This window comes from Podarcis gaigeae (assembly GCF_964106915.1).
Source record: "Podarcis gaigeae genome assembly, chromosome: 3".
Taxonomy (NCBI): domain Eukaryota; kingdom Metazoa; phylum Chordata; class Lepidosauria; order Squamata; family Lacertidae; genus Podarcis; species Podarcis gaigeae.
This window is the reverse complement of record NC_139680.1, coordinates 72754224-72817386: the sequence shown is the minus strand read 5'-3', so window position 1 is coordinate 72817386 and position 63163 is coordinate 72754224. Positions and strand designations below refer to the sequence as shown.

Genomic DNA, 63163 nt, shown 5'->3' with positions numbered 1-63163 from the left:
ACAACACAACTGCACTCTGAAGGGGTATGCCTGTAATTTCACATTTCAGACAGATGTTCTGTTATTCACAGACAGCATCACTGAGGGGAGAAAGAAGCATTTATGCCAGGAAAATAGAGAGGCATCATTCTTATGTGTAGGGCTTTGCATTTATCCTATATATTGGGCAGTCAAGGTTGGTCTTCAGGGAATAATATTTGTTCTTTCTAGCAGGAGTTTGTCTCAGGACTGCTACTGACTGTGGGTTATGTTTTGTGTGAACAACACCGACTAATCCTCTGTTTGAATTGTGTGATGGAGTTTGTGGTCAGATCCACAGGGTATCCCCACCCCTGAGGAGTTTGTCAGCTGCCCTGTAAGATGTTGTCCTCTTCTTAAAGATAACTGTTTGGAAACCTATTTTGAATCAAGAATTGAAGACTTCACATTATCTGATGCTCTTCTGCATGCTGTTTCTGATTCATTATGGGAGAGTTTTCTAACACAATTATAGCCATAGAAAACAAATAAGCAAAAGAGTGAATAATTTTGGCAGAAAAGAAGACATTTAATACATCCCAGGAACATTTGAGCCTTGTTACATCATTGTGGTATCAAATTATTTCCTGAGAACCATGAGAGGATGGTGTCATGTTTTGCCAAAGTTCTAGAAGCTGTGTGGAACAGAAATGTGATAGTTAATGGACCAGTATTTCAAAAACATCACAACTTAGGTTCATAATCAGCCCTCTTATGAAGTGATTTGGAGGCTGTGCACAATTTGAGCATGATAGGCTTTGTCCAAGAAAGTTCTTCCTTTGATTTTTAGTTCACTTGGCCCAGTGAGATGGCACCTGGCATAAATATTTTGTGCCCGCTCCCTGGGGTGGTTTATCAAAAGTGAAACAATAAGCTTCATGTAAGACATTTGCTGAAGAACAACTTTTAGGAGCAATTGATTGATCTAATGGATGACTTTACACCAACATGTGGTAAGAGATGGTTGGAACAAGAGCAAGAAAACTCTGCAGCATTGCCCTGCAGACACAATGAAACACGACCATTCAAATGTCCATTAAACAAAAGGGTGCCCTTGAGAAGCCTGCTATATGGAGTCATGTTTATGGAAACTGACAGAAATTGACAGATATATGGGAGAAGAAATCACCCTCATCTTAACATTTGTGATTATATGTAATGGAGCAAGTAATCTCTATGGTATTTGGTACACCTGTAATTGTGACATTGTCAAAGTCAAGGTAAAGCCAAAATGCCACACCTTTTGCAGTTGTTCATAATCACTTGCATTTTACCTTCATTTTGGGGGCCAGAGGTCAGACTTGTCTAACATGTCAGACTGGAACAGATGAACCAGAGCAGCCAAGATCAAACTGATTATGGGAGCTATCAGGAGGGCAGAAAGGAGGGCTCCAATAGGCCCCACTTGTGGCAAAGCAATTTTGTCCTCCAACCTGTTTTTATGTGAACATGCAAAACAACTCAGACATGTCAAAAAGAACTGCACTGAACTGAAAAAAACTATTGTTATAATAATAATAATAATAATAATAATAATAATAATAATAATAATATAATAATAATAATAATAATAATAATAATAATAATAATAATAATAATAATAAATTATTTGTACCCCGCCCATCTGGCTGGGTTTCCCCAGCCACTCTGGGCGGCTTCCATAGAAACCAAAAATACACTAAAATATCACAGATTAAAAACTTCCCTGAACAGGGCTGCCTTAAGATGTCTTCTGAATGTCAGGTAGTTATTTATCGCTTTGACATCTGATGGGAGGGCGTTCCACAGTGTGGGCGCCACTACCGAGAAGGCCCTCTGCCTGGTTCCCTGTAACTTGGCCTCTCGAAGTGAGGGAACCGCCAGAAGGTCCTCGGAGCTGGACCTCAGTGTCCGGGCAGAATGATGGGGGAGGAGACGCTCCTTCAGATATACTGGACCGAGGCCGTTTAGGGCTTTAAAGGTCAGCACCAACACTTTGAATTGTGCTCGGAAACCTACTGGGAGCCAATGTAGGTCTTTCAAGACCGGTGTTATATGGTCTCGGCGGCCGCTCCCAGTCACCAGTCTAGCTGCCGCATTCTGGATTAGTTGTAGTTTCCGGGTCACCTTCAAAGGTAGCCCCACGTAGAGCGCATTGCAGTAGTCCAAGCGGGAAATAACCAGAGCATGTACCACTCTGGCGAGACAGTCTGCAGGCAGATAGGGTCTCAGCCTACGTACCAGATGGAGCTGGTGAACAGCTGCCCTGGATACAGATTTGACCTGTGCCTCCATGGACAGCTGTGAGTCCAAAATGACTCCCAGGCTGCGCACCTGGTCCTTCAGGGGCACAGTTACCCCATTCAGGACCAGGGAATCCTCCACACCTGCCCACCTCCTGTCCCCCAAAAACAGTACTTCTGTCTTGTCAGGATTCAACCTCAATCTGTTAGCCGCCATCCATCCTCCAACCGCTTCCAGGCACTCACACAGGACCTTCACCGCCTTCACTGGTTCTGATTTAAAAGAGAGGTAGAGCTGGGTAAAAGGACGAGGGAATCATAAGAGTAATTGCAATAAATAATATAAAAATACTAATCAACTGTAAATAATTTTTCATATATATATTTCGAAATAATTTTTGCAACAAACTCTGTTTATACGAGATCTTGTTCGAAGCTGCCACCACCCAAACCCAGGTAGTGGCAGGATTCTGCTGCCTGAGGGACCTGCTTCAGTCCACCTCATAAGGGTGCCGGCCCTGCTTGCCCATAGTGTGGTAAGGGACAATGTTCTAATACGATTAACACTATAGAAATAAACAAAAGAGCAAAGCATTTCTGACACAAAAGCGGCATTTAAAGATCCCATCAACATTTGAGCCTTGTTACATCACCATGGTGTTTAATCCTTTGCTGAGAACTGTGAGAAGGTGGTGTCATGCTTATGAAACCGTTACATAACCCATGCGGAAAGGTGATATGTACAGCATGTGCTAAAACATAAAAGAGATGGGCATGGTGTTTGTTATTAACTCTTCTGCTTTTAACTTGCTTTTATTTTTTTATGATTTTACCATATGTTTTAATATTGTTATAAATCACTGTGATATATTTCTATGATACTGTGGTATATAATTTTTTTTTTATAAATGAAATAAATAAAATAAAATACTCAAAGCAAACATAAACCTTCTGGCCTGTTTTTAAAGGAGCACATTCTAGCTCCATCTTGACAGCAGTTTAAAGGCACAATCTTCTGCATGCTTATTCAGAATGCACTCCCACTTCATTAAATAGAGGGGAATTGTGCATAGGATCACAGCTAGGGATGTGCTGACAGGCAGAACATATGTAATAATGCAACGTTGAATGTGTTTGCTACAAAGTTTTTTTCCAATGAAGACCAATTTATTTGTTTTTTCATATATGCAGAGAGACCTTGGCCATTTTAAAAGCCCTCATCCAATGTCATTGTATCACACACTGTCTGTTGTTGAATCAGATTTCTCCTTGCAGATTTCTCCCACTTTATACTAACCATGGTTGCCATCCGAACCATGTCTACTTGGAAATAAGTCTCATTGAATTCAGTAGGGTTTCTTGCCAGGTAAGTGTGGCTAGGATTGCAGCCTAAATATGAACATCATGGGGAATGAAGTTATAGAAATTGCCGGTCACCCCACACTGAAAATAATCTCAAAGTGACAACAATGAGCACCATTGTCTGTCGCTCAGGTGTTGCCACCAACAGGACGGAAAGACCAAAAGCCTCCTCTTCAAAACAATGTTTATTTTTCCCACAATTTTGTTTGGCTTCTGTCAACACAGTGCGGGTTGTTTCACATTTTTAAGTAGCTTAAACAAAACTAGTGAGACTGGTTTCTAGACTTTAGACTTGCTGGGAATGGAGCTGCCTCACAAAAGGCAGATTGTCTTGGCAGATTGTCTTAGCAGACTTTCTACTTCCATATCTGTTGCATTTGGTAACATTGTAGTGAGTGTTCCTAAGCAGTTTGACAACACTTACGTCAGACATCAGATTCTGGCCACCATTCAGGATTAGGTCCAAGGTCACCTCCCTGCTTGTCAGTTCTATGGTTAAGAGCAGTGCTATTTTGCTAGGGAAATAAGGTGCTGGAGCTCACCATGAACTTTCCCCTTGTTCTCTTGGAATGGCAATAGCGTTCACCTGAGATGTGCCAGAGCTGAGCTCTGGTGAGCTTCAGCTGAAAAAAAGCCCTGGTTAAGAGTAACATACCGTATTTTTCGCTCTATAAGACACACTTTTCCCCTCCTAAAAAGTAAGGGGAAATGTGTGTGTGTGTTATAGAGCGAATGCAGGCTGCGCAGCTTTCGCTGAAGCCAGGAGAGCAAGAGGGATCGGTGCACACCAATCCCTCTTGCTCTCCTGGCTTCACTTTGATGGAGAGGCACTACGCAACTTCCCCTCTCTGTGCAGCGCCCCTTCAGCGAAGTGGAAGGAGAAATGGAGCCCCTTCCGTTTCTCCTCCCGCTTTGCTGGAGAGGCTCTGAGCAGAGAGGGAGAGAACATTTTTCTTCTTGTTCTCTTCCTCTAAAACTAGGTGTGTCTTATGGTCGGGTGCATCTTACAGAGCGAAAAATACGGTAATCCTCCCTGCCCATCTACCCATATGCTGCTCTGGGGATTCTCCTGACTCCCCAAACCAATTGGGTGGGGCACAGGGAGTGTGGGGCAGGCAGGAGAGGAGGAAACCCCCATTGCACAAGTGGAAGCCCTAGTGCAGGGTTTCGACTCACGGGGTTCATTGGGTGAATCCTGCCCGCCTTGTTTATTATGGTATCTAGGTCTTTGTGTCACGAGTTGAATGCACATTTTCTCCATCGACCTGAAGGCGGTTGAAACAACCCAACTTCCTTCATGAAATCTAACACCCTCAAGTTTCATCAACGAAAAGTAAAATTCAAGTGCAAGATTTTAATATTGGGTTCTGATAATACATATTAAGCCTGGTGTGTTGCATGGATTATTATCTGATCACGTCTTGAACCAACATAGTTAGCCTTCATTCTGCCAAGTAGTCCAGGGCACATATTTTCCTTCACGGTCAGATGTATAATCAGAGAACTCTTTGGATATGGCAAGTTTGCCAAAGACCCCTTTTTTCCTAAGCGATAGCATTAATGGACTCTAAGTGAAAGGCACATTATGGATCACATAAAAATTTGATGGCTCTCTATACATCAACAATGCCATGAATATTTAGACCAACTCTCTGCCCAAAATCCAGAAACAATATTGTTTGCTTTTACAAATTATTCATTTTAGGGGAAGGGGAGACATTTGAAATGAAAGTCTTAATGTAGGACATCCCAAGTTAGAACTTTGGGGAAACTTCCAAATGAAAACACACTGGTTTCAGAAATATCTTAACTATCCAGCCATATCTAATGTTCCCTGCTGAGTATGGTGAGGAAAGCCTCAACAGATTACAGTCATTCACTGACAGGGTCTATCCCAAGTCACAGTGCAGCTTTAGAGCTCAGAGGTCATCAACAGTCGGCATGATTTTTTCACTGCGTCAGCTGCAGGAGAAATACCAAGAGCAGAAGACTCTTGTAGATTACTTTCATAGACCTGACAAAGGCCTTTGACCTCGTCAGTCAAAAAGGACTCTTCAAACTGCTCAGCGAGATGGGACCTAAAGTGTAGTCTGTTATCGTACCACTGGGTGTCACTCTAAACCAAAGAAAGGTGCTCAGTTCTCATTTTGAATATGAGCACTGTCATCTGTCCAAAGGTAGATTAAAATGTCTAAAACAAGCGCCAGAGGGATGCTCAGAAGCCTGTGCATACATTCTTTGCCATTAGGATAGCCAACCACATTTTCAGGAGGCCAAAGTATTTTATACACAGAACCCCTGACTCCTGTGCCAATGTACGTTATAGATGGAGACTGCCAAAAAAAAAAAAAAAAAAAGGAAGACTAGAAGTCCCCTCATCACTTGACTTTTGGAGTTGATCTGAGCAGTAGAAAGAAATCAATTTATCTTATTCATGCAAACTTTTTAGGAATGAAGCCACTAGCAAAATGCAAAAAAAAATAAAAATTCTGGAAATGTATAACATTGATGTGTAACTTTTACAAACGTACACATGCAGGGGATCATTTTTAAAGCATGTTGGTTGAATGCCAGTTATATATAACACCAGGCTTTTATAATGGTAGAACTGCTCTGGGCTTAGAAACTGTCTTCAGGGCAAGGGGGGAGGAAAAAATGAAGGAACCTTGCCAGGACTGTTTATCTGCAGGTGTAATTAGCTGCTGTCATGCCGACTTCCTTGGCTCCCTTTAATTTGATTTGCATCTTCTTTTTGTTTCTGCCAGACCTTGAAGCATATAGAAAAATGTTTCATATTGAAAAATGTGGAACAGCAGCTTGCAGTTGATCTGGAACAGAGCTTGGCATAAGGAATGAAAAGTGTTGTCTCAGCTTTTTCTTTTTCTGATGTGCGGAACAAAATCCTGTGTGTCTTCTTTAAAAAAAAAAACAGAATCAGGTTGCCACAGTTAGTCTACAGCAGCTTGCAGTTGATCTGGAACAGAGCTTGGCATAAGGAATGAAAAGTGTTGTCTCAGCTTTTTCTTTTTCTGATGTGCGGAACAAAATCCTGTGTGTCTTCTTTAAAAAAAAAAACAGAATCAGGTTGCCACAGTTAGTCTAATATGACATTTTCCCTCCTGTTGTAGGACTCCTCCAGATTTACTGAGCATTCATTATGCAATTTTTTATGGCAAGGAGGGTCTACGACAGTCAGCATTTTCCTTGCACTGTGTTTATGTCTTGCTGCTAATCATTTATTCACCCCACACCTTTCAGTGTATTTCCCCATCTCTTTACAAACCACAAGAGATATGTATGGTGTCATTGTTTTTTAAAAGGATTTGTTGTGCCAAGGTAACAGAGAGTTTTAAAAAAAGTGAAGGACCCCTGACAGTTAAGTCCAGTGGTGAACGACTCTGGGGTTACAGCGCTCATCTCACTTTACTGGCCGAGGGAGCTGACAGTTTTTCTGGGTCATGTGGCCAGCATGACTAAACCGCTTCTGGCGAAACCTGAGCAGTGCACGGAAATGCCGTTTACCTTCCCGCAGGAGTGGTACCTATTTATCTACTTGCACTTTGATGTGCTTTCGAACTGCTAGGCGGGCAGGAGCTGGGACTGAGCAACAGGAGCTCACCCCATCGCAGGGATTAGAACCACCGACCTTCCGATCGGCAAGCCCTAGGCTCAGTGGTTTAGACCACAGCGCCACCGCGTCCCATTTTAACAGAGAGTTTTAATCCACTTTAATTGCACAAACCTACATTTCTGATATGTACCTGAATCTCTTCCACAAAATACTGATGTCTTGGTGGTGACTAGTGAAATGGTTTAATTTGTAGAATCAGCTGTGTTCTGAAGGTCCACTGTTGAAACCTCACTTCAGTCTCACCTGGCCATGGGACCATCTCAAGATTTTGTTATCCTTGCTGAAAAAGATTGGCCCATTGGGAGAAGTGCTAAAATAAATACTGAATCATATTTTGTTGTGTTTATAAAGATCATTACCTATGCCAATTAAATCAAAGTGTGATGTCTTAATGTGCCTTGACTATATATCACTGATATCACCTATGAATTCCAGCTTCCTTTTTTATTTAACTAGAGAAAGGAAACACAACCTTGTGCTTCTGGTTGCTTTAGAAGCACTATAATGCTTCTCTCTTTGATGACTGGAAGCTGGCCATCTTTAAAGTTACCTTGTAATCCAATCAAGTTTATTGTTATAATATTTTACTTTTTTAAGGAGAATGTCTGATGTGCCACAGCATGACTGAACTGGATTGGGCCTTCTGCCTGCTTATAATAAACCCTAAAGAGAGGATTATAAAGAATAAAGGTCATCAGATCCATTCTGCAATATCTGATTAGTCTCCTCCAGTCTGAGGTGGTTCCCCCCCCCCCAATTTTTCTGCAACATCTCCTATCATCTCTGGCCACTGGCCAGGTTGACTGAGGCTGATGGAAGTTGGAGGCCAACAACTTCAGGATGGCCACAGTTTCCCCACCGCTGTTCTGCATAAATGCTTGGTTTTGGTTCTTCTTGTCCAGCATTTGAAAGGGTATAAACATGAACCGTTGCATTTCATGATGATCAAAAGCTTTCTGGCTAGAAACAGAATGATCTCTAAATTAGAGAACAATAAGGGCAAGAATCAAAGTCTTGGCCAGCCCCTACCCCAGGGTAGCCAGTGTGATTGTTGGCATCCATTTGTCTTGGGAGACAGTGGAGGAATGCACCTTCTGGGGTGGAGTCAAACCATTGGAGAGTTACAACGCCTACTGTGGCTGCAGAGACCAATACTGGACAGACATGTTTCACTGCAGTAAGGGCAGATGAAGGTGTTTGGTTGTGCTACTGCAGATCCACCATGGCATTTCTTCTCTCTGCGCTCCTTCTGGCATTCATTCCTCCTCTGGTCACAGCTGCATGACCTGACTGTCTCTAGTCATCATCTGCAAGGGGTTCCCACATGGCAGGGTTAATGTTGCCAGTCTTCGTGTCATATTTGCAGACATTTTTGTAATGCAATACCCATCATCCCTGACCATTGGCTATGCTGGCCAGGGTTGATGAGACTTGTAGCTTAATAACATCTGGAGGTGTCAGTTTGCATTTCTTAGTGCAGAAAGTATTGATCTGTTGTTTGGAGATCTTGCCTATTCTAATTAATTCAAGAGGGTTCTGGAAGCTTCTCTGTGTGAAAGAAACAAGCAGGGGGTTCATGATACAGTGAACGCTTGGGTTGCGAACATGGTCTGTGCAGGAGGCACGTTCGCAACCTGCAGCATTCACAACCCGCAGTGCCGCTTCTGTGCACACGTGGGTTGCAATTCGGCATTTCTGTGCATGCGCAAAGAGCGATTTAGCACTTCTGCACATGCGCAAGCGCCGAAACCCAGAAGTAACCCCTTCCGGTACTTCCAGGTTCGACGCGGTACACAACCCGAAACCACGTAACCTGAAGTGTCTGTAACCCGAGGTACCACTGTATTTGGGTTATACCTTCAGAGAAGCTGAGTACAGATGGCTTAAACGGGTTCTGTTATCTTTTTCAGTCAAGGTCATGCTGACCATAAAAGTAGGCCCAGAAGGAGCCTGGGTTTCCCTTTCCCTTTCCCTTCTGGTGTGGTGTTCTGTACATAGTATGCTTAGTGTTAAGGTTTAGACTTATTATAAGTTATTGTAAGTTTAAGTTACGTCTGCTGCAACTAGATATCTTATGGACAGTGCCAATCCTGAATGTATTGGATTTGTAACCATTATGCTCATTTGCCTTCAGTAGCAGTAAAGCTCTGCTGGATGAAATACAATTGCCACAGGTCTATTTTTTGGGAAATCCTGCAACATGTTTAAATGTTTACTCTGCTAACTATACATTGGAATCTGCTCTGGATCAATACTGAGTGGAATTCCATGACAGGAGGGCACTATGTTCTCGGCTGCCTCAGCCCTATACAGTGGTACCTCTGGTTAAGAACTTAATTCGTTCTGGAGGTCCATTCTTAACCTGAAGCTGTTCTTAACCTGAGGTACCACTTTAGCTAATGGGGCCTCCTGCTGCTGCCACACAATTTCTGTTTTCATCCTGAAGCAAAGTTCTTAACCTGAGGTACTATTTCTGGGTTAGCGGAGTCTGTAACCTGAAGTATCTGTAACCTAAGGTACCACTGTACAGTATTGAGTAAGGTGGTTCGGGGGGGGGGGGGGAGAGAAGTATAACATCAGAAAAAGAAAGAAAGCAGTTCTGTTTCCACTACAATATGCAGATGGATAAGATATTCCTGGTTTCCAGCCAGGAAAGGCTTAAATACAAAATGTATATTATCAAGTCATCTGGGTAAACCCAGCATGTACAACTGTGGCTGAGAAAGAATTATGCAAGGTTTCCACAAGAATCTACTTGCTGACAAGAATTGCTCTGCACTTCAATTTGTTTTTGCAAAAGCTCCATTATGACAAGATCCTTCAGACATGCATATTTTTGCAAGTGTGTCCATGTCTGTTCTTAATCTTCACTGTTGATACTTAGTACAACAGCATCATTGTGTAAGAACTGAAATATCCATCTAAGCAGGTCCCACGTAAGTAGGGAGTAAGGCCAGCTGAAGGAAATGGACTTACTTCTGACTCAGAGTAAACATATTTAGGTTCAAGCTGATAGTTGGGGGGAGGGAGCCAAAAAAACAACCCAAGCTGATAGTTGGGCTAGAGAAACAGATAGTGAGATAGGCAGATAGATATTAAGCCCCTAAAACACTGACCTTGGAGCAGAGTAAATTTCCATGCTATCTTTTGGATGGATTAGCAGATAATAACAAAAAAATGGAATTCTGACATCTGTGGTGTTCATCTTTTACATTTCCTGTGAGAGTAAAATAGCTAAGGGAAAGGTGTGGTCATTTGCTTGGAAAGAGGAGGAAATATTTGCAGAGACATCCTCCTAGGGATGATGAAGATGAATTAATACCTGCTATGGGGGCAACAGGACAGAACTTCCTCTGACAAGTGGGTTGGCTACTCAGTTTTCAAGCTGTGTGTATCATTTGAGATTACAAATAGGCCATATTCCATGGTTCATGAATCATTTTTATTAATTTGTTCTTTTAGGGATTTATAACTTATTCTTCAATAGCATTCCTAAGGCAGCTTCACAAAAATTCAAAGCACAATAAAACAAATTTAAAACATACATTATATATATAGATCCAAAGGCTCTCTTGCAGTGGTCTGCGCATACACTGGGCCCATATCCTGCCCTTTGTGTCCCCTAAAAATGGCTGAGAAAGGTCAGGGAGCTTCTGGAGCAGCATTCAGTGCAGCACTAGGGCTGCAGCTGGAAGAGGAAAGTGTCTGTGTCCCGATATACATGCAGAAGGAGTGGGAGCAGGTGGCGCTGTGGTCTAAACCAATGAGTCTCTTGGGCTTGATGATCAAAAGTTTGGCGGTTTGAATCCGTGCGATGGGGTGAGCTCCCATTGCTGTGCCCCAGCTCCTGCCAACCTAGTCGTTCGAAAGCACACCAGTCCAAGTAGATAAATAGGTACCACTGCAATGGGAAAGTAAACAGCATTTCCATGTGCTCTGGTACTTGTTATGGTGTCACATTGAGCCAGAAGAGGTTTAGTCATGCTGGCCACATGACCCAGAAAGCTGTCTGCGGACAAACACCAGCTCCCTGGGCCTGAAGCGAGATGAGCACTGCAACCCCATAGTCAAGTTTGACTTTACTTAACCGTCCACGGGTTCTTTACTTACTTCCATGTGCAGAAGTGCAGAAGTGCTTTGTGTTATTTGCACAAACCTCTTTGGATCCCAGCAGTGACCCTCTTCAGATGTTACTTGTGCAAAGAGGTGAAAGCATGGGCAAAAGTGGAAGCAGGGTGATGAGCTTATCCCTGCTCGACCAAACCATGCAGCTTGTTTTGCACCTGCTATTGCCATGTTAGGGCATAACCTTTGAAGCAAGGACCCTGCATTACATGGAAAGAATTCCCATGTAGTTTAGAACCTTGGCTGCTCAGGGTTCTATATTGCACATGGAGCCGTCACACATGGAGCCGTTCCACCCACATTCAGAATTTTAGCATGATTGGTGCAGAGAGAACCACATGATATTGGGGCTGTGGCTAAATGTGCATCCCCATTGCCCCTTTCACCATACTTCGTCTTCTTCCCTTAACACCTGAAAAGGGCTTACTTTTTTTAAAAAAAGGGAAAGGGAAATAGCACCCTTTTTTTGCACCAACAAGTTGTTTGAACATTTTGCAAGCTCCCAAGGGATTAGGTTCCTCCTCAGGCATAAATGTTCAAAGCAAACATTAAATAATTAGCTAAATGAATTAATATCTTATAATCTCACTTTAAACATTATCCCAGTGATGTGGGAAGTCATTTATCTATGGGCAAGTTCCTGTGTGGCTGGGAGAGGAGAACTTTTAAATGGCACACAGAGAACATGGGTCTTTTCCAGCAGTGCCTTTGTGAAAGACCCATTTGATCTGGCCCTGCCCATTGAGTTCAGTTATTTAACTGTTCTCCCAGCCACTGAGAAGCTGCTGATGGATGTGGCTCCCGCTCAGATGGTGAATTCTTTTAATGTAATTATAAAAAGTGTGCCATAATCTCCAGATGACAGCACACGTCAGACAGTAAGCAAAACAACCAAGTCAATAGTGCAGATGATGTTCAAATTAACATGTAATGGTACTTTACAAAAAGCTGTTGATAGACTTTATTTCCTTCAGACGGCTTCCCTCCTGCCTTCTAAGCACCTTTATGCAAAAATGATTTACAATTCCTCTGTCTGTCAGTAATCAGGGCTTCTCATCTGCAAAGTAAAATGCCTTCATCTTTAATCTGATTGAGATGATGCCACAATTGAGGTGAGGAAATCCAAAGTCATTAACCTAAGGCACTCAACATGCTTCACCTTCTGTTTAATTTGTGTTTTGTTTTGCCACATATCCTGGGGGCAAAAAGGATGAAATCAAGGAAATGGGCATTAAAGAATCATAGAATTGTAGAGTTGGAAGGTATCCCAAAGGTCATCTATTCCAACCCTCTGCAATGCAGGAATCTCAACTAAATCATACATGACATGTGGCCATCCAACCTCTGCTTAAAAACCACCAAGGAAGGAAAGTCCACCACCTCCCAAGGGAGTCCGTTCCACTGTCCAACAGTTCTTACCATCAGAAGGTTCTTTCTGATGTTTAGTCAGAATCTCCTTGCTTGTGACGTTTCTCCAGAGCAGGAGAAAACAAGCTTGCTCCATCATCCAGGTGACAGCTCTTTAGACATTTGAAGATGGCCACCATATCTCCTTCAAGACTTCTCTTCCCCTCAACTCCCTCAAACATTCCTCATATTTCAATGTCTAAAAGCACTGATTCATCTAAACCAGCCTTTCTCAACCTGTGGGTCCCCAGATGTTGTTGGACTACAACTCCCATCACCCCTAGCTAGCAAGGCCAGAGCTCAAAGATGATGGGAGTTATAATCCTACAACATCTGGGGACCCACAGGTTGAAAACCGCTGAAACAACTAATAAAATCTTTAATAAATTTTTAAAAGAAAAAAAGAAAAGAAAACCGCTGAAACATTGCAAGCCACTCAAATTGCTTTGCAACCATTGTAATGGAGTCTGTATGGGGCAGCCATTGGAAATGGTCCAGAAATTTCCATTAGCTCAAAATTTCTCCACTCAACTGTGTTTTGGCAGGCTGGCTGGAGCATATTTCTCCAGTCCTATTTAATCTTTACTGGTCAGCCATTCATTTCCAGGATCAATCCAAGGTACTGGTTTTTACCTTTAAAGCTCTAACCAGTTTGGAACTTTAATGGGGACCCTTTGTCTATATACTTCCTCTTGTTTGTTCTGGTCCAATAGCATCAAAGTCCTGCTCTGGGCTCCCCTGCCAACTGATGTAGTGGGTAAGAGGCAGTAATAATACAACAATAATAAATTAAATAGAGAGGAGAAAGCAGGTGCATTCTCACATTGTGCCAGAACTTGCTGAAATCAAGAGTGTGCCTCACTGCAAAGAGAGTGTCATTCTCTCTGGCCTCTGAGTTGCTCTTGGTATAGCATATGTCTGTCTATACCAATTACTAGTACTTACCATGTTTATATCAATTATGCTTCTGCTGTTTGGGGAGTGTGGAGTGGTGGGCTGTAGAGGTGTTAGATTTTTTATTTCATCTGCAACCATAAACAAACTTTCCTGGGAATGAACCCCATTGGACCCTGTGAGGTTTACTGTACTTCTGAGTGAGTGTGTGCAGGCTTAAGAACATAAGGAGAGCCTGTTGGATCTGGCTAATGGTCAATCTAGTCTAGCCACCTGCTCTCGCGGTGGTCAACCAGATGATTGTGGGAAACCTGAAAGCAAGGCTTGCACCCAACAATACTCTTCCCACCTGTGATTCCCAGCATTAAGAGGCATCCTGCTTCTGACTGTCATGGGCCACAATTCAGCGTTGCCCGCTGAACAGCAGCCTGAAGGGGGAGAAGGCAGCGTGACTCCACCTGCAGCTGATCAACCTTCAAAGACACAGAGGAGAAGGCACTGGTGAGAACCAGCTGGCTTCAGGCTTCTTAAACAGAGCTCTCAGCAGAAGTCAGATGCTAGAAACAACGTCTGTGGTTCCTGGCCCTACCTTGCTGCTGCCTGCTCTCCATCTTTTGGCTCTGTGATCATCTAGATTCCCTAACCTCTGGGCTGTCTGACTTCATATGGGGATTCTGCTCTCAGGCAAGAGTTCCTTGGAGACTCCTAGCCCCTGCTCACTTGGCAACATGACTCGGATGGGGCTACAACACCAGTGAAGGTATTGTTTATATCCCTTCCATCTCTGTGGTTTGGTTATTCTTTTGACCCAGCAAGGGTGGCAATGTTTCCAGTGCAGGATGGAAGGGAAGTCAATTCCTAGGGAAATTTACATTATTAAAGTCAGATGGAACACTTCAGCAAATAAAAGCGCCTCTGCATATTTCAAGGACATTTGGAGCTGGTACTAGTGAACAACAAGCTGTGCGAAGTCATAGAGCACATTGTGTTACTAATAGCTGTTCACTTGGTTAAGTAATATTCAACATGTCTAACAATGCATAAATGCACCTCATTATTACACTGTAATGGTGTTACGAAGAGACAGAGGTTGAGATATCAAGGGGGGTATAAATTGAGCAGTTAATATGCATAACAATTGGACATTTTGCCTCATGGAGAATGTGTACATCCATCCACGAAGAGGGAAGTGTGCACATTTCCTGATCAATATAAATAATGTGCTTCTCTCAACAAAATCTTGTACATGCTCTAGGCAATATGCACATTTTCCAGACAGTATGCAGTCTCCAATAAAGAAGTCTTTTTTCCCTCCTATCTCTAGTTCAGAAGTGTGTAGCCTGCACATGACCACATCCAGGCTGCTTCAGGTCCACAGTTTAATCTTACATGGCCCACAATATGTCCTCCCACTGATAAACCAAGCAGCAGGAATAAGGGCTGGAGAGCCAGACAAACCTTTTCTGCAGCCCACACACCTGAGCAGCACAAGGGGAATCGCAGGGAGAGGAAAGTTTTCAGGTTCAAATCCTCATTCGGCCATGAAGCTCACTGGATGACCTTGGGCCAGTCATTGCCTCTCAGCCTATCCTGCCTCATAGGGTTGTTGAGGGGATTAAATGAGAGGAACCATGTATGCCACACTGAGCTCCTTAAATGAAAAAGTGGGATGTACCATAATAAATAAAAAATCTTACATTTTCATTCTGCACACCCTTGCAATATATTCACCAAACTCTGTGGCCAGCTTTTCTCCCCACATTAACCACTCAGCTTGAAAGCCTCTGTTGATAATAGACACTGTGCTGCACTGGCCACCATGGTTTTTATTGATTCACTGGTTCAATAAGAGCAGAAAATCCATGCTAAGTAGCACATGAATATCTTTCTGCATTAAGATAGCAATAGCTCAAACATTCTCTAATGAACGTTTTCAGATCTTTAGGAGGAGTGCCAAAAACAGCCCCTTCTGACCTCCCAGCCGCCCGCATCTCATCAAGCCATGCGATATAATGTGCCATGATATTGATCACAAAATGTAAATAAAAAAGGAGATGCCATTAAGCAAACAAGCACACTTTCAAACATAAGTAATAAGAAAATCAACATTTAAATCTACAAGGGCAACATTTATTTAAAAGCTCAGTTCTTTAGCTGGCTAAACCCACTGCATTTCTATCTTCAGTAGGCAAAGGAAAATGCTCAGATATATCTACACTTGCAATGGGCCGTATTATAAACAAATGTGCAATGCTTTGTTCCCCATGTGTGCATAGCACTGTTGGCTGCTGTTTGCACACTTGCTGTTTTTCTACTGGGAATGGGGGGGGGCTTTCCCATTTATCTGGCTCCTTCATTCTTCTTGGATTTTACCAGGTTCTATTCCCAAATCCACCAAATAGATTTAATGTGGTTCATATTTGCCTTTATATCACTTGATTACTTAGCACTTGATAACTTACAGGTTAAAATGTGAACCAGATGTGTTGGAAAGTGCGTCATTTGAGGGCGTTCAAGGTGATATGCAAGTTTTCTTTCTGGTGTTTGATCTGTGGTTGTTCAGCCATGAGTTATTATTTATTTGACTTGGGAATTGCTTCCCCTGAGGCATCCTGAAGCAATCGTGAATTTAATGCAATTACAACAGTTTAAACAATTGCATATAAATAACAGCAATTTTTAAAATATTATAGATATAAAAACAGATGAAGACAACAGCACGTACATGAAATCAATTATAATCCAAGACAGATACCAGTTGGAATTAAGGTATTCAAAGGCTTGTCGAAAGAGGAACATGCAAGTTTTTATTCTATCCTGCAGTCACTGAGGCTGTATTCAGATTCCTGTTTACTGTATCCCCACTGCATTTCCAGGGTTAGGTTTTTAATCCATGTTCACACACAACATTATGCAAAATGTACGGGCTTCCAGGGCTTTATTATAAAATACTGCTTTTTGAGGTGTTCACACCCATTGGCTTCCATAAACCATTCATAATTCATCTTTAACCAAGGTGTAAACACCTTTTAAAGACATCCTGGGTTGACAGAAACAAACACTCCCTTATTGATGGATAGGCAAGTAGGAACCAGCACTTTCAATATTATTTCTATTGATTTAATTTTGGAGTGTTGAAATACTGCCCTCCCTGCAGAAACTCAGGGCAGCTAACAGAACTATTAAAAACAATATATTCAAACTATAAAACACTAATAAACAAACCCCAGTAACGCATCAGAGCAGTGCTTTTTTCTGGGGGTATGCATACCCCTAAACATTTTGTGAATCTTTGCACTTTTGTCCATTTACTGTACAGTGGTACCTTGGGTTACAGACGCTTTAGGTTACAGATGCTTCAGGTTACAGACTCCGCTAGCCCAGAACTACTACCCCGGATTAAGAACTTTGCTTCAAGATGAGAACAGAAATCGTGCAGCGGCAGCAGGAGGCCCCATTAGCTAAAGTGGTACCTCAGGTTAAGAATAGTTTCAGGTTAAGAACGGACCTCCAGAACTAATAAAGTTCTTAACCTGAGATACCATTGTATTTATTTTTCCCAATTGGAACTATCCCATGGTGATTTTCTTGAGTTAAAATGAGAGTACCCCTAAACATTTTTTAAGAGGGGGGAAAACACTGCATTAGAAATTAAAATAAAAGCAGAAATTAGGAGCTAGCAGACCTGGGTAAGTGCATTCCTTAAACCATCTTGAGTAAATAGAAATGAATGCAAGTGACATTTGAAAGCTATCGGGATGGTTTAATGATAATAATACACTTTAAACAGGAAACATATTAGATCCAAGTTAGACCCGGGTTTTGTTAAATGCTTCTATTTAATGTTGTTATACAACCAAAAAGCAGTAAAATCTTTCAACTGCTCCTTTACTATGATATTTTAAAAAACCACCAGGACTTGTTTTGAAGTAATGTTTCTGATTACAGCTACTGCTTCTCAGATGCATGTTTACATTGCAGTGGTGGAGGGGAAAGGTTAAAAGGAATACTGTCAGGCTAACTAAATCACAGCTGCATTGGAAACCTCTCCCATATGTTTGTTCTGCAAGAAAATGATCAAACTGTAGCCCTGTGAAAAATAAACTGAAAATGTCAGAAAAGCAGATGGGCATCCTTCTAATCCCCACCAGTCAAGGGGAGGATTTTGCTCATGTTTTTAGAAGAGTCTTCTGTCCAAATACTCTTATCGAGTAAAATATGTTTTCCTAACAGAAGCTAGAGCTGTGTCAACTATTTGCGGATTTCCTCATTTCTTGTCCATGATTATAGCATATAAGCTTTGCTCAAAACGTCCCCTTTGCAGCTTCAGGGGACATTCAGAATGAGAGTGCATGTTATTCCCTTATCTCTAGCCAGGAGGAAGTATGCGAGGCCCCAGACTTTCAAAGGAAGGGCTTTAAAATGCTTTCATTGCATCACAATGTTTTCCTACAAAGTGATTTGCATGCAAGAGGTACATCACTTTTGCACATAGTCAGGCATTTCCCCTTGTGGCGGAACATTTGCTTCAGTGATCTATTTGTATATTACTGAATCCGCAACATTCAGTCATGGGGGGGGGGGGACATGACCGACCCGCCTCCAAGCTGCAGCTTGTGGCAGTTGTTCTTTGGCAGGTGATCAGAATCTGCTTAACAGACTGGATGACCCAGGGCTCTTTCAGAGACTGATAAGGGAGAAAAGAAAGTGTTATCAGGGCAGCTAATTCAGCATTGTCAGGAGTGGGAAACCACCTAGGCAAATTTCCAAGGGTCACATGTCAGTTGTGGTTGGAGCAACAGAGGCAATTGAGTCAGGAGCTCAGCCTACACTTGAGTAGGACCCTGGTAGAGACACATGCCCGACTGGCATGTTCCCTCCCTCCTGATCCATCGTTCAGGAGCTTCAAAAACTTTCTTCAGCCCGAACATAACAGTGACCAATGCCAACAGACAAGGGCATACTTAAGGATCCGCAGAGTTTGTGCATCTTGCATGACAGACCTCAGCAACTCAGCATTTTGGCTAATCTACTTTATTTACATAAAAACACACACGGAACACTGCAACATGGCTCCCTCTCTCTAGCATCAGACAGCAAAGAGAAAAAGAACAAAGGACAATAGTCCCGCTTCACGGAACACAGTAACACAAACATCCTGTCTCCGTCACATCCCACTCTGCGGAGTCAAAACATATACCGTCATGTGACAGACAACAATCCCATGACTGCAATCACGGAGCAGAAATTGCTATTTCATACATTTATCTTTTTCTTTTGTATAACTTTTTTTTCAAGTTTTTCAAGACTCAAAAGAATTAAAAATTAATTAAGGGCCACGATGTCACAAGACAGGTTGTCCGCACTGAGCATTCTGTACATTGACAGTGACAAACTTAGACAATCAAATTTCGATGAAGTTTTCTGATGTCCTTTAGAGGAGAAATTGCAGAATTTTAAATACCCGTCATCATCCTTGGCTTCACTCAGTTTTGTTTATAACACTCTTCCATTTTCTTCTGGGGGACTGAGAGGGGTCTCACAAGTGGAGTAGCCTAGGGCCTCTCTTCATCTAAATCTGGCCCTGCATAAATCCCTGCATATTTTATATAAACTAAACCATTCAGTATTCCATTATTACATCCATCAAAACTTATTTACACTGATGAATTTATCTTAATGCTGCCAACATTTTCAAATATACACAATTGTCCTCCATATTTTCAACAAGTGTTTTCCAATCTTCTCTAAACGTGCATTCTTCTTGTTCTCTTATTCTAAATGTTAGGTCCGCAAGCTGCACATATTCCATCAGTTTTAGTTGCCGTTCTTCTTTAGTTGGGACTCGGCTTGTTTACCATTTTGAGGCTAACGAAACACGAGCCGCAGTAGTGGCATACATAAATAACCACATTTTAACCAATTTCTATGCACACCCACATATCCCCCTGTGTGCTCCATCCATGCAAGCAAGAAACATTAATCAGAGTTTGAGGACAAATCCTAGCCAGGCAGAAATACCTGGGAGAGGTAAGCAGGACCACCAAGGGGTGTGGCTTATGGAGAGAGGGTGTGGCCTGTGGAGAGGAATGTGGCTTGTGAAAAGTTCCAAGGGCCAGAAAGAGGCTTGAAGAGCATTTGCCCCCCCTCAAGGGGGCTAAGGCTCTCCATCCATGGTGTAAGCAAGTGGCTTAAGGGCAGACAGCAGCACCTATCATGGTCATAGCTGATGACACCTGTGGCCCATACCAGATGCTGCTGTCTACCCAACATCACAGCACTGAAATAACAGCCCCGGTGTCTCACCACTGCCAGAATGGGCATTGGGTTCCATTCAGAGGCAGTCAGAAGTGGAAGCTGGAAACTCACCAGTCAACCATAGCATGCGCCACCACTAACATGAGACATACGCACATAGATAGCATGTCTGCTGCTATTGTGCTGTGTGCAGCACCAGGATTGCAAACCTCTTTCTGAATAGAGGCTATTCAGAAAGCAGCACTTTTATTCTTGGGAATAGGATGCTATTCTGACATCTCAGGACGAACGAGAAGGATTTTCAAGCTATTTCCATTGCACAATGCAGGCACAAAGCCATGGAACCGAAACTGCAATTGAGTGCTCAAAAGAAACGATGTCTATCCACATTATTTATTCAAATTGGCAATTTTTTCATAAGCTGCTTAAGTCTGCAAGCTCTGTTCTGAACCCAGCAGTATTCAAGCATTTGCAGAAGCTGGAACACATGCATGAACGTACAGATCAGCTTGACAACAACTTGAAACTTGCTTTTTCATTTCGTCCTATGCTTGTTTCAAGGTCATTTTTATTTTGGCACTGGACACAGTACATTTAACAGCTGTGTGTAGATGGACACTTGTCATCTTTGCATCAGTGACTTTTTCTAATAGCCCATTCCTTTATATTTATTACCTAAAGAAGCACCATCTACATTTTTCTCCTTGGAATTCCTTTCTACAGCTTAAAATCATCCCAGTTGACCTAATAACTAATATAAAGCCCTGTATTTGTAAACTCACAGGCTGATAAAACTATAGATCTGATAAACGCCATCACATCCAGTCCCTTACTGGAGAATATTCTATACCCAAACAGTCAAAGGAACAGATAGCCAAGAAAATTAGATGCAATATATAATTATGTTTACAGTATATGGCAAAGAAAATGTAGCAAAACCTGCCCAGAAGCCTCTGGCATATCCCTGTAGAAGGAAACTTATCATCCAACACCAATTTTGGCAACTAGTAGATCATGAGCCTGTTTTACTAATTAAGTAAACACTAGGGAAATATACTACATGCCTGCTTGGGGTTGGAGACAATGGTTAAGATACACTGCAGGGCAGCGATGATGGACATGTGTACAATAATGTAGACAGGTCTATGAGATGTGTTAACATAATGTACAGTACTTTTGTTGTTGCTATACACAAACCTTAGCGCTTATTATACATCTGTTTCATCAAGTCTTGCTCACTTTCTAAACAGCATCTGTGCTGGTTGTTGCTCACATCCATGGTCCTCATTAATTCATTCACCTGCTGCTGTTTCCAGGTCTGTTAATTGAAATAGTATTTGACACCTTTGTTAGTAAGAGGTATTTTGGTTGAGAAGCATGCAGAGAGGTCTGAGGTGGGAGTAGGGATTGGAAGAAGGGTTGCTGATGTCACATAGAAACTAGTAATTCCCTAGATGAGTGGTTCCCAAATGGTCCGTGGACCCCAGGGGATCCACGGAACCCACCCGGGGGGGTGTCTGTCTGTGGCACCATTCACGTAACAAAAACTATTACAGATATCAACATTTTCAAAAGTAGGGAGTCCATGGCTTGGCTTCTGAAAGGGTTCCACAATACTAATTTGGAACTACTGTCCTAAATGATGGGAGATTAGTACTATTCCCCTGTGCAATAGGGGAAAAGTTCATTTGGGATTTCTTTCAAATATGAAAATTTGAAGACTCTCCAAACTTTGTTCATTACCTCCCTACTGGCACCTGCATTAGCAGAACAGAGAGTCATGAGAAGGTCCACAGAGTCACGTTTAAAACACATTCAATGCAAAATTAAGGCACATGATTTCCTGCAAAGAATCCTGGGAATTGTTTAAGAGTATTGATAATTGTTAGAACAGTGTTTCCCAACCTTGCGTCTCCAGCTGTTCTGGGACTACAACTCCCATCATTCCTAGCTAGCAGGACTAGTGGTCAGGGATGATGGGAACTGTAGTCTGAAAACAGCTGGAGACCCAAGGTTGGGAAACACTGTGTTAGAAGACCCCTATCCCCACCATTCTCAGAGTGGTTAAATAATCAATCCCTCTTCCCAGAGGATTCTGGGAGTTATAGCTCTGTGAGGGGAATAGAGGTCTCCTAACAACTCCCAGCAACCAAACTACAAATTACAGTTCACAGGGTTCTTTGGCGGAAGCCATGCCTGTTTAAAGTGGTATGACACTGCTTTAAAGGTATAGTGTAGAAGAGGCCATATTATGTTTCTATTTAAATTACAGCAATCATTTTTCAGTATGCCATGAGCCCTGTGATGATGTCCTGGATGGGATGGCCAAATCAGGAGCAAGGGTGGGAAAAGATTGAAAAGCTAGAGCAGGGGTCATCAAACTTTTTCAGCAAGGGGCCGGTCCACTGTCCCTCATACCTTGTGGGGGGCCGGACTATATATTTTTTGGGGGGGAATGAATGAATTCCTATGCCCCACAAATAACCCAGAGATGCACTTTAAATAAAAGCACACATTCTACTCATGTAAAAACACTAGGCAGGCCCAACAAATAACCCAGAGGTGCATTTTAAATAAAAGCACACATTCTACTCATGTAAAAACACGCTGATTCCCAGACTGTCCGCAAGTAGGGTTTAGAAGGTGATTGAGCTGGATCCGGCCCGCGGGCCATAGTTTGCCTACCCATGAGCTAAAGTCTCGTGATTACAAGGAGGGTCACAGCAGGTTGGAACGGACTTTATCCAGTCCCCAGGAGGTCTGGAAGTTAGCCGAGGAAACTATAGGCACAGAGTCAGATATGGAGAGGGGGCCAAGCATGTTTTCTGGGGAAGAAACCTATCCTCATGTGACTTCCTAACTTGTTTCAGTCACCAACACTCAGCCTAACCTACCTCACATGGCTATTGTGAAGATATAGAAGAAGGCATAAAATAGGACTTAGTATTTGTATCATTAGCATCCAGTTTTGGTCCCCAACTCCTAAGCACAAGGTAAGAGAGAAGGTTAATTTAAATGATGTCTGGCCCTGTATTGTGCTGTTTCTACAGTTCACTCCAAAATTATATTCTTTAACCCAGCTTGAGCAAAAGCATAGTCTCCCTTGGACTTGATTTTTTTTCTTGGATATAAAGGTAAAGGTAAAGGTACCCCTGCCCTACGGGCCAGTCTTGACAGACTCTGGGGTTGTGCGCCCATCTCACTCAAGAGGCCAGGGGCCAGCGCTGTCCGGAGACACTTGCGGGTCACGTGGCCAGCGTGACATCGCTGCTCTGGCGAGCCAGAGCCGCACACGGAAACGCCGTTTACCTTCCCGCTGGTAAGCGGTCCCTATTTATCTACTTGCACCCGGAGGTGCTTTCGAACTGCTAGGTTGGCAGGCGCTGGGACCGAGCAGCGGGAGCGCACCCCGCCGCAGGGATTCGAACCGCCGACCTTTCGATCGGCAAGTCCTAGGCGCTGAGGCTTTAACCCACAGCGCCACCTGCGTCTTGGATATAACTGTTGTTAAATAAAAATGACCCACTGATTCTACTGCTGTGCTTTATGTTAGTGTTTTATTTTAAGCTGCTCTCCAGATTCTCATCCCAGAAAATATTGGCTTATCTAAAAAGCTGCAACCATCAAATTGAAAACATATGAAGCTCATAGATCACTGGCTCTCCCTCCCTGCTTTCCCCCACTGCTTCCGTACTGCAGGCTTTTACTGTATTTTAAATGAAAACTCCCTGAGATTAAAGCTGCTGTGAAGCCTCCTGTAATCACTTTTTCTGCTGGATTTATTCAGCCTAGACATGTTCCTTTTGTGAAAAAGTAATAAACTTTCTCCCTCCCTCCCCCCTCCCCTCCAGGAGATGGGGAAAGAAAAGGAGATTGGTTAAGGCTGCCAGATCAACATTTCAGAAGGAAGAGACACTGGAGTGCTCATCTTCTGAAGAGCTGTGTAAGGTTGGCTGCAATGATTTCAGCATAGCTTTGGGGTTTGGGGGTGGGTGAAACAAATCAGTGGCAGAAGCCTGTAAACTCTCTTATTATGAAGAGTGCTTACTTAGAGACTGCAGTATCAAGGCTTCATTTGCTTGGGCAAAAGAGCAGACTATCACCTTAGACCAGGGATGAGGAATCTGTGACCCTCCAGATGTTATTGAACTCCAACTCCTATCAGTCCAAACCTACATGGCCACTGGACCAGCAATATCTAGAGGAAATGTGGAGAACCTTGGATCCTCCAGATGTTCTGAACTACAATTCCCATCATCCCCGGCTATTGGCCATGCTTGCTTTGGCTGACAGAAGTTGTCATTCAGCAACATCAAGAGGACCAAAGGTTCCCCAGCTCTCATCTAGAGGGACATAGGTTCCTCATCCTTGCCCAGACTGAGCCACAGCCGTCTTTCCTATTGGGCTTACTGGTGCGTTGCACCAGGGCACTGGCCTCTCAGGGACACCCCAGTGAGTGGGGAAGCTGTGTGGCTTTGCAGGTGGCCTCCCCTTTCCCTACACGCCCGCCAGCTGTGCCCCATCAACCGTATGGCTGGCGGACGTGCAGCTTGCCTCCTTAGCCTCCGTGGGAGGAGAGCGATCCCCGCAGAGGTTTACGATGGAAGCTGCCCCCACTAACTATATGGCTGGCGGGTGTGCAGCTTCCTTCCCAAGCCTCTGGGGGGATCACTGGGAAATGGGGGGGGGGGTGCCGGAGGGATCTTTGCACCACGGCGCTGGATATGCTTAAGACGGCCCTGGACTGAGCTTTCCTATTACTGCAGCTTAAACATATACAGTGGTACCTCGGTTTACATACACTTCAGGTTACAGACTCCACTAACACAAAAATAGTGCTTCAGGTTAAGAACTTTGCTTCAGGATGAGAACAGAAATTGTGCTCTGGCGGCACAGCAGCAGCGGGAGGCCCCATTAGCTAAAGTGGTGCTTCAGGTTAAGAACAGTTTCAGGTTAAGTACGGACCTCCGAAACGAATTAAGTACTTAACCCGAGGTGCCACTGTATTTTTCAATGGAATCAATCCACACATTCCATTGCAAGTCTTCAGTTGATAAATCAAGTGATTCCTATTTATGTGTGAATCCTTCCTCAGCCTAAGACCCACCTCATGTCAAATACTTCCTTTATCAAAGTTTTTTCAGTGTGGGAAAGTACTCGAATCATGCTTCTACATAAAACAGAATGATACATAGGTACGTCACATATGGAAGAGATTTCATTGGTGTAGGAAATCAGTCCTGTGTAAGCTCATTAGGTGCTCAAGTTCCAATCTTGACATATGTGGCATTCAGAAGACCTATTTATTCGGTTAAATTCTAATCCCTTGTTCAAAAGTTGACTTTCAATGATTTCACCAAAATCCAAAATGCCTTGTTTATTGCTGTCTTTCTGCTGGGTGAGGGAGATCAAAACATTGGGATTTACATCTGAACCAGTTGTATGGTGACAACCTTACACATTTTTTAACTTTCAGAAATCCTGCTTTTCAGCTACAGCTTCCCACCCACCTCTGTCTCTAATGAGACAGATCTAGATTAGAGATTCACAAATGCCACACTGTCTCACCCCTGCAAATTTCATTCTTGTTCAATAATGTCTGTGTGTGAGAGGGAGGGATTAAGGCCACACTATTACTCAACTACCCTAATTTGTTTGTTTGTTTTTTTAAAAAGTCTGCTCTTTAAAAAAGCGCACAATTTTAAAGGAGAGAGCTGTGCCATATTTAAAAAAGTAAAATTTCTAACACCCACAAAGTTGTTGAGCATTTTTAAAAGGAAATTGTTGACGTTTGCGGGGAGACCTCCCCTAAAAATAGTGGTTTTAAGCTTTTGGAACTGTTTCCACTGCTTTTTCCATCGCTTTGCCATACACCTGGGTTTTCCCTGACATTTTGCCAATTCGGCAAAGGTGAAAAAGGGAAGGTAAAGGACCCCTGGACAGTAAAGTCCAATCAAATGTGATTAGGGGGTTGTGGCGCTCATCTTGCTTTCAGGCTGAGGGAGCTGGCATTTGTCCATAGACAGCTTTCCGGGTCATGTGGCCAGCATGACGAAACCGCTTCTGTTCAGGGAAGTTTTTAATCTGTGATATTTTAGTGTATTTCTGGTTTTTATGGAAGCCGCCCAGAGTGGCTGGGGAAACCCAGCCAGATGGGCGGGGTACAAATAATAAATTATTATTATTATTATTCTGGCACAACGGGACACCGTGATGGGAGTCAGAGCACACGGAAACACCCTTTACCTTCCCGCCGCAGCAGTACCTATTTACCTACTTGCACTGGCGTGCTTTCGGGCTGCTAGGTTGGCAGGAGATGAGACAGAGCAACGGGAGCTCAGGCCGTCACAGGGATTCAAACCACGACCTTCGGATAGGCAAGCCCAAGATGCTCAGAGCTTTAGACCACAGTGCCACTTGCAATTTTTAATCCCTGAGGCCATTTTTACACTCGAAAACCAGGACACGTCAGGAATTTCCCTGACCTACGGCAAGCCTGAGCATGCCTACTTGGAAGGAAGCCCCCACGGAGTCCAGCAACGCATCCTTCCTAGCAGGTGTCATTGACTCAGGATCGCAGCCTGAAATCACTGGCCACGTGGTGGTGATGGTGGGGCGGGGGGGATTGCGCATGTATGCCCATGCTTGGGGAAAGCGGCGATCCACATGTCGTCTAGACCCCGGGTTGAACCTTCCCAGCCTGGGGGGCGGGGCTTGCGGGAGGGAATGAATGAGCTCGAGCCGCGATTGGCTGCTCCGTCGGCTCGGCTCGCTCGGCGTTGGCTCGGCGTCTGCCCCGCGCCGGGGAGGGCGCTGAACTGCAGCTTGGCCGCGCGCGCCCCCCTCGGCCGCTGCAGCGCCTGCTCGGCTGCATTCGCTTGGCTGGCGGCGGAGGGAGAGGTTAGCGCCTGCCTGGGCTCCGCCTCGCTCGCTCCGGCGTGGCCTGTGGCTCGGACGGCGTCGGAAGATGCTCCTAGGGAGGCCAGCGCAGCAGCAGCGGCCGGGCGGCTGGGACCGCTGCCGGGTAGGCGAGAGGCTGCAAGCCGCCCTGGCCGGCCTCCAGGAGCTGCAGGTGCTGCGGGAGAAGCAGCGGGCGCTGGTGAGCGGGGCGCTGGCCGAGCAGCCGACGGCCGACGGCAGGCAGGCGCGCAGCAAGGAGCGGCGCCTCGAAGCCACCTTGAGCGCCTTGAAGGAGCAACTGGTAAGGGGTCTCCCGCCGGCGAGGGGGTCTGGCCGCTGCGCCACAACTGCGGCGGGGGGCCAGGGGAGAGCGGGGACCCCTTGATGGATCCAGGCGCCGGGGATCCTCCAGGGGTCCCTCCTTTGCATGCAGAAGCGCCCCCCCTCCTCTTTCCAGGTAGGACCGGGACAGAATTCTGCCTGGAACTGCGGAGAGCTTCTGCCAGTCAGAGTAAGCCGTGCTAGGTTAGAATCCTAAAAGTTGGGAGGTGGTTCCCAACGTGGGGCATCTAATGCCGTCGTTCCCAACGTGGGGCGATTTGATTTTTAAGGGGGGCGATTCGAGAATGAGTTATCAACAGTGAATGGCCTTTTAGGCATCCTCCACGTGAATCGGAGTTCACTTTTTGAATAAGAAGAATTATATGTCGTGGGAGGGGGACATCAGGATTTTAGAGGTGCTTAGGGGCATGGCCAAAAAAAGGGGGGAAAAAGGGTTTGGATCCACTGATATAGTCCAACCGCCTGCAATGCAGCTGGCTCATGCAGGGAATCGAACCCGCGACCTTGGCATTATCAGCATCACGCTCGGTCATTCTCGGTACCTCTGGCCAGGCTACCAGTCTCAGATTTATTCTATTTAAATCCTGTGGTGAGTGAATTTATTCTCACTAAATGGTTCCATTGCAGTTATAGAGCCATCAACAAGTCTATTATTTGCTGGCTGCATGATAGCAGAATTATTTCATTCACGCTTAGGCAAACAGTGCTTTAGGGGCTTTTTAGGGACAGCCTACATTGGCAAAGTAAATCTGTCCTGGAGCAGAGCCTCATTATGATCTGCCTTCCCCCTGACTATACACACACCCTAGTTGCACAATTTTAGAGCTGATCCCCTAATTTAGGTTTTATCTATTTAATCTTTCATTTCCACTAGAGAATCTATGGAGGATGGTGGTTTGAAGGGTGATGACTGAGAGTGCACAAGTTAATTGAAGAGATCCATAAAAAAGGGTTCAAAGACTGTTGGGTACATTGTAAAATAGTAATGAATAGTTTGGTTTTTAAAAATGCAGCATTCAGGGCTGTGTTGTTGCAAGGTCCGAGAAAGGGTATGTCTGTATGCATGTGTTTGATGTAAAGAATAACCATTCTATGAAACAGGGATGTATGATAAGGAATAATTACTTAATTAAGGAATCAATCTCTTAAAATTACGAGATTAACAACCCTGAACCAGTCCGTGTTATCTTCTGCCTTAAATCTAAGAGTTGTTTCAGATGCTGCACTTTCCCAGTTACATTTGTAACATTTGTATTGACACAGTCTCCATAGGCAATCGTCACATTTGACAAACTTTCTTGCTTTTTCGGATGTAACAGCTGAAGCTGCTCTAAATCAGTGTAATAATACATTTCCATTAGTTGCTACATGTTTTGACTAGGCTCTTGTCAGTGAGAAACTTCTTATGGGTAAGTGCACTTGGAGGCTGAATTGCCTTTGATCTGCTCCACCCATTACCTGATGTCTTATTATTTTGTTTTTTAAGCCTCAGCCTCTCAATCCATGGAAGTAAGTCCTATTGACTTATTTTTTTGGAACTTGCTTCTGAGTGAACACATTTCAGATCATCCTGCACAGTCCTAAAAAACAATATTTTGCCATATCAGTTGCAAGGTCACAATGAATAAATTCACTGAAATGTCATGGAATCTGTGAAGAACTTAAATTTCTTGTTTAGTGCACTAAATTTCTGGAGGGTGGGAATTTTGTTTTGATGTCATTCTTTAAACAAGGCTGAAATAATAAATGTGTGTAACCCTGTGTATATAAAATACCATTAACTTGGGGACTTTTGGTTTTGGGGTTTGGCTTGGTTTTTTAAAAAAAATAAAGCATATTCCTGAGAGTCTTAAGATTGGTATTTGAATAAATTCTAGAACTTGTTTTGCTATTAACTGGAAATGTAGAGAGAAATTCACATCATACTGAAATAGCAGATCTGCAATGCCTGTGAATGGCAGCTTTCATCTTACATTTGAAAGAAAAGGGGTGCAAAAACTTTGCCACTAAAAGTATCATTTGACAGGCCGATTGGATGCTGTTCATTTAATATATTTCAGTCCACTTGGAAATATTACAAAATAATAAAAAGGCAGCCGTGATTTGCAAAGAGCAGGAAGGGGATTAGTAGTGATCTGGACCAACTTCCTAGATTGTGGATGGAATAATATATGGGAACCTTTATTCCTCCAGATGTTGCTAAACTACAGTTCTCATCATCCGAGGGCAGGCTTATTGGAGCTCAAGAAGTTGTAGTTTAGCAACATCTGGAAGGACTAAGGTTCTCCACACCTGATTTGGGGCCATCCTTCTATACCATTGGCTATGCTGGCTGGGAATGTTGGAGTTGGAGTCCAACAACATCCAGAGGACCACACATTCTGCATCCCAGGCACAAGATGACCAACTTACTCAAAGGAAGAAGCAAAAACAACACAAAGCAATTGCTATTTACTTTTCCTTCAGTTTAAGCAATTCACATTTCAACTGTGCTGTCTAGCTGGGAATAGTGCAGAAAGAGTGGATAAATATCATTTTTATCTTTCAAAAGTTGGTTGTCGGTAGGCTCAGGAGAGACAAGCACAAATGGACTTCTTCGCTCAATGTGTAATTACTTCATGGAATTGACTGTCACAAGATGTGGTGATGGCCGTTGGCTTAGAGATGACTTTCAAAACCCATCACCTGTTCTAATTATAACTAGCACAAACAACCGGTATTGTAATAACAAAGACTAGAACAGCTCAGGAAATTTCTTCAGCATGATGATTCAGTGAAATATAGTGACTAGAGCAGACTTTGGCAGCCAGGTGCCCTCAGCTGTTTTGAACCATAGCTCCCATCCAAAATACCCTATGGATGCCTGATTGGTGGAGGCTGGGGCAGAGTGTTGAGTTTCGAAACCCAACTTTTCTCTCTGGTCTGCTTCACACATTATTTTGATACAGGTTTATGCCTAGGTACGGCAAAAGTGTACACCAAAAATTGTATGGTGGATATGGCCAAATCTGTTGCAAACTATGCATCACACAAGTACATTTGTTGAAGAGTTGTAATCGACTGCAGTCAAGTAAACACCCAGTGGTAAATCTAGGCCTGTACTTGCAGCCATTTGAGAATTTTGATCAAGTATCTTAGTTCTCAGCCTTATTCTGGGGCGAAAAAAGCCTTCAGAAGGAAAAGACAGAATGAAAACGTAACACAGATAAGTAAAACAATATGATGCACCTTATGAAGGGTTTGCCCCCCCCCCCCCGCCGCCAAAAAAAAGTTCCACAGTGTAAAAGCTCTGACAGAAATCAAGTTTGCTTTGAGGCAAGCTTTCTGTCCAAACTCAAATGCAACAGTGAGTCAGACCAGAAGTATGAAAGCAAGCCCACCCATTTACAAGAGGACTTTCAAGTTTACTAGCTCATGTATGGTTCTTGGCTTTTCCCTTCAAGTATACCCTGTCTGAAGTCACACCTGCATAACTGGCCTTCACATGCTGCAGACCTAAAAATATGAACGGCTTATTCATTGGTGAAGAGGCTAATAGTCATTAACTGGCACTACCTATTAAATTGATTGAATTTATATCCAACCCTTCCTCCCATAGGAATGTAAAAGTACATTAGAGGCTTTCTGGCACACTAATTTCTTGCCACACTACATTGTGCTGGGTTTCAAATATATCTCTATACCATGGGTAGGCAACCTAAGGCCCGGGGGCTGAATCCGGCCCAATCACATTCTAAATCCAGCCCAGGAATCAGTGTGTTTTTACATGAGTAGAATGTGTCCTTTTATTTAAAATGCATCTCTGGGTTATTTGTGGGGCATAGGAATTTGTTCATTATTATTTTTTTCAAAATATAGTCCGGCCCCACACAAGGTCTGAGGGATCGGCCCCCTGCTGAGAAAGCTGACCCCTGCTATATTTCTGGAAGAAAAATTGTTGTCATGCTGCAGTTTGCACGGCTGCCAACAGGTGGCCACACCAACTACGGCCTGAGAACAGAACAGCAAGCTGCCTAGGCAAGCTGCTGAGGAAGGAATACTGTTTGAAGAAGGCACTTTTCTGAAGCCTCACCCCGCCAGGAAGCTGGCAAGTGCTTCAGAGAGTGGTTTGCCAAAGCTGCTCTCTAAAGTGCCTCCCCCATCGAGCATCACTGTTTAAAGGAGGGAGGGAGGAGCTTTAGAGAGCCTTTGGGTATATGTATTCTGTGTGAAATATTTTCTGTGTTAGAATTCTTTGTTAGAAAACTTCCAGCAGTCATGTGGGCCCTTTGGGTAAGCCACAAATAAACACCTTGCTAGAAACCAGTCTGAACGATTGCTGGAAGAGTTGCCATGTTTTTCACTACTCATGCAAAAAGGACTCACATCACACCAAAACATGGCAAAAGCTTAATTGTCTGCAAAACACCTCCATGCCACCATAAACTATTACAAAGTGCACACGTGGTTCCCTGCCCCCCCAGATCATCTGTTTCTCTTCGCCCACACCTTGCACTTTGTTTTGCTTTGGTTTTGCTCAATATCCAGCTTGATGCATTGTTCTTCTTAATAAGTCCAAAGCTTGCTTCCATCTTTGTGACTTTTCAGTCAGCCCTAATATAGTTTAGCAATGTTTATTTTTCATCCGTTGCCCTCCAAATTAAAACAAGCATGTGAGGGGGAAAAATTTTTGCAACTCCTACATCCAGTGTTGAAATAGATGGCATGATCAAAAGAGGAAAGTGATTGAATTTGTGTGACATCAACTTCTTTTTTTAAACCCCTGTGCATTTGTGTGTGTGTGTGTGTGTGTGTGTGTGTGTGGATTGGCAAATATATATTAGGACTGGAATTCGTTTCTGGGGTGGGGGAATAATGCAATCAAAATGTTATAGACTTTAATCTCTCCAGTACTGGCAATTACACACTTCAGTAAACTCTTGAGTTAATTCTGATCTCCCCTGCCCCCTCCCCCTTATTGGTGTTAGACTTTGCCATCAGTTATCAATCAGGTGTGAAAACACAAAGGGTATTCACTAACTGTAGGCAGCTTTATCAGAAGGCATCTCAGAGTGAAAATTGGCTTTAACCTTCAGGGGCTGCTTAAGCCCCACTTGTGAAACATTGCGGCAAGCATATCTTGATTAGAGTCAAAATGGCAGCACAAGTCTACTGCCAACCACTTGATTACCTGTCATTGATAATGTTAACTAATGACTCCGCTTTATTTTATGGAAGCCCAAAGAGAATATGATTTAAAACATTTATGGCTTGCTCAAGGCCAGCAGGTTAATAGGAACACCCAGTGACCTCTGACCAAAGCAATCCATTCCTATTTGACACACCTGCTTTGTGCTATAAGAGCTCATTTGTATGTGTGTTTTGTTCCCAGTAAGACTTGAAAATGGAGGATTAGCTTATCAAGATATGGCAGACACTTGACCGGGGTTTAAAACAGGGTAAAAAAAAAGAGAGTCCATGGTGTTCCCCTTTTATTAGGAGAGACAGAGCTTTCTCTCCATTGGTCATAAGGAATGGGTTGAGTCATTTTATCATAGGAATAGTAGCATGTGGTGTTTGGGGAGGAAACTGCTGCATTCTTGGCTATCCAAACCAATTTTGACATAGCTAGCAACATCTGGAACTCTGGATGTGTAAATGGTATCTTTTCACTAATGTGCATTCAGCCCATCCAGAGTGCTTGTTTACTCAGAAGTAAAAACAAAACAAAAAAATCCTTCCAGTAGCACCTTAAAGACCAACTAAGTTAGTTCTTGGTATGAGTTTTCGTGTGCATGCACACTTCTTCAGATACACACTGAAGGAATTTTTTTTGTTTTGACTATGGCAGACCAACACGGCTACCTATCTGTACTCAGAAGTAAGTTCCACTAAGCTCAGTGGCACTTCCTTCAACAGGATCTAGAGCAGGCATCCACAAACTTGGCCCTCCAACTGTTTGGGGACTACAATTCTCATCATCCATGACCACTGGTCCTGTTAGCTAAGGATGATGGGAGTTGTAGTCCCCAAACAGCTGGAGGGCCGAGTTTGGGGGTGCCTGATCTAAAGTACCCAGTCTCCATATCACCTACCGCTTCTTGTTCTGCCCTAGCCTGGATAGCTCTGTTGGTTAGAGCGTGGTGCTGATAATGCCAATGCTGTACATGAGAGACTGGGCCCAGAATCAAATAGGCAACCAGCACAGTTATCTCAGAAATAGGTGCTACATTGGTCAATTGTGCCTCTCAGCAATTTTGCAGCTGTATTCTGCATTAGTTGAAGCTTCTGAACAACCTTCGAGGGAAGCCCCACATACGGCATGTCACCCCAAGATGGAAGCATACCAGAATATAGATCGTTGTCACCACGTCTCCTCTTTCCAGGAAGGGCTGTAGGTAGCAAACCAGTTGCAGCTGGAAAGAGGCACTCCTTGCCACTGAGGCCACCTAGGCTGGACTAAGCTGAGCCTGAGTTAAGGACCTGCCCTTTCAAGGGGAGTGTGACCTTATCCAAGTCAGGCCATCTCCTCACCTCCCAGACTTGAAAACTTAATGCATGCAGTGCCTCCCATCTTTTTAGGGATTCTGTTTTGGTTTATTGGCCCTCATCCGATTCCAGCCCATTGCTGCCTCCAAGTATCTGTCAAGAGCCTGAGTGGCCTCTTCTGATTCAGATGGAAAGCAGAGCTAAAGCTGAGGTCATCAGTGTACTGATGACACCCCACTACAAATCCCCTGATGACAGTTCCCAGCTGCACACAGGGTCTCGCTACACATCACCAGGAACTTATCTGCTTCCTCAATGGCATGATGGAGATAGTCTTCATCTTTTTTTCTCTTTGCTGTCCTGTAAAGCATTCTAGGACCAATCCACTTCATCCTCCGCCCCAAGCTGCAAAACATAGTCATACCATAAGATTTTATCGATGGTATCATCAATATACTGATTACACCTCACTCCAAATGCCCAGCAGGTTAATATATGCCCAGCAGGACAACTCCCAGCAGGTTAATATAGATGTTAATAACAGGGGTGACAGAATGGAGTCCCATGGGCTGCTGTGTTTCCACTCCTACTGCAGGGCAGATCCCAGCAGGTGACAATGGAGGGCTACTGTCAAGCACCTTGGGAACTGACCTTGCAGTGTCACACAGGAATCCATCCCCAATCCATGCTTGACCCATGGAGCTGATGCAGAAGGATAACATGACTAATAGTATCAAAAGCTGTTGCTGTGAGGTAGAGATGAATCAACAGAGTCACACTTCTCCTGCCTATCTCTTGGCAAAGGTGATCAATGTGTCTGAGGTCAGGGAAACCAAGTCATTTTCACTTCCATGTCGAGGTATGATGCTGGAGTGAAATGATAACCCCAGCGTTAGAAACAGAGATATGAAAGCTAGGAGCTTAAATGGCACCATAAACCTAGGTTATGGATGCAACAACAGAATGTCTAGGTGCGCTTTTTCATAACAAGAATTGTTGTTGTTGTTTAGTCACTTAGTCGTGTCCGACTCTTCGTGACCCCATGGACCAGAGCATGCCAGGCACTCCTGTCTTCCACTGCCTCACACAGTTTGGTCAAACTCATGTTGGTAGCTTCAAGAACACTGTCCAATCATCTCATCCTCTGTCGTCCCCTTCTCCTTGTAACCTCAATCTTTCCCAACATCAGGGTCTTTTCCAGGGAGTCTTCTCTTCTCATGAGGTGGCCAAAGTATTGGAGCCTCAGCTTCAGGAGCTGCCCTTCCAGTGAGCACTCAGGGCTGATTTCCTTCAGAATGGATAGGTTTGATCTTCTTGCAGTCCATGGGACTCTCAAGAGTCTCCTCCAGCACCATAATTCAGAAGCATCGATTCTTCGGAGATCAGCCTTCTTTATGGTCCAGCAACATAACATATAACAAGAATACAAAGCTGAAAATGAATGAACTGCAGCTAAAATATTATGTTCATTTTTCACATGGTCTAGTCCTTTCCCTGCCCACTCCTACCCCCTAATATTTAACAACAGTTGTTCAACACTTCTGTGTGGAGGGAGATCTTCTAAAGAAAGGTGCATCACTGTCTCCTTTAAAGCCAATGGCACTTTCCCCTCTCATTGCAAGACATTAGTCTAGCTTGTGTTGATGGAACAATTGTCATAGTGCTACGATGAATTCCTCCCATTGATCTGCGGTGATTCCCTTATGGAAGGCATGTCCAACTCCCAAGAGTTTGTGATCTACTCCCACTATAAAAAAAACTGGCAGTGGTCTACCCTTTGGATTGACCAAAGTTGTTGGACTTTTGGGTGGGAGCCTTCATCAAAGTTGAGTTTTTTGTGGGAAGGCAAAGTTATTGAGCTTTTATTATTATTTATTATCACCATCATCATTATTGGGCAATCAATCTGGATCACGCAACCGAGCAGGGATGCCCCACGATCGACCGGTAGATCTCAATCAACCGGTTGAACATGCCCGCCTTATGGGATTTTCAAAATATTTGATCAGTTCCTCTGTAATTGGCCTACATGTTGCGTAAGATTTCCACAGATTTTACACTTTGACTGTTTAAGTGTACCAGCTAATGCGATTTGCACAAATTTCTCCTTAGCAAAATTCCACTGGGGGCTAGCAGACTCCAGGATCATCGTAAAGAATATCAAAGACCCAGATGAGTGATTGTAAGCAAACTTTGGTCTTTAGCAGTTGGGAGTTAATGGGAAGCATTGAGTCTCCCAGCAACATGAGACCCACCTCACTCCCCATAGCAGGAGACAATGGGAAAAGAGGAAAGGGTTAACCAGGCAAATATAAATCATTTTCTGTTGGTTAAAGTGCTGTAAAATTACAAACAGATCCTGGAGGTGCAATAAATTATCTTTGAATACCTGAGAGCCTTGTTGAACGCTTTGTGGCCTCTTTGCCATTAATCAGAAACCACAAAGGGAGGGATTGGCTGGCAAAACATGAATCATTAAGCAATTAATTCCAGCCATGAAAACAAAACTCTGACTTCCTGAACGGGTGAGGCTAAGGGAAGCATAAAGTGTTTCCTCCATGCAGGAAATTCAGAAAGGTAATGCACAAATATTAAATTGGCATCTTTCTATTTCAAATGTGAATGATAACTGTCCCATGTTTGAAATTTAATGAATCTGAACATTTTTGGAACAAGTTTTGTAGTGGACACAATACCTTGTAGTAAGGACACTTTGGGAAGTTGTGCCTCGTGTACAACTGTGTGAGTACTGAAAGAAGTATAGCATAACTTCATATTATATTGGTAAAACTAAGATTGAAGTCCACCAGATATGTGGCAAAGTCCTCTTTGCTTCTTGTGGTTTGGGACAGATGAACAAACCAATGGGGCCTCTCCCTGAGGGATGGGATCTCAAGCTCTGTACAGATGCTACCACCATGTGAAGTTGGGCTGCTTGCACTGGACTCTCCTCCAAGATCCCCGTCCATGCTGACTCCTCTCTCAGGCCTTCTGGTCTGGGCTCACACCAGCCAGCACAATGATGGGGCTTCACATCACTCCTCCTTTTCATCAGCTTATTTGTATGGGGGGGGGGATCTGCATCCATTGCACTGGTGGATGGTCTAGGGCAGGCATGGCCAAACTTGGCCCTCCAGATGTTTTGGAACTACAACTCCCATCTTCCCTAGCTAACAGGTCAGGGATGATGGGTATTGTATCCCAAAACATCTGGAGGGCCAAGTTTGGCCATGCCTGGTCTAGGACGTAGGCAGAGAGATTGCAGCCTTTCTTATCAGCACCACCTCAGTAATTTGTTATTTTTTAATTGCTGCTACAACAGCCAAATTGCTGGGGTTCACCAGAAAACACTTGAGGGAGGATGGGGTCCATGGCCTTTAAGTTAGCTGTCTCCACCAACATACGCACACTAGGTCTTAGTCATAAGAACGGAAATATAAGACAATCCTGCTGGATCAGGCCAGTGACCCATCTAGTCCAGCATCCTGTTCTCACAGTGGCCAACCAGATGCCTGTGGAAGGCTCACAAGCACAGGCTCTGAGCACAGCAGGCTCTTTGGGATAGCAGCGTGCTACTGAAATGGCAACGCTTTTAACAATTCTATTCCTGAACTGTAAATCAAGAATGTGTCCATGTTTGAATGTACTTTGGGCGTGTACGTGAACAGTGTTATTTTGTGTTACGAAGTCTTTTATCTAGAAATTTATTAAGTCAGTTTAACTGGACATAGTGCCATTTTGGCCCGTTGGCTTTATGAGCCTGCTCTATACCTCTTTTGAAGTTGCCGAAAATCACCCAGTTGCATTTTGCTGGGAATTAAAATGGCTCCAAGGTGTTCAGGTGAAGAAAAGACAAGTTAATCCATAGGTTTGAAATTAACAGAATGTTTAGTGAGGCAAATAATAGGTTGCTGGTTTTTGCACATACTGTGCTTTAGGCTCACTCTCTCCAGCCTAAGCTGAGATCCAAAATACTTGTTAACAATGCAGCCAGGACTTTGCCCTTCCCCTTTCAAACCCCCAGGCTTTTATGCTGCCCCAGACATTGCTGCCTAGAGTGGCTTGATAGGGGGCCCTCCAGACGTAACATGGAATGGGATGCTTCACAGGAACTTAGGAAGCTGCCATATACTGAGTCAGACCAATGGTCCCTCTAGCTCAATATTGTCTGCACTGATTGACAACAGCTCTCCTGGGTTTCAGCCAGGGAGTCTTTCCTATCCCTACTGGGGTTTAAACTTGAATGCTTCCCGTAGGCATCTGGTGGATTTTGCATGATAGTTTCTCCCCAGGAAGGCTCACCTGGCACCTTCTGCACTGCATATCTTTAGGCGCCAGGCTTCTCTATAACCAGACCTTTGGCTAGTTCAACAATCTATGAACTTTTAGGTGTGTTTGTAGGAAGGGAGTTTATTGGTTTGTTATTTTTTGGTATATATTTTGTGCTCTCATTTTGTATTTTTATCTTGTGAACTGCCCTGGGTTCTTCAGATGAAGGAAAGTGTACACAGTTAATGACTAAATAAAACAAATAAGTAGTTCGACTTATAACATGATGTGATAGGGTGCAGATCAGAAGTGGTGGGACTGATCCATTTTTGGTGGAAGTCACATAAAATCTAATTTGGAATTCAGAAGCCCCCTGTACACATGTAGAAGCTGCTCTTAGAGTGTTCTGGGAGCTCACACCAGACCAGTGTTTTCAAAGTGATCTTTTAGAGGAAATGTGGGACATGAATTCATTAGCCAGAATTTAAACAAATAACAGTGCAATCACGTGTTTGTGTGTTTAAAAGTAAGTCTCTCCAAGTTCAGTGAGACTTATTCTCAGGAAAGTGCATGTAGAATTGAAGCCTAATAAGCTGTTTTAATGGACTGTTGTATTTTTTAAAATAATGCTTTTGTTTTTACCAGTTTTAAAATATCACTTACCCCCAAATCTTTGCAATATGATGGAATAGAACTTTAAATAGTATACATTTACATAAATATATAAAATACAATTTGCTTCCATATCTGCAAAGATTATGCAGTTCTGTCAACCAAGTTGGTTTCTCGCTCCATTCACAACTGTTCTAATCCTTTCATTCTAGTATGATTACCTTTGCATTGCTTACTCTAGTGCAGGTGTAGCCAATGTTCTACTCGCCAGATGTTGATGAACTACAGCTCCCATCATCCCTGATCATTAGCCTGGGTTGTTGGGAGTTGCTGTCCAACAGCATGTGGAAAGCACCACATTGGCTTTCCTTGCTCTAGTGTAGTGCTTCCAAAACTTGGGTCCCCAGCTGTTTCTGGACTACAGTTCCCTTAATCCATGACCACTGGTCCTGCTAGCTAGGGATGATGGGAGCTGTAGTCCAAAAACGGTGGGAGACCCAAGTTTCGGAAACACTGCTCTAGTGTGTCTAGTTTGTTTGAGGTATGAGATCTCCCATGTGGCCATTCTGTGTGTATTGTTCCTCTGAAGGCGGGCTTAACCCTGACACAATTTGGGCTGGTCCCTTAGAACTTGTCTGAAAGTGTCTCGTTTCTCTCTCCCATTGCTAACAGTCACGTCTGAGGAGGCAAGATGTTGGGTTGAAAGGCCACCTGGATCAGCTGGACCAACAAATTAGTGAACTGAAGTTGGATGTTGGCAAGACCTCCATTGAGTATCTTGACAGTGACAGCAGACCCAGCTCAGGTAATGTGAGAATTGACTGTTGAAGGACATCTATGTAGTTATTATTTAAACAACACTCTAGACTTTCCACAGAAGACTGATCCTTCTGTAAAAAGAAAAACATGGGAGTGCTTCGCTTGGGTTCAGGGTCATGCTGTACATGTGTTCTCTGTAATCTGGAAAATGTCCTCTTTATCTCCTCACAGGCTTTTATGATCTGAGTGATGGCGGCTCCTGCTCCCTGTCCAATTCCTGTACATCAGTCTTCAGTGAATCCATCTCTTCTTCTCATGCCAGCCTCTTGCCAAGTTCCCAGCACCCCAAGACCCGTCTCAGCATCTTCGATTACCGCCCCAAATCTGCGGATGAAACCACGGTACACAACCAGTTCCAAGAGCAGGGAGCCTACATTGGTGATGAATGCCGAATCAAAGCTTGCCCTGATATTTCAGGGACTCCTACCAGGTCCAGGCCAAGGCCTGTTTCCACAGGTGACTACACAAACATCCCATTAAAGCTTTCATATCACCTTGCATCTCCTCAGGCATGGTGGTGCTTTCCAGTTCAGTTGCATCACACATTTATATGGGAGGCATCAAGAGTTAATAGGACAAGTAATGTAAAGCATGAGTGAAACCATCCCTTTGCTGGTCTAAATTCTTTTAACCCATCTTAATCATTCCTGTAGAAAAATGAAAACTCATTTTCTGGTGTGTGCGTACATGTGCACACACATACAGAGAATAAAAAAGAAAGATGGAAGTCTAATATTGTGTTCATTTTTTTCTGAAAGAACTTATTGGTGAGGACCATAATGGTAGGTGTAAGATGTAATGAGCTCTTGGGCATGTGTATCTTTCTACCAGTGGGGTGCCTGAGGCCCTATTTAGATGTTTTATTAAGGACTCAGGAATCAGCTTTATAGCAAAGGAAGTGTTCAAGAAGCGAAATAAAGTTCAGCACTGCCAAGTTTGGGTGCAATAAGATTTTGAGAGCTCCTCTCATTGCCCAGTAAAAATACTCCAGAGAAAAATGAGGAAATGAGAAATGAGAAAAATTTAGTCTTTGGTGTCTTGAGACAGACCTTCATTTTTATGTTGTTGACTACCTTTTTATAATTCTGTCCTCTTACCAGGTGACCTTGAAAGACTCGCCCTGGCAGATGCAGGATATCCTAAAGTAACTGACCCTAAATCCTTTCCTCTGCTTTCCCCCGGAGGGGAAATCCAGTTCTTCAGTGTGGACCCCAAATACCAGAGTGACTTGGTCTCCAAAAGCGGGAACGAAGTGTATCCTTACCCTAGTCCTCTTCATGCTGTGGCTTTACAAAGCCCACTTTTTTCCCTGGCTGGGCCCCCGTCAGAAAAAGAGGCTCACCCCTTGCCTAACAAAGTTGTCCCTCACGCTGTTGGGCCCAGTTTGATTAGGACACTGCCCGTTGCAGAGTCCAGGCCAGGAGGTTACATCAACAAACTGCTCCAGCTGACACGCTCCAGAGGAAACAATCAGGCGGACGCCAGTGAGAGGTGTCCAACAAAGAGCCAGCCATTCACAATGCTCCAGAGGCTCATTATAATCCCCAGCCCTGGCGGAGTGAAAATTAACAGCAGTGGCAGCCAGATGGAAAAACAAGGGAGCTCGCTGCATGGTAACAAAGCGGAGGGGAAGCTGCGGAGGGGAATGCCTGAAGGGGAATGTGCCAAACAGCAGGGGACTCAGCACAATGCAAATGTTGAGCAGGCAGCTGCCCCGGCCCATGCAAAGTCTCCGTTGGCTGCGAATGGCTGCTACTCTGCCAGTTCGTCAGCAAGGGATTCTCCTCTGACCGAAGCTGGAGAAAGCAGCCTGGAACGCAGCTCTTCCAGCTCCCAGCTCGGAACGGAGGATCCTAGCCTGAGCCCTGCAAACACCAATGTCGCCCCAACCAAGAAATCTCACAAGAAACCTGTCAAGGCAGGAGGCCATGACCTGGTGCCTCAGGGTGGCTTTGTTCATGCCAAGTTTGTCCCCGCAGAATCCCACCAAGTCAGAGTCAGGTTTGCCAACTCTAAAACGAAGCCTGTGAAGGTGAAGAGGAGAAGCAGCGAGAAGGTGCTGAGGCCTGGGAAGCAGGCTTTCTTTGTGGAGAAGCCAAGGGGACTCCACCATGTTGCTGCCAGGCTGCCCGTTGAGTGGAGTCTGCCTCAGAGGCAGCTGAGAGGAAGGAACCTCATGAGGAGGCCTACTTTTGCTGGGGAAGCTACAGGGAGGTCCTGTTCGGAGTCCAGCCTGTACCCTGTGCCATTCAGACTCCCTCAAGTACCCTCTGGGCCTGAACTCTACCAGGGCAACGCCCTGTATTCTCTCGAAGCGGCCTACATAGACACCACCAACAAGAAAAAGCAGCGTAAGTGGCAGTCTACGGTGGAAATCTCGACAAAAGCCCAAGTGGCCAGCCTTTCAAGTGGCTTTGCCTTGGGGCCACCAAGGCAGTCTGCGCGGAGAGTGGGAATTACCCGCTCTGTCACAATGAGGGCCCGTTCCAAGAACCGCCACCCCTTTCGCCCTGGTGCATATGCCAGAAGTGAGTCCGATCACTCTGAATACTCTGCAGAGTGTGCCTCCCTTTTCCACTCCACCATTGCGGAGACCAGTGAAGGGGAAGTCAGTGACTATACAGCCAACCGCTTTGGGGACAGCGAGTCCAGTGAAAGCGACTCAGAGGGCAGCAGCAATGGCAGCAGCCTGACTCTTGACTACGACGATGAGCATGAACTGGTCTGGCCAGATTCTTCTCCCAGGCAGCCAGCAGCTGTTCCGACTTCGTCCAAGTCTCTTCCGCCAATGCCCAAGCTCTGTCGCATCAAAGCTTCAAAGGCCCTCAAGAAGAAGATTAGGAGATTCCAACCGGCCTCTCTGAAAGTGATGACCATGGTTTGAAGTGAGAGGGAGCATCTGTTTTGGCAGCTGCCTCTGTTTGCAAAACAAAGGAGGGGATTGAGACTTAAAAGGATTCTGTTAAATGAAATGTGATGAAATCCCTAGATCGCTGGGCAAAGGACCTTTTCTTATGTGCTAATGCCTTTATGGATGACACTGCTACTCTTTACCTCTTTCTGGTTTTTTTCTTTTGTGTGTGTGCATATGTGACTTGATACCCCGCCCCATTCTGATAGAGATGAAGGGTTTAGATGAGATGCCCCCCTCAAATGGATCCTGTCTGATAGATATTTTGGGAAGATGTGCCGCCTGCAACACATGGAAGATTTCCCAAAGTTGCCAGGGGAGAGAGCATTGCAGTGGTACCTCTAGTTATGAACTTAATTCATTCTTTAGGTCTGCTCTTAACCTGAAACTGTTCTTAACTAGAGGCGTGCTTTCTCTATTGCGGCCTCTTACTGCTGCTGCGCCATCGGCACACAATTTCCATTCTCATCCTGAGGCAAAGTTCTCAACTCGAGGTAACTCTTCCAGGTTAGCGGAGTTTGTAACCTGAAGCATTTGTATCTCGAGGTACCACTGTATTACTAAAGATGGCACTGCAGCTTCCTCTTCTTTTTGCTGAAGATAACTTTTTATTTTCAAGGGGATCTCCTAACAGTTCAGAAGCGCTCACTATACTGGCCTTCCCCAGCCTTGGATGCCCACCAGATGTTTCAAACTTCAACTCCCAGCATCCCTTATCATTGGCCATGCTTGCTTCAGCTGATGGGAGTTGTAGTCCAAAACATCAGGAGGGCAACAGGTTGGGGAAGTCTGCATTACATGGTCACAGCTCTTTCCCCATAGCCATCCATTGCTAATATTGCTTACCCAGTAGCTCATCCATTTTCCTTTGAGATATACCTGTGGTAGCCAATCTGGTGCCCTTGGACTACAAATCCCATCATCCCTGACCATTGCCTAGGCAGATGTGAGTTGTAATCCAGCATGTAAGACACCATGTTGGCTATCATTTAAACATGGGGGTTAGGGTCAGAAAAAAAGTATGTTGGTCAGAGGAATGTGCCAGTATTGCTATCTCCCATTTACAAATTCAACAGATTCAGCAAAATATAACCCTGACCATAACAGCTGTAATCTTTTTCTATTAAGATGTTTGTGTGAGTGTTTTTAAAAAGTATATCTATGTGGGTCAACTGCATTCCGAACACTGTGTCACACACAGCACGTTAATAGCTGCTGTGGCTGAGAGCATAGCATCTCTCCTCTGATTTATTGCAGGCTCAATAAATGCTATGATGACCCACTACTCTAAAGAGCTGTCTGGTTTCCTTGTGTTTAAAAGGTAGGGGTGTCATTTAACTATTTAAAAAAAACATTCTGAAAGGAAAAGCATACTTGAGAGTTATTTTTCTTCTTCGTGCACAGAACCCCTGACTATGGCTGTGATTGTGAACACACTTGCCTGGGGGGTATGTCTCACTGAACTCAGTGGGACTTACTTCCGAGTAAACATGTCTAGGATCGCATTGTAAGTGACTGGAGAAAAACTACCCCATGTTGATTGCAACTTCATTCACCTATTGCATAGCTGAAGCAGTGTGGCCAAGTTATTAAATGAGTTGGGGGCTGTATGGCAAGGCACACCTCTTGGTCCATAACTAGCTGGTGCCATTAGTGCCCCTGCTGCCCCTACCAGCTGCTTTTTATGAAGGATGGGGAAGGGCCATAGCTCAGTGGTAGAGCATCTGCTTTGCATGTCAGAGGTCCCAGGTTCAATCCCAGGCATCTCCCAAGTAGGGCTGGGGTAGAATCCTGTGTGAAATTCTGGAGAGCCACTATTGTGTAGAGTAGATGAACCAATCGTCTTAAGTATAAGGCAGTTTCCTATGCCCCCAGAAGCAGCTTGGGCAGAAGACACAATTCCTTCTGCATGCAGAACTCCCTGCGGACAGGAGGCTGTCATGGAAATCAAGCTGGGTTGGCCTTAAATGAGGATTAGGTAAATTCATGGAGGAGGAGAGGGTTATGGAAGACCACGAGCTAGGATGGCTGTGCTGTCTGGGAACCACAGGAGGGGAGAGTCCTCCGGTGCTCAAATCCTGCTTGCTGGTTTCCCACAGGCCACTGTGATAAGTCTAGGGCAGCAGCTGGCCTGAGGTCCCCCACTGACATGTGCTCCTGGTCCTCAGTACCCTGCCCCATAGCCCTCCATCTGGGGACAATGGAGGGTGACCCCTTCCTCCTCTGGTTTCTGGGGTGGCTGGATTAGTTGCCCCAGCTTACATCTGCCATGCAGAAAAAGACCAGCACGGAATTGGGGTGCTGAAGTGTTCTAATACGTAGCCAGTGTGGTGCAGCCATTAAAAGTGTCAGACTGGGACCTGCAAGAGACCAAGGTTTGAATCCCCACTCAGCCAGGAACTCACTGGGCAACCTTGGGCCTGGGCTAGTCATTCAATCCCTGCCTAATCTACCACACTGTAGCCATGGTGGAAAACCCTTTTCACCCGACGGGCAATATCTCTGGAGAAACATTTCAGGAGCCACATGCCCAAAGTGCTATGGTTGAGCAGAAGTGGCCAAAGCAATAAATTATTTTTTTCCTGCTTACAGTAGGCTAGTTTCCACACACACCTCACTGTCCTCCATCTAGTCAACAAAGAAGCATGATCAGAGTTCAAGGACACACACAAAAAGAAAGAATTGCTACATTTAATAATATAAAATACCTTTTTGATGTTTCATAAAATGGACAGTAGGAATGGCCAAGTTTGCCATAGGTGACTGTGGAATATGCTGTTGTAGCAGCAGAAGAAGAGTTGATGTGGTGAAATGAAAGGCCTTCTTTGCACAGAAATATACCCGGCTCTTGCCAGAAGCAGAGAAGAAAGGTCTTTGGACCCTTCTGAGAGAAGGTCAGAAAACTGGAATGGTTATGGTTCTTTGGTTCTTCATCAGTGCAAAACTACATGTTACACAGTAGATCTGTGCTGGGGCAAGGGATCACTTTCTTCCCATCCTAATTTCCAAATCAAACTTGGCTCCCTCTGGCCTAGGCTGCAACTATTTGGTTAGGGAAACTATGAGAGGAGGAAAGGCTACGCAAACATGATTCCCAATCCAGCCCTGCTCCTATAGATTAGTTAACATCTGCTCCATGTAAATTGATGGAAAGCATTATTAAAGGGAGAATGTGTATGTATAAACAAGGATGTCTTCCAGATGTTATTGTATCCTAAACACCTTTCTGGGAACCGAATCTCCTAGATCAGTGGATCCACATAACCCACCCAGGGGGTCCATGGCACCAACCACATAACAAAAACTACCATAGAAATATCAAAAATTTCAAAAGTAAGGGGGTCCATGGCTTGGGCTTTTGAAAAACTTAGTCCACAGTACTAAGAAATTTGGGGGTCACGGTCCTAGATTTCAGATGGGTAGCTATGTTTGTTTGCTACAGTCAAAAGATCGAAAGGACTTCTACACCTTAAAGACTGACACATTTCTTGGCTTAAGATTTTGTAGACTACTATCCACTTCATCAGATTCATGAAATGTTATGCTGAGTTACAGGTATATATAATAGGCTGCATTCACAGGGCAGTTTATTAAATTATCACCACTTCCCCAACTGTTTAAATCCTGCATTATATCTGAGCATCCATGTAATGTAAAAGCCATTTTTGGAACTACAGTGGGATATAGTGCACGCTTAGTGATCTTTTCCACATTATTTCCTTCCAGAGAAAAAAGCTACTTTCAGATAACATGGAAATGAGCAACAAACTTGTGCTATATTCCACTATAGTTCTGGAAGTGGTGTTTGCATCATGTGGAAGCTCAAATATAATGTGGAAGTCAACAGTTAGGGAAATGTGAAAATGGAATAAACTGTAATGTGAATGCAGCCAGATTTTGATGAAGGGGAAATTAAACAGTGAGGTCAGAATGAAATGTTTACAATCTCTTCCCTGCCCTGTGTATTTATGTACACACAGAGAGAGACAGACAGACAGACAACAGACAGACTTAAAACTTGAACTAACCCTTTATTCATCTGATGGTGTTATGTGTATTCCATGAAAGCTAAATTTTCAGCCTTTAAAGTGCCACAAGACTTACTGTTTTTTCTCTTATATTTCAGCATAGCATACATAAAACCAATTTCACTCAGGAAGTTCTGAAACTGACCTAGGGTTAAATTTCCACTCTGCCTTGGACTCATTAGATGATCTTATAAGTAAAGTAATTTATTTTAATGAAATGATCTCTGTGGGCATAAATGCACTCACAAACAGCTTTTAATCAGACAGAATGGAAAGGCAGTTTAATTGCCAGCCAATCCTCTATAGACTTCCAAGAGGAGCTAGCTTCTATCCATTTGAATATTTTAAAAGGATGTTTAGAAAATGCAGCCAGTAATTAGCAATTCACTTATCTGTCTCACACCTAACCAGCTGCATGTTAGAGGTGAGAAATGTGCCACTTCTCCAGCCATTTCATTAACAAGTATATAGTTCAAATGCCCATGGAAGGCGTAGCTGTTATCTTGCAGTTTCATTGCAAAGGATAACATCTATTGATCTAGCAGACAGCACTGAAGGTCATCTATCAGTTCAGTGTATCAGGTAGTTAAGTGCTTCCTTTGCCTGGCAAGGCCTGCAATACCCTCTGAAATAAATACACAAACACAAGTATATTGGGTTAATGGGATAAATAAGGCCACAACTTTATTGGTTATGGATGTGAGCGGTTTGGCTTAGGCAACTGGGTGAAGTAGGCCTATATCCTGACCAGAAAAGCAAACAAAACTCCTAACCATCAAGAAGGAAAGGAGAAGTAAAAGCGAATTAAGGAGGAATCTACCAAGTGGAATGCACTATGGCAACTGACAGCTTTGGAAATATATTTAGGGCCACAATCATGGAAGTGGATAATAAAAGGCACTCTTGAAATAAAAGGTTAGACAAAAAAAAACTGTTTCTTGCCAACATATATCTCAGCACTAATAGAAGAAGTATATTGGATAACCCACTTTATTTGTATCTATTACTAGCAGAGAGTGTCTGGTGCTGCCCTGGAATTTTTAGAAACCCAAACCTTTTCCTGGTTTTTTTAGACATCATTATTTGTGAGTTCAGACCTGTCACATACAAAAAGGGGTGAAGTCACACCAAAGTCATGCTCTGGTCAGCCACCTTGATTCAGAATGGCACCCGGCATTCAAATGTCAATAAAGATCACCCCCAGCCTTGGAAGCCCTCATGCCAAGTTTGGTGGCAAGGTCATCTTGTCAGTAGAGCACGAGACTCTTAATCTTGGGGTCATGTGTTTGAGCCCCAACTTGAGCAAAAAAAAAAAAAAGCCTGCATTGTGGGGGTGGACTAGATGGTCCTCAGGATCCCTTCCAAATCTACAATTCTATGTTTCTATGGAAACAGCATCTGGCGTCTAAACATAACAACCAAAAGTGCTGCCCTCCCATGAGGAACCCTTGCTCTAGGTTTGGTGAAGGTATTTTGAGAGACAGCTATGCCCATAGAGAACAAACACACAAATGGACAAGCCACTTTAAATATATAGTGGATACAATAACATGAGACACTGGTCATAATCTGAATAAAGTGCAATTTCATTTTTATATTAAAAAATAACTTTTTCTTTAAAACCGTTGCTTTTGTATTTGGTTTGCTGTTACAGTATTTTATTTAGTAGACCAAATGTTGGAGGATCTTGGACAACATATTTATATGTTTGCCAGCAGAACTCAATACCCCCCTCAAGTCTGAACTTGATACAATTTGTTTTATATGTCATATATCTTCTACTTTTTTCTGTTGGTTGCTACTTGCTCAGCATTTGTTTTCAAGGATACAATCACCCTGGGCATAAATCTATTGAAGTCTGATGGTGCTGAAGTTGCTTACTAGTTGCTAGTTCCTTATTTGCACAAAAGTTTGAAACATTCAGATAACTTGGCAAATAAAGGGTGGTAGTCAACGAAGTATAACCCAGAGTAGACTTACTGAAATTCATTGGCCTAAGTTAGTCACATTCATTAATTTCAATGGGTCTGCTCTGGATAAAACTTAGTTGAGTATCACGCAGTTTAAGTGTCCCTGGAGCTCAATATAAGCTTTGATACAGTCCATTCAGGGGTCAGCAGAATTTTTCAGCAGGGTGCCGACCCACCGTCCCTCAGACCTCGTGCGGGGGGCAGACTATATTTTTTGGGGGGTGGGAATGAATGAATTACTATGCCCCACAAATAACCCAGAGATGCATTTTAAATAAAAGGACACATTCTGCTCATGTAAAAACACCAGGCAGGCCCCACAAATAACCCAGAGATGCATTTTAAATAAAAGGACACATTCTACTCATGTAAAAAAAACACGCTGATTCCCAGACCGTCCACGAGCCGGATTTAGAAGGTGATTGGGCCAGATCCGGGCCCCGGGCCTTAGTTTGCCTACCCATGGTCCATATCATATATGTTCATGAGCAGGGGCTCACTCTTTTGAGATCCATAATAGTTTTGTCCAGTCAAAACAGTTGTGTGTGAGGACTTCAAATAACAAAATAAAATAAATAACTTGGGGCATTTACCCCATAGAAAGCTTTGAGCCACCCCAAAACATACAGTCACATTTTCAGTATTGTGTCCTCTACAAAAAATGGCATCTGCCCCAACACTTTACTTGAGCAAAAGCCAGTGTTATATGTGGCACCTTCGTACACAATCATAGTCAAAACAGGTAGAAATGATTAAGGAATTGGGGATATAAGCTTTGAACCACCACAAATCATACACACACACCCCAGAGTCGTCTACAAGATGGCGCTGAATTGTGTCCAGTCCAGAACTTTCATTAGACTCGAACACACTGCCAGATGTGATGACTCAAGCCATTTTGGCTCGTCAAGAAATGCTACATATGAACTTCTCATTGCCACATCATCCTTGAAGAGCAACCAAGCCATAGCAGTGTCACTTTCATTATGCAAAGCTCGGCATGATATGCTTAGCCTTGAGCTCTCAGTGAATAACTTACTTCCTTTTCTCAAGCTAAATAATGTGAAGTTTTGCTGGAACTTAAACAAGGAAGGTCACCTTGTTTATTGACTCTGTGTTGATGTACATGAACACTGACTCTGACTCCTAACATGTGAGTCCAAACTTAGGATCCTTTTTTAAAAAAAGAAAATAAAAAACTGCCCTCACCAGGAAGAAAGGAACAAAGTTTAATTGCTCAGGCCTAAGTCTTCCCTACTAAGTACACTAGAATTAAAGGGATCCCTGCTCTTACTTTGGCCATAAACATGTTTTACTGCAGCGGACTAATTAAATGGAATTTGGAGGTGAAATTCCTTTTATACTACAAAAGAGCAATTTCTTGATATGCGTGTTTAGTTAACCCCTTGCCTATCTTGGGTCTGTGTGACTGATTGCTCTTCTAAAAGCAGGCTCCCCATTGTTAAAACTTTAATAAGACAGACGGTTGCTATCTGGACAGGTTCAAAAACAGCACAATCAATACTGAAACCATCACTTCTTTTTTTAAGATACATTGCTAGTCAATGAACGGTTTTAAATGGATATGCATTAGGATTTTTGAACCACCATATACCCAGGAGGCTCTGTGCATTGATTGTCTTTTTGGTCTTTTTCTTTCTTTCTTTCTTTTTAGATGTGGTTGTCCTGATAACTCTACACCGTATTTATTGAGTTGTATTCTCTAGGCCAGAAAGGCAAGACTTGATTTTTATTTTTTATTATTTATTACATTTCTATACCGCCCTTCATCTGAGGAGCACAGGGCGATTTACAATATCTAAACACAAAAATATATAACATAGTAACAAACAAAAACAATAATCCACCCTCACCGTTTAAAAGGACATATAGATTTTTTAATTAGCCAAAGGCCTGGGAGATGTGAATTGTTTTCAACTGGTGCCTACAGATATGTAAGGAAGGCCCCAGGCAAGCCTCCCTGGGCAGAGCATTCAGCAAGCAGGGAGCCACCACAGAAAAGGCTGCTGAATTCTGTACAAGCTGAAGTTTCCAGTCTTCAGAGATAGTCCCCCATACGATGCATCACACCTAGAGGTCACCAGAGCATAGATGACATAAATTAGGCAATCCCTCTCCAGATAGGGGTGCAGCTAGGCCACCGGCCAAAGCTGATGGAAGGCACTCTGCGCCAATCTGAGCCTCAAGCAATAGCAATAGTTGCATGTTCAGACCCAGAGACCTCCCCCCTAAATAAACACACATTTGACTCAAATATTAGTTTTGGTTTTTGGCAGGATTTAGGCCACAGCTTTATTGATTACAGAAAGTGAGTGGTTGCATAGGCTCTGGTTTGACTAGCTCCCTGCACCCTTGCAGGCAGCACTGACCATCCTCCTCATGTTTGGGCCTGGTTCATGGAACACACTCCAAGAGCCCACTTTCAGATGACTGTAGTGGTTACTACCAGGCACAGGTAAGAAAGTACAGTGGTACCTCGGGTTACATACGCTTCAGGTTACATACGCTTCAGGTTATATACTCTACTAACCCAGAAATAGTGCTTCAGGTTAAGAACTTTGCTTCAGGATGAGAACAGAAATCATACTCCAGCGGTGGGAGGCCCCATTAGCTAAAGTGGTGCTTCAGGTTAAGAACAGTTTCAGGTTAAGTACAGACCTCCAGAACGCATTAAGTACATAACCCGAGGTACCACTGCAGGTGAAAAAATATGCAGGACCCAAATAGCTTAGGACTTCATTAGTTAAAGCCTGCACTTGGAATAATAGGGTAAGGAGGCTAATGGCGCAATCCTTTACCCAATTTACTTGAGAGTAATTGCCACTGACCTCTGTGGGATTTACTGTTGATTATTTGTATATATGATTGCAGTTTAAGATGATGAAGAAAGTATGACTCTCCCTAATCTATCACATGAGTCAACACATCTTCAAAACGTAGCTGGGGAATGATGATTGTCCACTGAAAGATGCCATAACCAAGGTGACAATAATTTGAGTGTGATAGTGCTAGTTAGGCTACCAGGTGGAAAGTATCTAGGCAGGTATGCAGAGAGATTAAAGAAAAGTCTTCTTTTGTCTTGCTTTAAGGGGTTAATCATTCTCGGCCAGCATGGCCCTGTGTAAACACCGACAGGCTCCCAAATGAAGTGCCATCAGTGTTGCTGTCAGACAGGCATGTGTGTAGCATAAACACAAAGGGATTGCAAGTGAAGTATTTGGAGTTACGGCATGACAGATGTGTTTGCATCTTCAGCAGTCAAGGGATTCTTTCCCTGCTCTACCTATGGTGACAGCTGCTCAAGGGATTAGGCCTTTTCCATCCCTGGCGTCCCCCCACCTTAACACTCTTCCTGGGTACACATTCAATCACTTCTCAGCCGGAGTTTCTTTGCAGCTGAAATGTTTTCATGATTGGCAAAGAGATCATCTCAGGAGGAATTTCGCTTCTTCTCTGGAGACTCGGACAAACTGTAAAGATTAACCTTGGTGTGTGCACAAAATGGTAATAACTGAATGTTTGTGCATCTTTCTGCCTTGCCGACCTTTCGAAATGCAGCTGTTGGTGTCACTGCAATAAAGGAGGGTTAAAATCCCAAGCATAAGAGCATAGGTGTCAACCTCTCCCAATTCCAGGGCGGGAAGCAATTATTGAATTAAATAAACATTTGTGGTGCTCTCACAGGAGACACAGAGAGATAAGAGTAAAGATATCTGCTTTTTTGTGAATCACTACTGTTAATTGCATAATTATCGCTGTCTGTACTTTCATTTCCTTCCGATCTTGCTGTTTACAATTCCCACCCCACCCAGGGGGCGGGAGGGGGACTCCAAGTGTTTAAATAAACTATAACTCAGGATATTTCAGGATAACTGTAATTTGTTTTAATGTGTTAGCCTTTTAGGTGCCACATGACACTTTGTGTTTCTGCTTTCTTTTATGTCATAGAATATGCCAAGAGTATATTACTTTAGTCAGTACTTTTTTATATATAAAAGAAATGAGGTGCTGATACTCATATCTTGATATGGGTGCTATGAGCAGCAAAAGAAAGAAAGAAGTTGACATTACACAATTTCCGCCCTCCCTTCCCCACAGGTGGGTGGGGTTTGACGCACTGAGCTGGGGCTTACCTGTATTCTGAACCAGGAAAGAATTTTCCCTGCATTGGCAGGTTTCGCCTTCCCCGTAGCATTTCGTCACAACTTTGGTGGTTTTAGGCCTTGGCAAGGTATCCTTTAGTCTGTCATTCATCATCAAGTCTGGGGGATGCATTCATGCTCCCATCCCATGCGGTGGCGCTTGCAGGGCCCGTTAAAGGGCAAAACTTGGAGTCCCTGGCCCTAGAGTGGCGGCATGTAGGTCAAACTCCCGATACGAGGTTAGCTGTGTACGTTTGTGCTTTACAGTCCCCTCCCACTGGACCTCATCAGCCTGCATATCTTCAGCCAGATGGGCTGAGAGGGTTACATGCCAAGGCCTGTGCCAAGTTTCCAACTTCTGAGGCTTAATAAAGTTGTGGCCAATTTGAACCCATACTCTGGTCTCTTGTCTCATTCTTTGGGGGAAAGGCTAGGCCCCAGAGACAGGGTTTAGCGTGTGTGCCCGCAATAAGAGATGACCAACATCACAAAAAGTGTATATGGTATACGGTTTCTACAATGATTCAGCATGCCAGAGGTTTGCAAACAGTATGCGTGTTTTACCTCAGCTGGTAAAAACAAGCACCTATTTTAATATCCTTCAGTAGTGAGTAAACCTAGAAGTCCATCATTGCATCCCGCTGTTGGAAATAGCTTGGTTCACATTTATTTTACATTTTAGCATCAAGTTAAAACCTGGATTATTTCTGTCGAAATACTGGGATATTATTCCCCTGCTAGGTTGTACAATGTAATTTTAATTTTTGCTTTGTTACCTGCTATTTATTTAATTGGGTGTACTATTTCGGTTTCTAAAGACTGCAACGCACCCAGAGATCTTTGGGAGTATGATAGGCTAAAAATATTATCAAATACATAAATAAAAATAATAAATCAGACTGCAATCCTAAGTGAGTGTTGAGAGTAAGCCCTATGCAACAGAACTTACTTGGGAGCAAAACAGTCATAGGAATCTGGTGTTCATCTCTTAGGCTTCAAGTTATTGTAATATCAACAAATGCCGTTTGTTGATGTTTTTCCATTGAGTTCAGCCGGTGAGAGAGGTCAGAGGACTTTAGCCTGCACTGTCAACTCTCACTAGCAACAAATCAAGCAACCAGCAAATCTCAAAGGACAGCAGGCAGAGAGATAGTAGCCATGTCTGAAACTTGAGATCCTTGGCAGAAAAAACTAGGGATTGAATCTGGTGCCTCATATCTGCCAAATCTCCACTTTACAAGGAATGTGATTTGCTAGGGACTCTGCAAGCCCCATAGAACCTTCACAGGCACTTTTTGATAGAAAATGAATAATGATCCTATGATTACAAACTGGATGAAAATGTCCTTTAAAGAAAATAACAGATTTTTTAACATGGAAAGGCATGTGTTGAATTTCATCCTTCAAAAAAAATCTGTTTTCTTATCTCAGTTTTGCCTCTCATAGGCCCCATCTGCTCTGTATAATTAAAAGCAGTATCATACCACTTAAAACTGTTGTGGCCCCCCCCCCAAAAGAATCCTGGGATCTGTAGTTTGTTCAGAATGCAGAGAGTTCTTAGGAGACCCCTGTTCCTCTCACAGAGCTACGATTTCCACAGCTTTCTGAGAAGAGTGATTGTTAAACCACTCTGAGAATTGTGGGGATGGTTTGAGCTGAGAGTAAATCCCCAATAAACCTTTGTTTTTATTGACTGGAGGGATGAGGACTTATTAGCAACTGAGAGGAAAGCAGAAATGTGCAAACTTGCAAATATGCAGTAAACACATTAACTTTGGGAAGCTTTGCAACTTATGTGTAAGAATGAGGAACCTGTGGCGCTCCAGTTGTTGGACTACAATTCCCTTGGTAGTTGGCATCCAAACAGCATTGGGAAAGTCACCAATTCCCCATACCTGGTGTGAAGTTTTACGTTTTGGTGAATTTCTTGCCTCTTCTCTGCATGTAATCTACTACTATCCCAAGTAATCCCCAACATCTCAAGGCTCTGTAATGCAGAAGAAACTAAGTGAATTTGTCTCTCAAAGCTATGAAGCCCTTTCTAATTGTATTGAATTTCTTTCTGATGTAAGTTTGGGGTGGGGTGGGGTGTGTCCTTGTCATTATCACCCAATGTGATTTCAATGCAGGCCCTGTTTATAGAATTTGCAAAGATTCATGACTTCCACATACCATCACCCCAAAGGCATAGTACAGGCTGTACCTATCAATTATATGTATCAGAAAATGTTACATGAAAGAATACTCCCTATTGTTTGTTTATTCCAAAAAGAACACTTTCCGGTTCAACAAATAAACATAACTATAAAATGTGCCAAACATTTAACATATGGAGATATTGCTTTTTTGTCATCCTTAGATTGAATTCTTCTCTTTCCTTATTTTACCATGCATATGTTACGACTTTTCATACAGCAATATTTTTTGCATTTGTATGTTGCCCTTTTCCCGAGGACCTCTTAGCACCAAAAACTTTACAACAATCCTGTGCGGTAGGTTAGGTCTGAAGGTATTGACTATAAAATAAATCACTGGTTATCAATTAATTAAGTAGCTCTTTTTCATTATTTGGAAAGAGTTGGTCTTCAAGTCTTTTTGATAACAACCAGGTTGTGTATTAGGCAACTGTAGAAGACACTCAAATCTCCAGCTATAACAATGTGGTTAAGGAACAGTTTAAGAAGTTGCTCTACTGACTAACCTTACATGTTACTTTAGGGACTCACAGAATATGCAGCAAAAAGAGAGAGGGAGAGATGGTCTTTATTCATTAGCTACTGGACTAATAAGGAACAAGACGACATGCAACGACAAATTGTCTTTTCCTTTTCTTCTCTATAATCTTTTTTATTTTCATTCCTCACTTAGTCAAAAAAAGAGATTAGATTAGAACTTCTTGGTCTGCCACTAGTCATTATATCTCTTGTATTAATAACCTTTTCCCTTGTATATAATGATTATGACTCCTAAGTCATTCAAACTGCTTGGCATTTTCACATCTAAGTTATGGCCATTTTGTTACTTTACCTTGTTTCTAGAATGTGTGTGTGGTTCAGATGTGTCAGCCAGCTATTCAAGTTACAAGAATGGGGTTTATTATTATTATTATTATTATTATTATTATTATTATTAGGTGGCAACTCTTATCCCTTCAGCATCACCATTTCCCATGTAGGAACTGACCCATCTAGCATGTTCTCTTCCTGGGCTAAGGAGGACTAATACACATTCTTTAACCACTAGTGCATCTGTAGCAGATAGCTGAAAAGCTGTGAAACACATCTATAGCTAAGACTGCTGTTACATTCCAGCACCCAGAATTACTTTCCCTGTCAAGTCCACAGTAGGTTCCTTTTGCTCTTACTGTACATAAGAATGGGGAGATGTGACAGATCCTAATCCTCCTACATGACAATAGATGGGGATGCCTTTTGATGGGAGGTCATTCCCCTGCAGGGGGCCACAGGACAAAACTGTACCTTAGTGAATAGAAAACGTCCTCTGTGTCTTAATGAAAGCTTCCCATCAGGAGGCCCAGAATGTATTCTCTCCAGTCTTCCCATTTTGTTTAGCAGACTGTATTTGGATGGCCAGTTCAAATGCACCTGTTTCCACTGGAGTGGGGAAGGAAAGTTCTCTTTGTTCAACACAGATTCCAGGAAGACATTAGAAACTTCCACTTCTCCTGGTCAAAAGGTCACTTAATGCAGTCAAGTATCTGATCAATGTTGCTTGCAGTCACTTTCCCCCTGGGGTGCAGTATTTATCTGATATGTGATAGACGGTAAAATATGATTGTATCCACTGATACTTCCATATCAAGGAAAACAATTGTGTATTGGGCAACCTCTCCCATGCCTACCAGAGTCTGCATTCTGCAACTGATTTTCAAAGGAGGCTATGTTTCACTCCCATGTTGTTTGTTGCCCAAATTCCTTCTTCCTTTCCCCATATTACCTAGTAATTCTGATTACATATCCTGGGTTTCCAACATCCAGAGGATGAAGGCTTGACTGAATTCGCGTTGACTCTTCCATTCAGTTGGCTCAAGCACTTTAGTTTGTTTTATTTAGTCTCCAAACCACAAACATCAGATACAGTATATAGAGTTATCAAGACATCCATGGCAGAGAGAAAAACACAAATATGTATGCTCATGGGTTCTGCCTACAGGTAGGTAGCCGTGTTGGTCTGCCATAGTCGAAACAAAATAAAAAAAATTCCTTCCAGTAGCACCTTGGAGACCAAAGCTCATACCAATACTTCCCTAAGTTCGTATTTTTTCAAAACATTCAGCTCTGTTCAAGTGAAATCTGAACAATTTAATACTGTGAGCATTCCTGTGAGAAAGAGTGTATACCTTCATGTATACAGAATACATTTTTTAATGCACCCCAACTTAAATTCTGCAACTTTTAAAAAGTTTTCTACCCAAAAACTGTACACCAGCTCCCTCGGCCAATAAAGCAAGATGAGTGCCACAACCCCAAAGTCATTCGTGACTAGACCTTACCTTTAAGGTGCTACTGGAAGGATTTTTTTTTAATGGGTTTTGCCATTTAAAATAAAGACTATAGTAAAGTTCACAATCAAAAATAGTTTTTTAAAACCTTTTCTTTTAACTCAGAACTTGTCTTCCTTTTAGCAACTGTGTCCTAATTTTGATGACTACAATGAGGAACTTGGCTATATTTCCTGTTCTCTTTTTTATATACAGTGGTAACTCAGGCTACATACGCTTCAGGTTACAGACTCCGCTAACCCAGAAATAGTGCTTCAGGTTAAGAACTTTGCTTCAGGATGAGAACAGAAATCATACTCCGGCGGCGTGGCGGCAGCGGGAGGCCCCATTAGCTAAAGTGGTCTCCAGGTTAAGAACAGTTTCAGGTTAAGTACGGACCTCCGGAACGACTTAAGTACTTAACCTGAGATCACTGTATATAATAATTTTTATTAGTTTTTACATATAATCACATAGCATAACATCATACCTTCTTCGTATATCTCTTTGGCTCTACTGAGCCTGGTGACTTCCCTCCCGCCCACCTAATGGTTTACAAAATTAAATTTTGCATCTTTGCATTTCACTTCCTTTCCTATTCTTGTTACATCATTACCTAAAATAAAAAATTAAATCAGCTTGAATAGGTAGCAATTTCATCTTACAAATCTTCAGATAACCCTGCTAGTGATGTTAATTGCTTACAGTTGTCTTTCAAATATAATATGAATTTATTCCAGTCTTTTTGGAATGCTTGGTCCCACTGGTTCTGGATCCTTCCCATCAGTTTCGCCAGTTCTGTTCTCTTAATCTGCCATTATGATTTACTCATAACATTCATCTGAGTTCCCCAAGCACAGGGGAAATAAATCAGGGTCTTATATTCCTATTAAAAAATACCATATAGAAGAACATGGCCTGACATTTCAACTAAGCCACTTCCACAAGGACAAACTCTCAGACACAAAGGCTGCATGGTGAATCAATTTTCCAGAGCTGCCAGTGGCAAAGCATTTAACCTAACTGTTGAAAATGGTCTCCTGTATCTAGGAATATTTAACATTGCTAAATACCTGGTGGGTTGATAATCACTACTAGGTTGCCTGAGCTGGGAGTGAGTGATATACAGTGGTCCAAACTAGGCATAATTTGGAATATTTGAAGATTTTCTGTGTTGTTGTTCTTTCCACAGGGGAACTGATCCTTTTTGGACATCCCTTTAGCTATTGACTTGGAAGGCTACAGGGCAAGCCTGATTTGGCAAGAACTAGGAGATGTCATGAGTCAAGCTTGCCAATTTTATTAAGAGTCCCCTAATTTGAGCTCTGTTTTGTTATGAAATCTCACAAAATCAGTCTTAAATTTTACTTGATTTGATTACTTAAATGGCTTACCTAAGAAATGGTTACTTAAATGAGTGTTTGTGTGTCTCTCTGTGTGTCTCTGTGTGTAAAAAACATTGGCTTTCCTCCCAGTAGATTTTGTTTTTAAATACTGAGTATAAAGTGTGATATTAACTAACAGATGGTGTCTTTTGCGTCTACACATTAAAAAATCTCTGGAGTAAGTGAGATATATCTTTCAGGTGGAAATGAAACACCCTAAAATGTAGATAATGGGAATAAACACAGTGGAATGAATTAAAATATATGACTGTACAATGTGGTTCTTCCCTTTAAAAACCACCACTGTGCAGCCACTTTGTTTTTAGATCGTCCTTTAACACATAAAACATCCCCCCCCCCCGCAAACTGTGGGTTTAGGTTTCAGCCAGGACATCATTGTACAGTGACAAAAGCCTTCCACTGCTAATTGTAAAAACAGGACAGTCTCCAGCAGAGAGCTGCTTGGCTGATGACTGATGCCTTGACAGATAACAGACAATCAATATGACCCTCCAAAGTCCTGAGCTGAAGACCCTCCCCCACCCCCAGGAAAGGATTTAATTGGAAAACAATAGCCAAACACCAATTTAGGGTTAGCCATTATTGCACTGAAAGCTACCCTGTGAAACTGCAAAATAAGTCAAGGAAAATAAAAAATGTATTTCTTGAACATGTGACTGAACACCAAGGAAAGCACTATTTTTATGGCACAGATTTTCAATAGAACTTCGGACTCTGTCTTAGTGAAGGTGGAAATGTTTGAACACAACATGAGCAGAGAAGGCACACAAAGAGAGCCAGTGTAGCATAATGGTTAGAGTGCTAGACTGAAAAGCCAGGGTTCAAATCCCTACTCAGCTGTGAAGCTCATTGGGGGACCTTGGACCAATCACTGCCTCTCAGCTTAAACTGCCTCACAAGGCTGTTGTGAGGATAAAATGGGGAAGAACCATGAACGCCATATCCAGCTGCTTGGAGGAAGGGCGGGGTATAAACATAATAATGAAAAACAATAGCCAGGCAAAAAGCACTAGCCAGGCAAAAGTGCAGAGCTAAGGCCTAAATGTATGGCATGTATCCCAAGGACAGACTTGTGGTGCAGATTCAGAGAGCTTCCCTTGTCCCTTGGAAAGCTCTGAAGCAGCAAGAGAAGGCTTGGCCTCACTCTGCTCTGCTCCCCTGAGGTGAACACAAGACAATTGTCTCTTATCTGTCAAGGCATCAGTCAGTAGCCCAACAGGTTTAATGTACAGCGTATATGAAAGGTGACAAACACCAGTTTGTGGGGTGTGACTCATAGAGTGAAAATGGGACTAGACAGTCTGCCTCCACCTTCTGTCCTCAGAGCCTTGCTGAAGAGAGCAGGGCCGCAGCAATATCTAATCTGGCATCTTTTTCTCACAGTGGCCAACCAGATTCCTGTGGGAAGCCAGCCCACAAGGAGGACCTGAGCAAAAGAGTCTTCTCCCCTCCTGTGGCTTCCAGCAACTAGCGTTCGGAAGCATTAGTACCTCTGACCATGGAGGTAGAGCATAGCTATCTTGGCTAGTAGCAGTTGATAGCGTTATCCTTCATGAATTTGTCCAATCCTCCTTTAAAGTCATCCGTGTTGATGCCCATCATTGCTTCCTTAATTCCTGAGGTCCATAATTTAACTACGGGCTGCATGGGGAAAGTAGCTTCTTTTATCTGTCTGAATTATCCAAAATTCACTTTCAACGTCCACATGTTCTAGCGTTATGGGAGAGGGTGAAAAACTTTTCTCTATCCACTTTGTGAAGTGTAGGTGGGTTCCCACGAGGCAAGACACAGTGATAACAGCAATAACTTTTATTGAACTAACATAACTGGACAACAGGGGCAAAAAAACCTGCTTATATACATTTCTGAAGGCCTGGGCCACTCCCACTCCCAATGTTATTGGCTGTCTAAACTTCCAAGCTGCGAATCGTGACTCAGAATTTAAGGGCCAATGGCAGAGGCCCAAACCCTGAAATGTTCTGTGACTGGATATCATGTATCAAATCAGAACACAGGGGCTCACAATCCTTAGTCCAGACTCAAGCTCAGGCAAACACAGAACACTGAATACATAACACTTTCTGCATGCCATTCATAGTTATCTAAATTTCTATCATGTCATCTCTTACTTGGCTTTTCTCAAAAATTCCTTAGTTTTGCAACCTTGCTTCACAGGGAATTATAGCATAGGCATGAGGGACCCTTCTTTTTGACACCCAGTTTTCTTCCCTGCAATCCCTCCCCGCTACATTTCCCCCCAAATGCAGGATCCAGATCTATAGATTTACTTTCGAAATACAGATCTGAAATTCTTTGCTGGAGTGTGGTGGGGAGCATGGTTAGAGAGAGAGGAAGTGCTGAGCCAGAAAAGGAGAAAGTGCTCTCCTACCACCTGACACTTCTCCATAGGAAATGGAGTGCACCAAACTCCACATTGCAAAGGAAAAATGACAGTCTAGGTTTGAGAACAGGAGGCAGAGAGGACAAAAGTGTTGTTATCCTTGTGCAGCTCCACTGACTAGAGAACTTGGATTGGCTGTGACCCCACAGTTCCTGTACCCTTGGCAGCAAACCTGGGGCAGCTGAATATATGAAGAGGACCTTAGGATAGGGAACTTACACGCCTCTTGAAAATTCCAGTTGTAACAAACAAGGTGTTTTGCTTTGGGAGGCAAAATTCTCACTTGCTTTTTGTTTTCCATTTCTTCTGAACCAATGGACAGGAAGTGTTCCTACTGGCATTAAATTATGCAAGGCTAGCCTTCAAGCTAAGTATTTCAGGACAGGAAAGGGTATATTTGCATATCTTCATTTAACACTGACTGCTTTTTAAAAGAAAAAAAATAAAAATCTCCAGATAAGGAGAATGGTCGGATCTGTAGCCTCCTTTTGCTACTGATTGCAAATGGTGAATGCAAGATTTGTTTGTTTTTCCTTTCTCTCTCCCCACCTTTGCAAGCATAATTTCAGTTAACATCTATGCAATTCAGATTGATCTCCTACAGCTTCTATAAAAAAATCTATGTATGCAAGAGTAAAGATAAGATTTTGTTCTCTTAATTAGTATCTTTAGTCCTAAGAAGAAAATGTTTTTAAAATATAATTAAATAGTGCATTAATTGCCATTATCAGTTCTGTAGAGATTCCATAGTTTCTTGACCCTGTCTAGATCCTTTTGGGAATCTTTGCCGGATGGGAGCTTGGTCTCGCTAAGATGCCCATAATCCATTCCAAGATTACTGTGACCTCTGCTATTTTGATTGACAGGAGCCACATTTATGATGCATGTATTGCTATGTACAAATGGAGGGGAAATGTCCTCACAACTCCAGATATGGCAGCCAATTGAAACTTGATGGTCAAAACCAACATATGTCCAAGCTTCTTCAAAATATACTTGTTAAAAGTTCTTGAAGAGCCTAGCTTCAGCATTAGTTCAGATGTCACAACTCAAGATTTGTACCTCTCTCAGAAAAAATGAAAGCAGAACAAATAGTTGATTCCCCCCCCTTATTTAAGTTTAGGGTGCCTCCAGAATACCTGTTTATTGAGTATCCATCCTGATAGTCTAATCTGGCTTTAAGCATATCTTGGCTATTTAATAAGCATTCATACTGATTTGTTTGTGGATAGGCGAATGTGTTAGAATGTGTTCTCCCACACTTTCCAGTGCATTTCTCCATCATTTTCCTTATTGCAAAAAGTACAATCTTGGGGGGGGGGTGAGTTTCCACAAGGCCACCCTATCAGCTGTAATTGTACAACCTGAATTTGCCAGAATGTGACTGAAACTCGCCAGAAGAAAAGTGATCACCTGGAAATGCCCTTAAGCTCACTCTGCAATTCTCATTCCCCATAAAGCTTTCTACAAGTGATCCATATTAATTATTCAGCCTGCTGTTTTGGTCATTGCATTTGTATATGCAATAGACCAAGGCACTGTTTGATTCTGCAATAATCCATATTGTATTGTCCCAGTCTGCAGATGTTAGGTGCCCAGGTGGAGCAATGGTGCTGCGTGTATCTGGTTTTTCCGATCTAGTTTATTTTTCCAAAGCTGGCCCTCAAGTCCGTCAACCTTGGAGACGAATGTGCTGAATAATAAGAGAGGCGAGCCTCCTCAAGACTTAATAACCCCCAAGTGTAAAGCACAGTATAGTTGGGAAGCAAGGTCAGCGAAGGTCAAGAGGATCCATGGAGAAAAGTGCCTTTCATGAGGAATGGCAAATGTTTACTTTCAAATAAGTCTTTAGAAAGCCACAATCTTGAAAGAAGCCATATGCTTCGATTTTGAGACCAATTAGTCTGCCTCATCCACAATTTATTCTGTGGACTTTTGGCCTTTTTGCTTTTGTTAAAGGCAAGGAGTCAAGCAGTAATGCTCCGCCATGAACTTTAATAGAGCGGAAATATCCAGGCAAGGGAATGAAAGGACTTGGGCAGATGATCTTTGAAAGACTTGCTGCAAAATTACCTTAATGGAGAATAAACAACAAAGTGACTTACATTGACTGGTTAGAATATGGTACCACTCTGTATACACAGCAGGGTAGCGCACAATTCTTGCTAGGCTGTTTGTATGGCTTTTCAAAAAGCATAACTTAGTAGCCAGCCATTCCACCGGGTTTTCTTCCGAACTCCTTGTCTTCTCAATGATTGCTTGAGACAAGTGAGCTACCTTTAAAGAAAGCATAAACTGGATTCCATGGATCAACACTAAAATCCCAGTTCCTTGAAAGCTGGACAAAAGCAACATGAATCTTACAGCCTTGGCAGAAAATCCTGACGCCATCTTTTTCTTTATTTGAGGCTGGTGACACAAGAGAGAAGGAAGCCGTGTGTGGAGAGCACACACGG

At 43.1% G+C, this 63163-nt stretch overlaps 1 protein-coding gene across 1 annotated transcript; it reads left to right on the top strand.

The window, feature by feature from the left end:
• Positions 1–26769: 26769 nt before the first annotated feature.
• On the top strand, positions 26770–43530 carry DACT2 (dishevelled binding antagonist of beta catenin 2). The gene is made up of 4 exons (XM_083732323.1): positions 26770–27118; positions 39181–39313; positions 39499–39783; positions 40428–43530. Exons 1-4 carry the CDS (start codon positions 26885–26887, stop codon positions 42209–42211), a joined length of 2436 nt encoding a protein of 811 aa, XP_083588449.1. The 5' UTR covers positions 26770–26884; the 3' UTR covers positions 42212–43530.
• Positions 43531–63163: the final 19633 nt, after the last annotated feature.

What these genes read in the sequence shown, in the direction of transcription:
- DACT2 (XM_083732323.1), top strand. Translation starts at nt 26,885, where the DNA reads ATGCTCCTAGGGAGGCCAGCGCAGCAGCAGCGGCCGGGCGGCTGGGAC. An exon ending in TGACAGCAGACCCAGCTCAG is followed by an intron (nt 39,314 to 39,498) that starts GTAATGTGAGAA and finishes ATCTCCTCACAG; the next exon opens with GCTTTTATGATCTGAGTGAT. An exon ending in GCCAAGGCCTGTTTCCACAG is followed by an intron (nt 39,784 to 40,427) that starts GTGACTACACAA and finishes TCCTCTTACCAG; the next exon opens with GTGACCTTGAAAGACTCGCC.